Genomic DNA, 60,948 nt, shown 5'->3' with positions numbered 1-60,948 from the left:
ATACAAACCTAATGTATGTCCAATAGTCCCAACCTCTACATTTACTACACAAGTCAATTAAATCAGTCACTTGGTGCTAAGTTAGATAAAACTCGATCTCAAATTTTATCCAAAACTAACACTTCATCAATAATCAATAGCGCAGCTCTTTCGTCTTCCTCTCTTTACAGCCTCCTTTATTTTTTTTAACCATCCACTTCTAAAGCCCAATCATCCCTCAAATTCTTGACTTTTGACATTACTAAGTTTTATCACCCATAATCAACCAACATTGGATAAAATAGATAGACGCAGAAAAATCAAACCCATTACACTTAGAATTAAAAGGATAACAAGATTGAACTTAATCATATTTGCAAAAAAGAGATGAGAATATAGATAAAAAAAAAAAGAAGAAGAAGAAGGGGAGGAGGAGGATAAATACGGCAAGGGATGATAAATAAAATTTGGTCTTGAATTGGAGGAAAAATATTAGGTAGAGAGGAATGGGTGACAGGAATTTAGCAAAAAAAAAAAATGGAAAAAAAGAGTAAGGTAGAAAGGAGGAAGCGTGAGGGAAAGAGGAAGATAGAATAAGTTAATTTTGATTTTTCTTGGAATTCTGAAATTTTCGAAAAAAAATATCATTAAGTATCCTATATAGGGGTAGTAGAGTACTTTTGCAGCAATAGGGGAGGTACATGTAGTTTTGAAATATTAAGGGGAGCTTTGTGAGATTGTTAGAAACCTCAGGGGAGGTTTCTGAAATTATCCCTTAAAACTATTAAAGCTATAAAATCAATGTAAGGGCGTACTTTCTTTCTTTTTTTGTTTTTGTTTGGCGTCAAAGTATAAATGTTACTAGTATTTGCTACAATCAAAAGGGAAAAAAAAAATCATTTCTTAATGTCAACACCATGAATCAAATTGCACTAAAAACTTTTTGCATTTCCGTGAATGTATTTCTCAATTATGTTTTTACTTGACATAATCAAATTGTTGTATCATTCAAAACGTCCACCACATTTTATAAAATGACTTTTTTCATTTTTCATTTTTAAAAGTGTAATTTTGCGTCCCTTATAAATTCACATTTGTCAAATTTGATTTCTACCTATATTTTCGACTAATTTTTGATCGAAATTTATCATGTGCCTTGCATGTGATCATTTTTAGGGACAAAATTATCAATCAAATTTTATATAATCCGATCTATAGTCATTTGTATCTCACAAAATGAATTGTTTCGTTCCTCATATTTCACAAAATAAATTTTTTCTTCCCTCATATTTCACAAAATGAATTTTTTCATCCTTCATTGACCATGTATACGAATATTTTTTTTAAATTCATGTATATATTTATTTGATTTCACCTGAACAGTACGAATATCATATAATAAATCTCTATTTAATTTCACAAAAACAGATTAATTGTAGTTGTATACATACTATTCAATAGATATATACATTGGTTTAAATCTAACAATTTTGTTTTAAACCCATATATATATCTATTTGATTTCACCATGTAAATCTATTCAATATTTGTAATTTTTTTTTTTTTGGTAATAATTCATTTATTGAGTTGTATAATAAGGTCATCTAATTAATCGGTTCTAACTCAAATTTTATAGTTATGCTAACAAATTGCAGTTTAAATCTGAAATTTATACTCGTCACCTTTAAGACCAACAGTTGAATTTCTTACCTTGTGATTGTTTTAAAATTTGAAAGTATCAATCACTTATTTCTTTTTGTCATACTTTTCCTTTGTTTATTTTTTATGTCCAAATTTAATTCAATGTAAATACTTGATAATATTTAGAATTAAATATCTTCTTTGTTTTCAATTTTCGAGAAAAATGAAATGAACATGATTGAAAAACTAACAATTTTTTTAAACCCCTATATATATCTATTTAATTTCACCTGAATAGTATGTTCAGACGAAATTATGTAGAGATATATTACATGTTATTCGTATTGATCAAGTGATATTAAATAGATATATATATGAGTTTAAAAAAAAGTTATTCGTACACATGATCAATGAAGGATGAAAATTTATTTTGTAAAATATGAGGAATGAAAAACTTCATTTTGTGAAAATGTGAGGGATAAAACAATTCATTTTGTGAAATATGAGGGACGAAAAAATTTACTTTATGAAATGTGAGGGACTATGGATCGTATTATGTAAATTTCGATTTGACAATTTTGCTCTTAAAAAATGATTAAGTGCAAGACACATGGTGGATTCCTACAAAAACTAGTCGGAAACCTAGTTAGGAACCAAATTTGACCAATATGAATTTGTAAGGGATGTAAAAGTACATTTTTAAAAGTAAAAGTATATTTTTAAAAATGATGGACGAAAAAAATCATTTTACAAAATATGGGGAACGTTTAGAATGATTTTCTTCAAAAATGGCAAACCAAACAGGTAATAAGTTTGTGACCATAAGCAAAGTGAAAACCAAATTAAATTATTCTACTTGAATTAATTCTAGTTTTCTTTTTTGGTAAGTGGGAAGTTTTAAATTAGGTACTTCTCATTTATACTCTTTCATTCGTACCATTCAACCCATCGTTCCCCAAATTAATTCCAATTTTATCAAATCTAGTTTCATAATTTTTAAAATTTTCTAATTTGTTATTCTAACTACCAATCGAAAAAAACTCGCTCAATAATACCAAAATATCATTAAATGAAAAAAAAGTCGCCCAATATTCTGTCATTGAGACGGATTTCCGGATTCCGCAAAAAATGTTGCTGAGACGGGCCTTGTAGATTAGGGACAAAGTGTCCCATTTTGAAGTTTAGGGACTGAAATGGGATTTTGTGCACAGTTGGAGGGGCTAAAGTGGAATTAACCCTTTTCTTAAGAATCGAAAACGCCAATATTCTCCCTCCCACAGTCTGTACCGCAACTTCCTCTTCCTCCACCGTCCGCCCCACTCCCCACTTCCCGCCGCCGCTCTACGCCTCTTTACATCTCTTTTACACACAGTCACACAGTAAAACGAGCCCAAACTCACATGCTATATATTTTTCTGAAACCCAACAATCTTCCCGAAGTCCAATTACTATAGAAATCCAAGAGCAAACTAGAAGAGATAATGGTGGGACGGTCATGTTTAGCAGGGATGGAGGTCCCAATAATCGGCAGCGATTCTATCAAGTGGTTTCAAGTTTCAGTTCCGTCTAATTCATCTTCTACGGCTTCTTCGACATCCGCTCCTACTACTACTCTCAGTAGAGACTTCGCGTCCTGTTCTGCTATTGGAAATCCTCCTACTTATCTCATTTGGTAAACCCTTTTGCTGTGGCTTTCAAAAATTTGTGGTATTTTGTTTTTAGATTTTCGTATAATTTGCACACAATGTAGTTTTACATTATCATTGTGCATTGGTTATTTTAGTTAGTTCTGAAATTCTCTTTATGTACTTTATGTTCTTTGAAAGAGGTAATATTTTTTTATTGTTTTTAATATAATGGATATTAGTTCATCTGTAGCATGCGAGTGTCTATTGCAATTAGTTATAAAAATGCAGCATCTTGGTGTTTGCAATTCCCCCTGGAATCTAATCCTTTTGCATAGATTTTAGAGTATTGTGTTTTAGAGTTGCACTTGAAACTAGTAGTTAAGGAATGGCTAACTGTTTAGATTCTTTAATATATGGATGATGGAACGCTTAAAATCCTCTATGCTGCTTTTGTACTCTTAAATTTTCTGGTATCTCCAATTGCTGTTTCAATTCTCTCTCGTCTTCTTTCCCCATTTGAACAATAGGAGTGTTGGTTTTTGTACTACAGGAAAACTAGCAAGGGTCAGCCAAATGTTCTTGAAATATTAGAGGTTTATGGTGACAAAGAATTCCCAAAGATTGGACTGCAGATTTCATTTCCGGACGCCCTCTTTCCATTTGTTTATATACAACAGGATGAGGTTTAGTTTTTTTTTTTACTAGTTTCATATGTAAAATAATGGTTCTTTTTTGTTGTGATTTTGAAATTTAAGATTCAAAGAAACTTCCTTTTATTTGCAGAGCAATTTTGGTTCCGAGAAAACTTACTTGCTTTATACCGTGACGGTTAATGGTGTTGCCTGCCTTGTAAAACTCAAAGGACTTCACAAATATGCTTCTTCCTCAGTTGTTGCATCCAATGAGGTTGTCGAGTATAATACACAAGCTAATCCACAATGCGGAGTCATAACAGCAGCAGCAGCTTCTTCCAGATGTCTCATAGTTGGGAGAAATGATGGATCTATTGGTTGTTTTCAACTTGGCTTGCTCGATGCTACAGCTCCAGGTGTACATCATGTGTCATTTCCCAGTTCTCCGCATAGCTGTATGGGCTACTTTCTCTAGGACTTAGTTCTTATATATGAAACCAAAAGTGCGAAAACTTGGATAAGGTTTCCCAAATGGATGAGATTCTCATGTTTGAGTGTGCATGGCAAAAGTTTGATCTTTCTGCTAATAATGCTGAGTATGGGTCTTCATTTTTCATCTCCTCTCAGACTTGACCTGTTTCTTAAACTTCTATCATCTTTTTAACTCTTCTGTTCAGGCTTCATGTGGGAGCTACGGGATGATGCTGGTTTTGGGCGATTGTGGGGTATAGTATCAAGGTACTGACTTTCTACACGAATTATGTTGTGCTATGGCAATTTTATCCGATTCTTTTTTTTTTTGTTGGTTTATTTATTTCTGCAGTGTGTTCTTAGAGTGTACTTACTTCAGAAACATTAGAGACATATCAAGTACCAATTGCCTTTTCTTTCCTTTGTTGATGTTACATGTGGTGTTCTTCTTGTTGATTCCTTATGGACAGAATGGTTAAACCTTCCCCCTTCCCCCTTCTCTTTAGGCAGTCATTTCAAAATCCGGCAGTGCCTTTGACATTTTAAAAAGTAGCTATTGTTTCATTATGATTCTTTCTCACATGGAAAATCTAAAGGCACTACCTTTTCTGTTGAAATTTGATTTTATGTAATGGAGGCTTGAAAACATCCTCCTGCATTCTGCTTTTGAATATTGAACTGGAACACCTTTTTCTGCAGGATCCACTATTAGATCCTCCTTAAATTCTTTGTCACTTAAGTGCTTTTCTCTATTTCTCTGGGAGAAGATATGTTTGCATTTGGGTTGAAAATTATCTGAAAATTTTTTTGGAAAAATTACTGTAGCAGTTTTTGTGACATGATGTATGTGAGATAAAAAGGTGCTTGGGAAGGTAAAAAAGTAATTGAAAAATGTGTTTATGATGCAAGCAAATAATGTTTTGCAAGAAATCACGAATCAGGTAGATAATTTACATTATCCTATTCCTGATGCATGTTTTCTAATCTATGTCACCTCAAGCAAATTCACCTTGCTCTTCCCCCCATGGTCCGATCTCAATGTTTGGAATCACATTAGTTTACTCCTGCTAAGAAAAACCGCTAAATCTCCTTTTAGTTATACTTGTGCAAGATCATCCATGCATATATGGATTCTCTTTCCCCATGATTAGCAACAGGGAAGAAGATGGCATAATTGTCATTTCCTTTAAAATTATTCTTCTGATGCATCTATTGTTAGCAACAAGGAAGAAGATTCCTCAAATGACATTCCCTTTTCAAGCTATTCTATTGATGTATGTTTGCTTGCCAATACATGCTGATTTGGGGGTAGGGAAGCTTTAGTTCCATGTAAACACCGTGCTCTTGTAATTCATTCTTATCTGTTTAAGATCAGCATGTTTAGGGTCACCATAACACACTGCTGGCACTAAGAGACAGAACTGTTAAATTGACTTTTTGTTGTCTCCTACACTGGATCCTGCATGCTTAGAATGATTAGGTATTCTCTGTGGTTTCCTGCCAAATTAATTTTGGTCTGATAGTTCTCTGAAGTGCACTCTCAGCTTCACTGAGTATTGGCATTCAACATGTAAGTAGCTGTCTATTTTGGATCTTTCACCTACTTTTGTGGCTTCTGCTTGTTAGATTCTTTTGTTTTTTATGACCAGAATGACTTGGAATTGGAGAAATTTGGTAAAACATTAATAGGCATCACATTCACCTTTAATCATCTTTGATAGTTAAAGTGTTGGAAGGCTGGGGGAAATGGCTAATAAATCTTTTGACAAATCTTATAGATATGGCCTTTAAAGTGGTAATCTTATATGAGAATGTGTTGCTTGTTACCTTATATTTTGCATGTATACAAGTGCAATATGATGAGTATTTACCTTTTAAAAGTTTTCTTGGGATCTTACTGCTTAGCAATGTGCCTGAGCAAGAATATTGAAGTCTGAGCAAAATTCTCCCCGCAAGTTGGGTCACTCCATCTTAGCCACTAATGTTTCACTTTCCCTCCCTCTTTCTCTTTCTCTTTCTCAATCTCTGTCTCTCTCCATCTCTTCCTTTGCCTCTCTATTCCAAAACCTTAGCAAGCATATAAACACACTTAGATTTAGTCAATGGTTTGTAATCTTTGACAGCTGTAGGCTGTTGGCAAGGACGGACCAAATGCCTCTGGGTTGTTTCTTGGTTGAATTGTTGAGAAACCTTCAAATTACTTGTTTACAAGATAATAACACAACTGATAGGTTGTTGCAATTTGATTATTTTATATAAATCAGTTTTATTTTTAAGTTTGCATATTCAAAAAAATCCTAAATGGTCACAGGAGCAGGATTTCAGCTCCTGTGCAGGATTTGGCAGTTGTAGAGGTGCACCAGAGAAAGCTTCTTTTTGTGCTTCATTCTGATGGGATCTTTCGAGCTTGGGACCTTGCAAACCGGAGCAAAATTTTCAGTCATGCTATTACTGTTCCAACAGTTACAGGCAAGTTTACAATCTTAACTTGTTATGTTGTGTCAGCCGGTTGTTCTATCCATTTCTCTTAGATTATTCTACTAGCTGGATAACTTGTAAGCTTAGTGTATAAAGCATCAAGAGTTGTTCATCCATGAATTTTGTGAAAGTAATTTCCATGTAGCACTTCTCATTTGAAAGCAAAAGGAAGAGGACAAACATTAAGGAATGTCTTGAACTCAGTTTAAAGTGGTAAAAGCAGTTTATACGAACAAAAGGAAAGATTGCCATATTCCACATGGTTTAAAAGTAGAAAGACTGTGTGATCTTGCCTTGTAATTTTTTGACCTATAAATCTCACAAAATGCCTCCTTCCTACTCTTTGATTTTTTGACCTATAAATCTCACAAAATGCCTCCTTCCTACTCTTTGGTTCTCATTTTTTCTTCGCCCACAAATCTTCTGGATGAAGGCAGTTCATTCCTCACAAACTTCTGACACTAGGAAGCTAGATTTCAAAGTTGGATTTTATATTTTAATTTATCAAAGGCAACAGTTACAGGAGGTTTAGGAATATGAACTTTGAAAAAGGCAAAACTACTCAAGGCTTTAGCAAGCTCTAGGTGCATGCTTTTCTAGTTTCTACCATGCATGCACATAAAAGTTGTTTATATCATCCACCTCCTTCTTAAGCCACCAAAGGTGGAAAAATAGAGTGAATTTAGGTTTAAATTTGAAATATGTTTGCAGAATTTTAGAGATTTTCCTTGGGTGAAGTCCTGATATATTGGTGACTTTCTCGGAATTGGGTTCTGAAGCAGTTTTTATGCCCATTTATTCACTTTGTAGATATTTATTTTGTTATCTAATCTCTGATTTTCTTGTGATACTAATACTTCCATTTTTAGATTTTTGGAATGTTTTGTCATGTGAAACTTAATTTGTGTTTTGTCTTCAGGAACTATATTTCTTAAATTATGGGTGGGTGATGATAACAGGGCAATGAATATAATTCCGTTGGCAATTCTACATAAGAATAGTATGGTACGTAATTTTAGAATAATCAATATTACTTGTAATGTTTGCATGGTTTCATTTCTTGTGCTCTTCCCTTTCCTTTGGGTATGAACATCTGCATGGGCTATTGAATCAAGACCATGTCAAATGTTGCGTAGCCCAACAACATGCTTTTAGTTTATGGGGTATCAAGTGAACAAGTCTGATGAAATTATGCTCTAAAAATATAACAGAATCATCTGCTGATTGCGGATGTCATTTATGTGCAAAATTGTGTGTTTCTACGACCTTACCTTATTGCTTTATGTGCACTCAAGTATATTTTCTACATTATTGTCATAACATGGAGAAAATTCTTTAACTCGAGTAATCCTTGGTCATTTTGTGATTAAACTTTGCTAAACAGGTTTTGAATTGGACCCATTTACTTTAAGCCATTTTAGTCAAGTTACATCGGTATCAGTAGTCACTAGTCTGTCTTGTGGTTGGAACAATGACTGAAGACCCTGGTTGCTTGCTTCTTCCTGTCATTCTTTTTATTCAGCCACTGAAGTACCTGGTTGTGGGCTGTGTATTTCGTTGATACTTGTTTTGATATCCTCATTGGTTGATGATATTGTGAGAGCTTATTATATATTCATAGAATCTCCCCTTTTAAAATTCTTTAATGATATACACTTGCTTTGCATTACTAAATGTTCAGGAAGTTGAGATGATATCTTTTTATGGCCTTAATTTGGGTTTTGGGGACAAGATGATTTTCACACTAGAACCTTCGATAACAGACATCACTCTGGAAGAGGTATGTGAGTTACCCTTGTTTAGGGTTCCCCGTCACTTTGTTATTCTCTAACTTTATGTTTCCAATTTTCTGTCTCCCTCTTGTACTCAATCAGGGTGGACCTGTTGATGTCATACTTACTTCAGACAAAGTTTGGATACTAAAAGAAGATGGATTGCTCATGCAGGAGCTATTCTGCCAAAAAGAGTAAGTTTTTAGATGCTGGGGAGTGATGTTTAACTGTTTATAGTTCTTTGTCTTTTTCCTTCCTGTGAGAGAAATTGATGAAACTTGATTGTGCCCCTTCACCCATTTCTTCATTGATCTTTATAGCATTAAGTCTTCTTTGATATATGGTGTTCATTATGATTGCGGATGATGTTTACTGTTATATTTTTTTCTATCTTTTCTTCCTGTTAAAGGAATTGATGAAACTTCATTGTGTCCCTTTATTGGTTCCTTGGTTGACCTTTTATATCATGAAACCTTCCTTAGGCTTGATATGTAGTGAACCCTTCTACATATTACTTTGCTATTACAAGGCTGCTGCCACAGACTTGATATGTAGTTAAAGAAATATTATGAGAGAAACAGAAATATATAGAAGAAAGGATTCACTGATAAAAGTTTTTTATGTTATTGTTCCGCATTCTTGTGGCATGTGGTGCTTCATTTTCAAATTACGAAATATAACTTCCTTCTCGAACTCCTTTTGTGTCTTTTTTGCGATCTAACTCATACAATGCGCTGCACTCACTAGATATGATTTAGTTTTACTTAAGCTTGGAGCTTTTTTCTATTGACACTCGTAAATCTGGAAAATTGTACCCACTTCAAATGTGGTTGTGATTACATTGATGCGTAGAAACTTGCTGTCATTTCAGTACATTTGTTACTTTTCCTTTAGCATTCAGATGCTCATTTCTATGTGAAGTGTGATTTTGCAACTTTCATGATTTTAGGGCAGTCACACATTCATACGGCTTGCAAGAAGCATTTGTAGCTGATCAGCTGTTTCAGAGTTCTGAACATTTTGCAGATGAAATCCTTTGGCTAGCCCATACAGTTTTTTCGTCTTCAAAGGTGCTTTAAAATAATGGCTTTCTGGATATAGTTCTGCTGATCTGCTTGACCGTGTCATTGATCAATGAATGAACTTCTGGCAATTTTATGAGATAGCTTTAGAAAAATTTGTATCTGTTCTAGTTGTGGATCTATGTAATTATATGTATCTGAATCTCCTCGTATATGGTTATATATATATATATAGTTGTAGACATTCTCATTTGTCATGATATGCATATCTATACTTTCCAAATCAAACATAGATTAAGTCTTGTGCTGTCTACAACACGCTTTAGACATGCTTTATGTTTGGGTCATTAGAACATCTTAAAGGACTAAGACCTTGTATATGAAGAGAACCCATTGAAAAATTTGACGCATCAAAGGAAAAAGAGTCCCTAAAGGTAGTAGTTATGGAAACACAGATGTTGCTTGCAAATTTATTGGTGATATATATGACATATATGTTGACAAGTTGTAGACAATTAGAAGGTATAGTTTTAGATTATTAGAGCAAGGGTTGTACTTCACAAATTGAAAGGGTTTTGGGTTCTACCGGTTTCAGAAGTTCTATAAATTGGGTTGTAGTCCCCTTTATTGAATCTTGTGATGATTCAGTGTTCTGCAGTTCCTCCATTCAAATGAATATGAGCTTGTAGCCATTGGCAATTGCTGTTTTATTATTCTCTTTGCATTGAAGTTTTCAGTAGAGTGAAATATTTTTGTCATTTTCCGACCTTGTTATTCAGATTGTGGAGGTTAAATATATCTGTCGAGGTCATTAATGAGTTACATTACAATTTGAGGTCATATTGGTTCCAACTATAGTGCCAGTGGTTTTGTTTTCTTTTACATGGTAAAAAAAAAAAAAATAGAATGAAGAGATACTTTGTCATGAGTTGGTTAAATTGGAATTTGAGAATTTGCAAATGGTCAGTGCAGTAGTCATGTGTGTGTGTGTGTGTGTATGTTTTTTTTTTTTTTTGTGGAAAAGATTATACAGATCTTTAAGAAGTAAATTCCTCTCATCAGCTTTCAGCTTTATTCTACTGAATTTAGGAACCTTGCATTCTATAGTTTGACTTGATTAGATGTTTGCAATATATGATTTTCTGCCCTTTTCTTTGAGAAAAAGAAATTTTTTTTGTCTTTGAAAGAGTTGTAACTTTTGGTGACATTATTCTACATAGCTTGAAGCTGGGTGCAGGAATTAAAAAAAAAAAAAGGGCAGTTTGCTTCAGGTTTGTTGTGGAACTTAATTAGAGTACTTTTGTATTGCTTCATGCTAATTTCTTAGGTTTCAATTTTTGTTTCTATTATCTTTTCCTCACTTGTAAAATAGTTTCAAATTTTTATCCCCACATGGCCTATTAGTTGATGACAACTTTTCTATAGCTAACAATGAGTCCATGAAAATTCTCTCCTTTTCAGGATCAAATCTCCCAAATTGTTTCTTCGATATTCTTACATAGGTTGCTTCTTCCTGGGGTGTATCACAGCACTGTCCTTCGGACAACATTACAGTATTACAACAAGCACTTTACTGATTCTGAGTTCGATTCCTTTACTATGGATGGACTGAAAAATGAAATCCAGTCACTCATTGAGAATGAGGTTGCCTTGTGAATCTTTTTCTTTTTGACCACCTAAAAATAAATAAATAAATAAAAGGAAGGGAAATTTAAGATAGCTGATAAGAATCTCTGTCGTTGTAGGGCTGTTCTGGAAGTCCTCTTCCAGTATTACAGTGGTGGAAAACGTTTTGTGCCCAGTATAGCCATAATTGGTGCAAAACTAATGCAGTTTGTGGTTTATTTCTTGATTCATCGACTGGTGCTGTTGGTTTGATCAGAAAGAATATGTTCTCTCTATGCCGAATGTTGGAGGACATTGAGCTTTTCATCTATGGTAAATTGAATTTCTTTTACTTCTAGTTCTCAATCATCTGCATGAGCTTTTTGACTAGACTTCTTTGGATATTCACTGTCTGTTTTTTATCAAGCACCTTCTTAATATCTTTGTATCAGGTTCTTTTGATGAAAGTGGGAATTCTACTAGTTCTGGAGCTGAATTTTCCAATGATGAACTTGACCGAGAGATTCTTTTTGGGGTACTTCAGTGCATTAGCAGTGTGAGCCAACAGTTGGGCAAAGCTGCTTCAGCTATATTTTATGAGTCCCTACGTAGCACACCAAATATATCATGCGAAGAAGTTCTTCCTTGTTTGCTGAAGATTTTAGAAACAGGATACAGTGCATCGATAGTGTCAGTGCATGTGTCAGAAATTGGAGCTGATATTGCATGGGAAAAGGAAGCGGCAAATCACAAGAATTTGAGGAAATTTTCTATGGATCTGTTTCTCTCTCTTCATGCATTGCGCTCTAGAGCTACTTCATGGGGCAGAGTTTTGGATGTCATTCAGAGCTATTTAAGGTTTCTAGTGCCTCGAAAAATCGTCCACAAAATGGATTTTCAAGCAATCCTAAATGTCAATATTTTTGCTGCAGTGCAGGCTACTTCCCAAGTTGCTAAAGTCATGTTTGAATCTGCACTAGAATTACTCGTACTGCTGACTTACATGGTTAACCTAAATGGGAAGGTTAGTAGAAGTTCAAACTGTACAATGTTTGACACTATCCCAGTTTGTGCTTTTTTTAAGTTCCTAAGTTAAACTATGCGATTCCTTGAGAGATCATTTCTTTAATTGATGTCTTCGTTTTACATCCTGGGAACCGATTGGGTGAATTCAAATGCAGAAAGAATTATTTGGATGATGTTCCTTGTGTGTGTTTTAAATATCTATATCTTCTGTGGTTCTAACCCGTGATGTAGTGTTATGGTAGGATGTCTGATAGCTTCCGCTTACTAGTGATCCAGTGCTACTAGACTTGATATGCCAAAATGTATGCGATAAGTTTGATTTAGCAATATCTGGTTAAGAATTATTTTTCTTATTCCTTATCTAAAAATCCTTGTTTAGGTCAAGCTGCTATAGTATTCAAGGATGCCTTGGTACGAGGGAAGGGTTTAGCTCTGATCTCAGAAGCTAAAAGCTGCAAATCAACCAAGGTTCTGCTTGTTTGCTTAAGATAGACACCATTGGTTCAGTTAACAATAGGATTTAGGATTGAGCTTGCTATTTAGGTCACTTATGGTGTGAGCTTGGCTTGTATAATCTAACATTATCATCTCTATTTTGTTCTGATTTCACATTAAAGGCATGAGTTCACATGTATATGTCATAGTGATAAGCATATCCAGTTAGTGGTTATATCCCAATACTCTGGAAGATGCTGAGTTGATGAGTAAAGCCTTGTTTCTTTAGGTAATTCCAACAAAAGCATTTTGTGTTTTAAATAAATCAAGTTCATACTTGAAGACGATTTTGGATTCCACTTAGCCCAGTTAGATCTTAAAGCTTGAGCTTTTAGGTTCGGTAAATTTGAAGCTCTAATCTGGCTAGTTAATACTCAAATTGGCTAATGTCTTAAGCCTCTAGAATTAGTTGCCTATGCTTAAGTGGAAGTACATCTAACACAATTATTTTTTCCCCTGTGCCCCCAGTTTTGGGTGAGTTTGTTTGTGAATCGTTTGTAAATGCCTCTTACATTGTCACAGGTGAGAACAGGATGATTTGACTGGCTAACCATGCTTCATCTTACGCACAATATTGTATCAAAGTATGAAATCAGCAACCAATTGTGAAAGATAAAGCTGATGTATTAGGGATGAAAAGTTGGTGCACTTCCCAGTTAACATTTTTGTTTGTCAAACAGGTTTCGGTTTTAAGTGCCCATGATGCATGATGGTATAAGATGTCATATAAAAGAGTATTTGAAATCCTAATGGATGTTGAACATTGGAGATTTTCCCATTTGGATTATATACAGTAGTTAAACATAGAACTATAATAAGCGAACAGCTTATTACCGTTTGTCTAGGTTCATCCTCTTTCTTACGTCTGCTTTCACTTTGTCTACTTTTGTTGGTTCATGCTCTAGGAATTTTGGGTTATTTTAAATGTAATACTTGCTTCCCTTGTGAACATTGCTGACAAAATTACACTGTTGGTTAGTGATGAAGCTTGACTGCATTTTGATTACATGGATGAGTGCAAAACTCGCTTCTCTTTTGTAGATCCACATGTCACATGATGATGCTTCTAGAATAAAGCTTGAGCTAGTCCCAATGATTCAAGAAATTCTGACTGAGTGGCATATCATTCATTTTGTTGTGACCACGCCCACTGAAGCTCCTGTCTTGGAAGATTTTAGTTATCAACTTTCATCGTTACACATTGGTAAGCATTTGAATTTAATTGCAATGACAAACTTCTTGTTCTGGTTTTGATAACGATGATGCTATAATTTACAAGAATATGGTTCCTATAACTTACGAGAATATGGTTCCTATCTTCCACAAAAGCATGTCTGATATAAGTTTTGTGTTTAGCTTTAATGAGTAGAAAGTGTTCTGATATAGATTTACTGGTCCACAGAGACATGGATCCTATATTTGTGTTGTCATTGAAATTGTTAATATACAATTGGGAAACTCTTTTTGGTCTTTAAATTTAATCTGAAAGGCTTTCTAATTCTCCTTGGTTCAAGGATTGTTATTTCTGGATTATCCTAGCTGTGTACAGCTTCATGAAGTTTTATATCTATGGAAAATAACTTTCGAGAATTTGACTTTACGCCTTTGAATGCACGTGTGCTAGATTGCTTGTTGTATGCTAGTCGTTTTTTCTGGGATTTCATTCTTATTGACGTTATTGTCATTCATGGGTAGTAGATTTTTATGCACTAAATAATGTATTTATGTTTGATTGCTTCTCATAAATGAGGAAAAATATTAACTCAAGAATTCTTACTGCTTTTATTTTGGAGAGAGTCAGTCTTAATGCAAGAATGTGATGTACCAAAAATCTGTGGTTCCTAATGGAATAGGTAACAAAGCCACTTTGCCACCCACTGCTACAAAATCACCACTTCCCCAAGTTAAACCGGTGCAACGGCGGGTGCTAAAGCATGGGTGTTTCATATCCGTTGAGCGAAAACGGGTTGTAATTGGATAGCAGTATCTGAAAACATATCTTGAGGACGCCCTAAAGTGCTCATGGTATCAATATGAATGTACAAACCAAAACTGTGAAAGCCTAGAAATATACATGCCCAGTTGAGATGTGATATAATTGCATCACAATGTCTTAGGACACGATCTAGTAGATCATTGTAGCGAGTAGTTGGATCATAGTCTCTTGCCATAATAATGGCTGCTTGTGCAGCAGCACCAACTATGAGAAATCCACCAATCCACATGTGATGTGTGAACAACAACAATTGTGTACCATAGTCAGTAGCTAGATATGGATAAGGGGGCATGGAATACATGTGGTGAGCTACAACAATGGTTAAAGAGCCTAACATGGCTAGGTTAAGAGATAATTGAGCATGCCGTGACGTTATTAGGATCTCATATAGTCCTTTATGGCCCTGGCCTGTAAATGGACCTTTGTGAGCTTCTAAAATATCTTTCTGACTTTGTTTCTTTTCTTTTGGTTAGATAACAAGATTGATAGGAGATCCTTAAATGATAAGCTTGGAAAATGTGACTTCACATTGGGTTTTATCCTATTACTTAATCTTCGAAGTTCTTCTGGAGATCTGAGGCACCTCTCTTCGAGAAACCTGTCTGATTGTTGCAGCATAACTAATTTAGTCCGCGAGTTCGCTAGCTGGATAATATGGGGAAGTAGTGGAGAAGAATCTTCTGTTTTCTTCATCCATTTAATTGAACTTGCTTTTATCTTTCTCAGACATGGCCAGTACAATGCACTTGAGGTTTGTATCTCTTTTCCATTCCTTCACATCATTATGGTATACTTCCTGTTGTACAATGGTTCAAGAACAACCTTATGACCCACAATTTTGATTTATTCAGTATCTTCTCAAGTTGGTGGATGCATACTCTCGGAAGCAGAAAATTTGTGAAAGCCTTCAGAGTGCAGATGGGGAATGGCCAACTCTCCTCCATCTTCTTGGGTGTTGCCTCATTCAACAGACACAGCGTGGACTGCATAGGACGCTGAAAGAAAGAAAAATTTCTGAAGCTGTGTACTGCTTTTATAGGCATGTTATATCTTGCTAAAAGTTGTTCAGTTTTGAATATTGTTTAAATTTTTTAGATGAGAACAACTTTTTGTTTCTTTCTTTCTCTTCATTTTTCTTCTTAATGAATTTACTGTAGTACTTGCTTCTGGGTTGTGGTATCTGTTTCATTTATTTTCTTTGTTTGGTGACTGGGTCGGTAAGCATCAGTTCATAATATTCCAAACAACTTGTGAATATTTGTGTTGTTTCCAGTTCTAGAATGTCTTCCTAAGTGTACTGATGCAATCTTTAGAGCAGTGGTTGTTGGGAGGTGCATTTTTATCTGGGGGTTCTAATTTTTCTATTGGACGTGTACAGAGCTGCATCAGTGCAAGGAGCTCCTGATGCTTTGCAAAGTTTGCCACAAGAAGCAGGATTGGCATACCTTGGTTTCAGTATGTTTGTTTCGAATTTTGTTAAATTCTGTGGGAGAAGTAGATATTACCTTTTACGGCATCCCTTAAAACACAATTATCTTTGTCTTCCAGCTGGTTGCAGCTCAGATGCATCGTGGAAGCTTCATTACTATCAATGGGCTATGCAGATATTTGAACGATATAATATAAGTGAAGCTGCTTGCAATTTTGCTCTTGCTGCACTTGAGCAAGTTGATGAAGCTCTTGGCAGTAAGGATGACAGCTTTGGACAAGATCCTCTTGATGAATCAGCAACTGTTGTCAAAGGACGACTGTGGGCAAATGTCTTCAAGTTCACTTTGGATCTGAACTTTTATCATGATGCATATTGTGCTATAATTTCAAATCCAGATGAGGAGAGCAAGAATATTTGTCTGAGGCGATTCATCATTGTTCTTTTAGAGCGTGGTGCAGTTAAGGTTATGTCCGTCTCTCGTCTATATATGTTTTCTTTCTTTCTTTTTTTCTTTTTTTGCTTCATGTTTATTTCTTCTGTTCCTCTTTTTCAGAAATCCTTCTTTCCAGCTCTTGGTTGTTGTTGTTTTCTCTTACCTTTTTTTTTTAAATTTATGTTTCAGTTCTAATTGCTAGAGGTGAAAAAACAAAAGACCCCATTAACCCTGGTTGATGATAGCAAGTAATGTATTATTTGGTATTGCATAATTTGTTAGGAGTTTGAACCATGAATTGAGAAGGGTTTATGATTTTCTGCTCTTATTTGGTCTCTTCAGAATTGAAAAGGGATTAGATGTTGGTAACATGTCTTTCCTTTTTTTTTTTTCTTCCCTTTTGTTTTGGCGCCTATTTCAAATTGATTGTTTAGGTGCTGTTCCTATGTTTCCTTGGAGGTTTCTTTTAATTGTTCAAATCCATTCCTTTGATGATGCATGAAAGCTGGAGGAGTAATGATTGGGTTTCTGTGCTTTATTTGTAGGTTCTTTGTGACGGCCAGCTACCTTTTATTGGCTTAGTAGAGAAGGTTGAAAAAGAGCTTTCTTGGAAGGTATGAACTGATCCATTAAAAATTGAGAGATGAATATAAGATTTTCATTTTGCAGGCTTATATCATTGACATTGTTGATGTAAATTTTGTAGGCAGCACGCTCAGATATTTTGGCCAATCCGAACCCTTTAAAATTACTCTATGCTTTTGAAGTGCATAGACAAAACTGGCGTAAAGCTGCTAGTTTTATTTATTTGCATTCTACTCAGCTTAAAACTGAAGCAGCAAATAAAGATAATCAGCACAGGTCCTTTGCCCTGCAAGAGAGGCTTAATGGGCTATCTGCTGCTATTAATGCTCTGCAACTTGTTCATCCTGCTTATGCTTGGATCGACTCTCTACATGAAGAATCCACTCACAAAAAAGAACATTATCCAAGTAAAAAGGCTAGGATAACAAGGCATGAACAGGGTAAAGTATCTATTTATTAAGGTTGTGGCTAATGATTGACTCTTCAGATTGGGTGATGAATTTATCCTTATATCAAATACTTGTTAACAGTAATACGTGTTCTTTGCCCTTGATTCACTTAATGATATTTTTATATGCTTTTCAAACACAGCTCCCGCTGATGTTGATGGACCTCAACATCTGTACTCCTTTTTGGAAATTGAGGAAATTGAGAATGAGTATGTCATAACATCCGCAGAATATTTGCTCTCACTAGCAAATATTAAATGGACTTTTACTGGTAAGATCTATATGCATTACCTTGTATTGGGAGGTAGCTTTGTCAGGTGCTACATTGATATGGTTTGTTGTTGTACATAGCTCAATTTTGAAATTCTTATCCTTCTAAAACTTATTCGTGGCCTCGGACTTTTATGGTAGCTGACCTGGATTAGCTTACTTCTATGTGTTCCATTCATGCTAATACTGCAATATTTTTCTCTGTTGTAATATGAAGAATTATCATAAAACTGATTTACATTCTAAGAATTTGAATTGTTTGATTATACACTTTCTTTCTTTCTTTCTTAGTTTTTCTGGAGGGGTGTATTTTTACTTTTATTTCTCTTTCTTCTTTTGCTTTACTTTTTTTTTCAGGAGATGACAAACCTCCAGAAAATTTGGTTGACCTGTTGGTGGAGGCAAATTTGTACGATATGGCTTTCACAGTGGTTTTGCGATTTTGGAAGGATTCAGGACTGAAGAAGTGTGTTTTAATTTCAAGTTATTTGAAACTGACAGGTGTTATGGTTTATTTATTTCTTTGCTGATTAATCATAGTCAATTACAATGTGGTTCCTCTTCAGGGAACTTGAAAGAGTATTTGCTGCAATGTCATTGAAATGCTGCCCAACTGGAATAAACCCCTCACTTTTTGGGTAGTATCTTTAATTTCTGTATTTTCATGATATCTCTTTTGACTTACCTAATTTTTGGTACCAGCTGGCAGTTTGTTTGACTGACTTTAATGGGGGTTGCTTTTAGGAATCATAGGATGCAAGGTTTTCTCTTAACTTCATCTCAGGAAGAGGAGAGCTTGCTCGATATGGGAGCTATAGCACAACAATCCAAGGGCAATAGTCAGTGGGAAACACTTGAAGTCTATCTTGTCCGTATATGTTCCTTTCTTATTATCTTCCTTGACTGCAATTCGTTAGTGTTTTTCTATTTTATTTTGTGGACAAAGCACTATTTTTAAATTGTTGCATGGACATTGATGATACAACTCAATTTGTTGGTTTGAAAATTATTGAGCTGGGGATTTCCCTGTTCCTGTATTTGGTGGAGGATAATTTGGTGGTTGGTACCTCATGGCACTGCCATTTGGCGCCTTTGGGTATGAATTCCTTGTCATAAAATTACTTTTCCTTAATGTACGCATTTGGCATGACATGTGGTATTTAAAGAAGAGATTACCTTCAACTAATAACATAATTCTGAGATCTATATAAGCCAACAGTTACCAGCATCAGTGTTGAGCTTGACAGATTGTATAACAAGAGCAATCAACTCAGTAGGGCCATGAAACACATATATGTCTACATTGATTCTTGTAAAGGTATTATTAAGTGAAAATCGTCAAGAATCAGATTGGTTTGCTTTAATTAACCGATTTGAGCTAACCTGGTTGACAACATATTATATCTTATAGTACTTGAAACCTTATCACAATTGCCTTGTGATCATTTATAAAACTGCTAGGTTAGGCCAATAACAGCATTTTTTTCTCACAATTTCATGACTATGAAGACGATATGTGCCGCTAGCTTAGATCATTAAGTGCATTATAAGCACCAATTAGGTTTGGTAGCAAGGTAAATTTGTACCATACACCCTCTGATATGTCATCCTTCTGCAATTGTTGAATGCAGGGAAAATACAAACGGTACAACTCAAGATTACCTATAGTGGTTGCTGAAACTCTTCTTGCTTCTGATCCACAGATTGTTTTACCCCTTTGGTTGGTCCAATTGTTTAAGGTAAATTTTCTGTTTTACAAGTCAATGAACTGGTTGAATTACAAAAGTTTAATTAAACGTGCCTTATAAGTAACCGAGTGATGCATAATATTATCAATTCTTGAAGGCAAAACTTGACCACGATGGCAATAGGATTTAGCTGACAAAGAGTTGATCTAACACCTGGGGAGGTCACTACAGATAGGAAATAGATGAATATTTGTAAAATGGAAATGTCTTTGAGAGTTGAAACTTTATGGTTCCATGTTTTGTTGGACATAAAACTTGCAAGTGTTTTCAGTTAAATGTTTCATGCTTTTCATCCTTCACTTTTTCTAATAATGGATGATACTTTGTCAAGTTCCAATGACGTGAGGAGGATTTTTTGGAGATGATCTCATAGTTGCTGTTCAAAAAATTCTTAGAACTTGTGCTAGGGGCAAACCTGATGTGTGCAATTTAGAAACAATCACTTTTTACATGTAAGAATTTAGTGTGAAATTTTCATAAAAAATGATCGTTTAATAGTTTTTTGAATAGGATTTTAATTAACTTGGTGGTTACAATGTTTATGGGTGGTTATGTAGGCGACGTGTGTTTAGATATTTCGGGTTAAAATTGGCTGTGGTTGTGTTGGTTGGCAATATGGGCAACATGTGGTTCCATAGTAAAGGTAAAAGTAAGTGATTTTGAGGGTAAAGTTGGAAATTTCAAAAGTTACAAAAAAAAAGTTACACCAAACCTAAGGCTCTTCCTTGATATATATTATAGTTCTTAAGGATGCTGAGCATGGACCTTTTCTTCGTTGATGCCATAATACCTTTTGAATGGACTGTATTCGCTGTCAAGTTTTATGTTAAAAATGTGGAGTTTGTCATGTTTCTTCACTTTCTCCAAATTTAGTGTGGAAACAAATTGTTAATATGTCATAGTGAATTTTAACATATGTTGTGAATTTGTGATCTATCTAAGCTGTTAGTTAATTGAATATATTTTTTCCAAGCTTGACAGTTTGTCATGCTTTTCTTGAAATTGACTACATTTTATTGTTCTAGTTGTACCGGACACACTATCCTTTTAGTTGCAATAATTGCAACATAAGCTTTAAAGATCATGTAAGTAGTTCCTCATTGGGGTTCGCCACTACTACATGCTTTCTAATAGCAGACTGGAAGTCTCATAAAGCCAATTCCACGGCTTCAGCAAGTGCATGCTACCTTTATTAAGTTTTTTGCAGTAAAAATTTGCAAGTATGATATCTTTGTTGCAAGAACTCTTCATCTGCGACCTACATACAAAATGCTGGTGCTAGTAACTGGGGTGATGGTACTTTAGCGGATATAGCAATATAAAGCACTTAAGATTCTTTTATTTTTAAACTATCTTTGATGCCTTTGGGTATTTGTGATGGATCATTTTTCTGGTAAATTCTCTACAGTCAACCTTGTCTGCATGCAAACCAAAGGTCCCATCCTTTTTGTCAACAAAATGCATCCATAAAGTTTCTGTGTCCAAATTGCTTTCACATTTTGGTGGAAGGGATAACATCTCCAGTGATATCAAATGTCATGTGGATAACATATTTACAAGAATTGTCAAATTAGATTGGTCATAACTGTGATGTCGTAGCTGGGTTATGGTGATTAAAATATGCTTACATTCGTTTGAGAATGGGATTTGGTGGGACAATTCCAATTGATCAAAGAATGTTTTGGAAACAAATGGATAGACAATTCAGATTTTGGACTTTAAGACACTTGCAAGCTGGTAAAAGTGTGTGAACCAAATTTGCGTGGTTATGGTTGGTCAAGTTCTTTTGGGGGGCCAGATCAGAATTAATTCTAGTGAACCTTTGATAAATAATAAGTCAGAATACCCAGGTTCTGGACTCTGGAGTCTCTGCATGCATATTTTGGATAGATTGCTTGTGCCAGCTTGTACTGCCTTGTAAATTAGGATCTTGAACTTCATTCAACTAATTTGAGTTGTTATAACTCAAAATATTGAAATATACATACCTACATAGACACAAACATACATATGTATGTTAAGTTTGTTTATTTATACTTAGATACGTATGTATTTATGTGTGTATCTGTCTCACATATATATTCTTGTCACAGGTTTCTCGGCAGGAATATGGCTTTGGAATGATAGGAAGTGAATCTAGCCCTGCATCACTGTTTCGGTTATATGTGGATTATGGCCGATACGTGGAAGCAACTAATGTGCTACTTGAATATATTGAGTCTCTTGCGTCACTGGTAAATTCCTTAATCTCTACGATGATTATTATTTTTTTCCCCAAACAAGATGATGATTTATTAATTCTCTGTTTGAACAATTGTGAAGATTTTAAGCTTTTTATTTCCTTAAGATTTATTCTCCAACAACAAGATCCACATCAGAGACACATACTGTCAGATCCTTGCGACCTGTTTGAACTTTTGAATGGTGTACACCAAATTTATGGCCATCACTTGCAGTCAGTAAACTACGCTTAACTACAATTTATTCTACTCAAGCATCTTTATGATGCTTCAAACTGTCCTATGAATGACTACCCATTGAGGACCTTGAGTCAGTAGACAGCTGAAAGTAGTACTTTTGTAGTAGGGGTGCCGCATGGGTGCTTTGCTCGTCAAACTGTAGCTTCCATGTATTTCTGTATGAACAATTTGTATTGTTGATAGTGTTAAATCCTGTTTAAGGTTGCATAAAATTACATAAGTCGCTGTTTCAGGGAATGTGCAAAACCATAGATGCTTCTGGTGGTTATAGGTTCTCTAGTTTAAAGTATGTGTACTTGGTTCTTGGCTAAATGGTGCTAGTGCTTTCTGGTCCCCTGTGGCTCCCAAAGGGCCCAAGCGTAAGTCCCATGTTGACGTGGAAGTGAAACAAGTTGTTTTATCTGCAGAGACCAGCTGACATTATTCGCCGTAAAAGACAATGTGCAGTGTGGTTTCCATACACCACTATTGAGCGGTTATGGTGCCAACTTGAGGAGTCAATCAGGTTAGGTCACATGGTTGATCAAAGTGAGAAGCTGAAAAAGCTGTTGCATGGAGCTTTGCTCAAGCATCTTAATCTAGTATGTTAAATACTTCTTTGACCTTTTCCTTTGGATTTAATCTAGTTGCCCTTGAGACTCATGGTTTTGGCTTTCTTTACTTCAGATAAAGGTTGATTCAGATGATGTGCAGTCTTTCACTGTATAGTAGGGTTGATAAAGTTCTGCTAAGTGTACCGGTCAGTGTCAAGAGTGACATGGATCATGAGCCTCAGAACATGGAAGTCTTCAATCCCCAGCTTCCTTTTACCAAGCAAGTTACACAAAATTGGATCTCAGGTGGTGTATACTGTTTTCATTTTGGATATTGTCCTCCCCTCGCCTGCATCTCATGTGGCCACTGTCAACTGTGTTACTGTTGAATGCTGAGTTATCGTATGCTTCAAGTTCTGTGGTGTGTCACCAACTGCTTCACTTATGAGGCAGAAAGATAACCTTGCTAGTTGATTCGTTGGGCCCTTATCTTCTATCAACTGCCATTGCCGTATATATGTCAATCCTTTGGCCAGACAATGTTTTTTTTTTATTTTTTTTTCTCAGAGATTTCTGTTGTACAAATCCGGCATCTTGAGACCAGGTTTGATTATGTGTAGCAGTCTCGTTCCAGAATCGCGTCACTTTAGTGAGTCTTGTAGTCGTTGTTTGTGCAATAGAGGATGTAGTTCTAGCTCACATATCCATATTCTTTTCTTTTGTAGCTGAAAGCGCAACCAATTCATCAGGGACCTTTTAGCTGACATTTCCATATTCTTTTGCTCCTGCTTTTACCCTGAAGTCATTGGCAATGGCGTATGCCAAAAAGGAAGGAAAAAGAAAGTGTTTTTCCCAATTAGTTACAACAAAATGTAGCTGAGACAAGACTTAAAATCATCATCACACTTATCCGAACTAACTGCGATTATGAATAATGATTTCTTGGATTATTGATGATGTGTTGGGAGTGTATGGCCATGCTGATTTAGACCATCAAACCCCAGGAAAGGAAAACCCTGCACTTAAAATCAGTTTTTGGTCCCCATGAAGCCTTGGCCTGGCATTCAAGTTTTAAGAAGGCCTTAGGAATTATTACAAGTCATGGTTCAAGATTCACTAAATGTGAATTCATTCTAACAACTAAAGTAACAAGAAGTCAGATAATAATTCATTCATTTATGAGTTTTTGCATAAATACTTAAGACAGTCTGATTCTTGACTGTTAAACGTTGCGTGTTTTAGTTGAATCCAATAATCATATTCATACGAGGTGGTGTAGGACCAGTTGAATTTGCTGGAAAATGATTTCCCAGTTAATTTTCTCCAAAATCACTGTATAAAAATAATAAAAAGAAAAGACAAGATCCAGCATGCCTTCAAATTTAAGAATCATGTTCAGCACATTCTAGAATTAATTAATACTACTGCATAGTAAAAGAATTTGTAGGAAATCTATTATAGGAAGGCGTTTCAGTCAAATATGGCCCCCCCCACCGAAAAAGAAAAAATTAATCCAACCTACACTATTAAAACTCTTGAGATTTTCTTCCGCAAAAATACTGACTACTTGTTATTTGTTAAGGGAAAAGTCTTGTTGTTTGGTAAGTGAGTTTTTTGGGTGTCTATATAAAACTTTACTGTAGCTCACTGTAGAAGCTGTAGAAAAAACTTTTGAAATGAGTAAATTTTTGGATATTTTCAAGTGTATAGTTTAAAAATTTTGAAAAGTTTTTGGAGGTTACTGTAACTATAAAGTTGTTAACAAACTTGTAGCAGATAAATTTGATTAAAAACGTGCTTGCCAAACAAGGCTTATAATAAAGTCCAAGAATCATTAATGGTGTATTGCACAGCGACAAGATATTAAGATGTAGATCAGTGAAAATAGAATGACATGACCCGTACGAATTTTCCAAATTCTCGGGGGAAGACGCTGAAAGTTGACTTTTCCTCTTTTTTTATTTTGATTTTGTCTTCACATTTATGTGTTTCTAGAAAGCAAACGATTTTGACTTGGAAATCACGTACATGTCTAGAAGCCAAGACAAAAAATGCAGAAACTGCAATTCTTGTCCCATGATTTTGGTGGTTTCCAATTTTTTTTTTTTCCTTTTCTTAAACTTGCAAGTTACTATCCCAAAAAATTTTAAAAAGATTTAGAAAGAAAATAAATGAAAAGGATCAAAATTAAGGAGAAAGGCATGCACGAAGCATTCAATAATTTTGACCAAAAAACAGCATCATCATAATTGATAATCTGTTGCTAAAGCAAAAGGGTTCTTCATGCCTCGCTTTCTTGTCACAATCCCCTCCTCTTGCTTTCTCCTTTTTTCACCACAAAAACATCCTCCTAAGCAAACGTTTCCAAAACGGCAACCACCAAGAGTGGTGCAACTAACGTTCCACATTCTATACTCACAAGAAAGAAAAGTAAAAATTTGATCAATCTGCAACTTTCCCAACTACTCATCCATTTCCAATAAGGAGCAATAAAATTACAGATCATATATACACTATCTTACGAGAATTTATTTGGATTGAGTTTTATATACAATCAGTGCAGAAAATTATATGTTATACTGAGACCCCATTTGGAGTTGCGGTGCATCCACAAAAAAAAGTGCTTTTAAAAACTAAAAGTGCTTGTTATGGTGCTTGATAATTAAAGTTCGTAAATTAAACGGTCCAGTTTTGATAACTTAGAAGTACTTTTGTTAAAAAAGCACTTATGTCAAAAAGTGCTTATTTATAAATCACCGGAACCCCAAATAGGATTTAAAAATTAGATTATGTGACATATGTCTACACCAAAATTATCTTATTTATTTACCTAATTTCTTGTACAAAAAAAAAGGGGCAGGTTTTTCTTTCTTTATGCTTAAAAAAAGAAAGAAAATCACAAATATTTGAGAGTTATAATTTGAAAATTAGTATGAAGTGTACGATAGTAAAAGTCAATTCAGGAAGGCGAAGTGATAATAAATACTAAAGAAAACCAAGAAACCCAACCGAGTTAAACCTCTTTCCCAGGGCCCACTCTCTTCAAAGTTCTTCAAAGCCGTTAGCTTGACTTGTCTACTTTCCCTTATTATAGTAATCATAATCATCCGCCATCGATCAAAGCTTATTCAAGATTACTAGTAGTCTTTTCTAAGCAAGCATATTTAGTTTCAATCTAGAAATGCTTTTCAGTTTGAAATAATCTTTTTTCTTTGAGCAATAAATCTTTTAATACTAATCCAAAAATCACCACCATTTCGCTTGCTTGTTCTCTCCTTCCGGGCACCTCTTCATCGGTTACAGCGACTTGATCAGTACAGTACTGTAGCCGGAGCTCAACTCGGCCTTTTTGACACAGTGAGTTGTTCCGCTAAAATCCTCCCTTAAGGGATTTTCTCCACTCTTTTTCCCCCTTTTCCCTTGGGTTTACTTCTTTATTTTTTTTTATCTGGGTAGTAACATCGATATCTTTCTTCAGGAATGTGGAAATTTTGTTGTTTACTTCGGGTTTCAGTTATAAAGCTTAGGTTTTTTTTTTTTTTTTTCATCTTTTATTCCTTTTGGTAGGGGTGTTTTTGTGGGGAGAAGGGGGGGGGGGTTGGTTGGGTGGGTGTTGGGGTTGGATTTTACATATGGACCCAAATAAAGAAGAAGGTTGAAGAAAGAAATGGTTGGTTGGGATCTTTTTCTGGATGGGCATATTCTTGTTGGCATAGTTAGTTCCGGAGGTGGGTGCAAATGAATTCATTTTCCTTTTTTCTTTTTCTTTTCTTTTTGGTTTTCCTTGCTAACTACAGCTTGTTCTTCTCGTTGTTGTTTCTTTGTCAGAAATCATAAAAGCCAACTAATAAGCTTTTTGTTACACGTATCTTTTGTACTACCGTAGAATTCTACCAGTTGGAAATACGACTTGATACTACCATCTACTACTTCACTAATTTGTATTGGCAAGTGTTGATTACCAAAACGGGTATTTCTGTATTTGTTTGTAAAGTTTGAGAATTCACACTTTCAATCCGGGGTGTAGGTTTTTGCCTGCCAAAACTGCCTGATGATCATTAGAAGCTGAAGGCATACTATGGGCACAGTTTGTCAAGTTTCGCATTTATTTTTATTTCCGTCTTCCAAATTTATTTTCTTTGATCATGTTTGGTTTGCTTGCATATCGAGCTGAACTATTTCGTCATGCTCTATTCATCAGGGAACTATTTAGTTCCTGAAAGAAATGTTGAATAAAAACAGTTCTCAACTATGCATGTATAAAATTTAGCTATTATGTGTTCTCGATTTGCAGTTTCTTTGTCTGTGCGGGAAGGATAAAATGGTCAATTCTATGCTGATTCTGTATTTAGTACCACTAATGTTCTTCTTCTTGTTCTTTGTAATTGTAACACTATTAAAGATGTTGCCTTCTGGTGTTTATGCAGATTCCAAAATACTTGGGAAATGCTTTTCTGTTTCTAGGAAAATACTTCTCTAGCTGGAAGGGAGGATTCTTGGTTTTGAATGATTACAAGCACCTCCTGTTTAATAGGTATGGTACGCATTTATTCAAGACAGAATGGTTTATTACAGGATGAAGCAGTATAAATCATCACATCATCTTGTTACTGCTTGCACATGCCTTGGAATATAGCTGATTCCAGTCTTCTCCTTTGTTTGACATGTGAAGTCATTTTGATATGTAGCATACGGCTTTGTCTTCTATGGACATGATATAGCTATTGCAAATAGATCAGATAAGCTGCAGAAGTTACGAAGTAGAGCCCTTAATTATGTGAAGAACTTTTTGGACCCAAAATCTACGAGATTTTGTAATGTTCTGTTGCTAGACTAATATGGTCATGCTGTCTTACAATTGCAAACATATTGGAGACAAATTACTTGATCTTGCTGCTATGTCCGTGTACTTTCTACCTCCTAATTTTTTTGTTTTTAATAATTATCGCTATAGAAATGAGTCTCCTTTTGCTTATGTTTTTTCTAGTACATTGTCTATTTGGCTGCAAATTGATGCAAGGAAATTATATTGATTGAAAAATTTGAGCTCTGCACTGAAAAACAAAAAAGTTGTAAGTTGATGAAAGGAAATATCGCTTCTTCACTGAAGCAGGAGCTTATGCTTAAATACCCATTGACAGAGCTCAATCCCTTTTGGGGAGATCATTTTGCATCTTTTGTACTGTGGCTATGCTTTGAAAAATAGTAGCTTAATCCAGAAGTTGGCTGTTATATGCTCAATTAGCTGAAGAAATCTAGCATCTGATGGCCTTTCTTGTTCTATGGGTTAACAACAATAACTCAACTCATGAGTCATGAACCTTCAGTGTCTGTAAATTAGAGTACATGATATTTGATAATAAGAACCTTAGCAGAAGAGTTGTTTTCCCCCACTGTGCTAAAGATCTACATCTTTCAGATGGTTTGATGCCTTATTTATAGCTGTTAGATAAAATTTACATTGTTTAATCCTGACCTAGCAAGTTTTCTATTTAACCTTTAATTTGCAGTGTGTGTGTCAGTTATGTTTCTGAGAAATAATTTTCCCTTGTTCATGACGGAAAATCTAATATTTTTATTTCAATTCTATTTCGAGTGTAACTACAATATTGGGTCTTTTGATGAGCGCTTAATCTTCTTTTTCTTAAATTCTTTTTTGACAGATTTTCTGGTGTCTCAATAAAGATGCCAGATTCGGCTGAAAAATTTGGAAAAACCCATACAAACACTGCAGGTGTTAGGGGAGAGAGTGAGTATGTGAGGCTTGTTATTTCTGATGAACCTAGAACAGCTGGAGACGTTAATTTGCAACCTCAAGCTTCAAGCAGATGGTCTCTTATTTGGTGGATCAAGGCCTTCATATGGTGTTCAAGCACAGTTATTATTCTTCTTGTTCTTCTCAAATGGGGACTTCCCTTTCTTTTTGAGAAGGTATCTCCTATGCTTCATTAAGCTTCTACTTCTCTTCCTCTTCCTCCCATACCCTAGCCCCTCCCAAAAAAGATAAATAATAAAAACTGGGGAGAAAATCATAACCTGATAGGATAAAAACAAAAAAAAGCTAAATCTGTTGATTAAATTAAGAAAATCTTTTGGTCAGTAATCGATTTTCACTTCATGTAAATAGCATGATGAAGTCCTAAAATTCTGTAAACTGGGGTCCAACTAGAAGGATGTAGGTGTGTAGATGGGCCAGATGGTTTTTTCAAGCAATTGTTATAGAAAGAACTTTTTACACTCACTCTGGTTCTGAGTATTTGCACAACCCTGTCGATCTCTCTCTCCAGAAGTGGCCATGAATTGCCTATAACACCAGTCTTGATGGCTTCCTGTTACCTACAATTCTGGATATGTGTTAATGGCTTCTAATTTGACATTTTGTATTCTACAATGTATAAAGCCCTGCATTCCAGATTTATCTGGAGAATGTTCCAGCTATTCGTGGTTGCTTGTTAGTCCAATTGGCGATTTGTATCTACTCGTGCAATTTGTTACTTATAGCACCAGAACTCCAGTCATTTTATGCTGTAGGTCATGATAATGGTGAACATTTCATCATGAAAATTGTTTGGGGTTTGTTACATATATCCTATTGTACCCTAGGACAATACAACTGCTAGGTACTGAGCTATTTTGTTTAAATACTGGCTTAGGTACTTATGCCTATTCTGCAATGGGAAGCTACTTCTTTTGGTCGTCCAACACTTGCACTGGTGCTTGTTGCTTCTTTGGCACTATTTCCTGTGTTTCTAATTCCATCTGGCCCTTCCATGTGGCTGGCTGGGATGATATTTGGATATGGTCTTGGATTTGTGATAATAATGGTTGGAACCACTGTTGGGATGGTCCTGCCCTATTGGATTGGTTTACTTTTCAGAGACAAAATTCATGTAAGACAGCTGTTGCCTTCTTCTTCTTCTTCTTCTTTTCCCGGGAAAAAAGAGAGGGGGGGCGGGGGGGGTTCTTATGGACGTCCTTCTTCTCCTATGATATATGGCTCCTTGATTTTCTAACTAGTAAATCTGCTTTCTCTGCTGAATCTGCAGCAATGGTTAAAGAGATGGCCCGATAAAGCTGCTATGATCAGACTGGCAGCAGAAGGAAGTTGGTTTCACCAATTTCAAGTGGTTGCCCTGTTCAGGGTCTCGCCATTTCCATATACAATTTTCAACTATGCTGTAGTCGTGACAAGCATGAGATTTTGGCCATACTTAGGTGGATCAATTGCAGGGATGATTCCTGAAGCCTTCCTTTACATCTACAGGTTAGTTGCAATACCTGTTTTTTCTCTACAACTATTGGCTGGTTATCTAAATACATACATATTTACATTAGGCCCTCTACAAAATAAAGGAGCAGTGAGGCATTTTTTTTTATTGGATTATCACTTAATCAACTCTTAATTTCATTCGCATACTTCTGCATCTCTTTTACTGTCTGTTTGATGATAAGTGCATCACCGAGTAAACCAGTTTTAGAGCTATAGTTAGCAAACCTGTTTTTGATGTAGATCAATTAAATATGAAACATGTGCTTTCTTGAAATCCTCGTTATACAACACTGGTGCTAATGTCTGATTTTGTGTATTTTATGTTCCTCTTGCAGTGGTCGGCTAATAAGAACATTTGCAGATGTCAAGTACGGGAACTATCATTTGACTCCATTGGAGATAATCTACAATGTCATTTCTTTTGTTGTAGCAATCATCACTGTAGTTCTCTTCACAGTCTACACAAAGAGGAAAATGGATGAACTTAAAAGGGCAGAGACCAATGACTCAGAATCTGCCCATGGCAATGAAAATCGTGAGATGGAGAAGCTTCCTCTTGAAAAGCCCAAGCAAATGAGTTTCCAATCATGACGGTGACTTATATATACATAGCTTAGGCATATTTGGGAGTGTATATAATCTGACTGAGCTTCCAGGGGAGTTCTTTTAGATCCCTTGGGAAATTGACAACTTGTAACTAGATAAATTGAAATCCATCCATTGAGAATATATATCAAAGCCTAACATCTTCTAGTTCTAGAGGTTTCCTTGGTGTCTCCAGTTTCTTTATAATCTGGCACATGAAATATCAGCTGTCAGCTCATGACAGTTAATCTTTATTCCATCAAAATTCATATTTGCTTTTTCTTTTGTATCATTTAGTTTGTTTATTTAACCGTTTAAAAGTTTTACACTCTTCTCTATATATCTTTATATATTGCGAGATAATTTTTCAAACTAAATAAAATTTGCTAGATACGAAATTCACAAAAGACTATCTTCATATAAGTAAGTGGATGAATAATTTTTTTTTTTTTTTTTTGAGTTCATGCTGACTGTAAGCATCCTTCAAAAGAACTGCAACTAAATGACGTTAAATAGATAAAATTCTGTTGATCACCAAAATTTAAGTCACAACAAAATCCATCTACTCATGTATGTTATTTTAGTCCTTAACCTTCCAGACCCAAGCTAATAATTTTTCCAATTCTAAGGGCATTCCGTCGTGTCTGCTGACTTTTTGTGGAAGCGTGATGGGCTTTCTTCAGATGTGGGTGCTGAACTTTGGAGAATTTGGCCGGTTGAGGCTTGAAGAAAATGGGAAAGAAAGACTGTTTGTTATTTTGATAGATACCCGTGAAGAAAATGCACTCCATTGTTTAGTGCATGCTCATCATTGATTCCTGCCTGCGTATCCATAAAAATGGTTTTATGGGATCAAGCCCCACGTAGTTCTGTAGTAGATATTGTCAGCTGAAGATCTTCTTTGCATCGAAGTCTTTGTGGGTTGTCCTTCAAGTCTACCAGCTTCAAATCTGGAGTTTTGGCCGAACACTGCTCTTCTATATACTGCAACACATGAGAGTCATTGTTAACTCTGCATCTTTAACGTGGACGAACTGATATACTCGTAATTCATGCGTGTTACTTGCCTCTGAATCTTCCCCGCAATCTTGTACTTCTCATGCCAGGAGACGGTAGATCGATTCTATTCCACAAGGAATAGAAAACGGGCCTCCAACGGCTCGTGTATTGCATTGAATTGGGAAAAGCTGATATGAACTATTCTCTTTAGGACGGGAGGGTTGAGACAAGAAGGAAGGATATGACTGAGGTTGAATCGGAGTCGAAAACAGGTGCTCGATAACAATCCATCTATCGTAGATGCCAAAAGGGTTGTTCTGAAATTGAGTTTCTTCGACTGGAGGTAATCCCTTGATATTTCGTGTAATAAACGGATGATCAAGAAGCATGGGAGCGGTCCATCTACAATTTGGATCCGCTAGGAAGAATCTGCTCAGAAAGTCTTTTCCAAGTTCGGAAATTACTGAGGATGGACCTTGCACCATCTCAACATACAAATCCCACATCTCCTCGTCCGTCCAAGTTTGCCTTCCCGTCATCATCTCCAAGATAGTGCATCCAAGTGACCATACATCGGTTGCCGTCCCGTGCATCCCAAACATTATGGACTCCGGCGATGCATAAACCCGCGTGCCACGATGGCGACGCAACAATTCGACTCGATCCTCCTCCCAAACGTGCTTGGCTAGTCCAAAATCAGCGATCTTCAGATGGAGCAAATCAGTCCCATTTATTTTTGGGAAAAGGAGGATGTTGCAGGGCTTCAAGTCACAGTGAACTAACCCTCTCCGATGAACATGGGAAAGACCACTAAGCAACATGCAGGCGTAAGCGGCTGCATGGGATTCTGGCATAAGACTTCCCTTAACGTTGTAAGCGACGATCAGATCATGAAGGGTGCCTCCGGGTGCATATTCCATTAACATGTTGTAAACTTCTTTTCCATTCTCGATGCTAATATCCTCGGCAAAGCACCGAACAATGTAGGGATTATCTGCTACTTCTTTCAAGAACTCCGCCTCCTTTATAGTTTCTTTTGAGTGCTGAAACCCAGCACTCTTGACTGCTGCAAACGAACGTCCTCCCAGGAATAGAGAATTGGCTTCACCAGCCAAGTATACAGTCCCGTACGATCCGGCTCCAAGTTTTTTGTACTTCTTCCACTTCAAAGTTGTAGCGGTGAATACACTCGTCATCTTGACCATCTTGAGAACGCCGCAGCCGAATCACTTGTTGATGAAACTGCTGCACAATTATTGATCTCGAAGAGGGGATGGTGGCTCAGAATGCTATATTATCTTGATAGTATTGGCGTTTGTATCATCCACAGGAAACTCTTTTGCAGGGCTCAACTTTTGTGGCGAAACGATCTCTCTTATTATGTATAGTACTAGCACATCAATAATCCTTGTCTAGATTGGATTCGGTATTCTTATTTGTCAACATGTTGTTAATCCTTGTCAAGATAGACTTCTACAATCTGTTCTATAGTTCACTTTTGGAAACTGGACGTTAGGAATTTGCATCGATGTTGTATTTGTTACCTAAATCAACTTATCTACTTATATCGGATTTGTTACCTAAATTAATTTATCAATTTATATGCTTATAGACCAAATAGATTACATAATGATCAAATGTTTTTTTGTTTATATGCTTATATAGACCAAATGCATTATAAAAAATCAAATGTTTTTCATAGCTTGCTTTTATATAGTGTTTAGCGTAATTTCTAAATGTGATTGGTTGCCAACGAAATCATCATGCTCAAGATTATTCTTTAACCCTTCAAACATGAGCCATCTGCTCTAGTTAATTAGCAATTAAATTAGAAATTAACCTTATGATTAATTTAATGCTGTTATTTACAAACAAGAAAATAAAAAACAAAAAAAAATTCATTATCTACTCGTTTATGAATTAAATAGTACATCTTCCTCGAGTTAAAAGATAAGAAAATGGTATTTCAGATATGTTTTGATGTGTAAGCACAATTACTGAGGTCGTAATGTCACACCAAGAGATGGATGCTCAACAAAATAAATGCTACTAATAGATTCGTTAACCTGCTGCCTATGACTTCCAAGTCTTCCAAAGCATCTTGCCCACCCCAAAATTTGCTCTTATGTATAGGCATCAAGCGTGTCTGACAGGTGATTTGTAAGAATATGATTTCGAAGGCATACTCTGATCCATGATCGGAGTCGAATTCATTTAAACTTTTTTCCACTCAAAAAAAAAATGTTAAGCTTGTTTGGCTTAAAACAAGCTACATGTCCGTATAAAATAGATTAAAGGATCAGAAATCAAAATTTAAGTAAAAAATCAATATTATGTTATTCCTAAACTTTTGCCAAAGCTTGTGAGAATTAGGGTAGTCATAAATGTGGTAATTAAAAAAAATTGCTTCTTCCAATTGGTTGAATATCCATGCTAAAATATGGGCTATACCAAATGTACTCAAAATTTTTTCCAAAAAAAAAAAAAAACAGAGATAGAAAATACATTTTTTCAGATAGAAAATAATTAACGTCTTCTATATTTAATATCTGTGAGAGTAAAGCACACAAAGGTAAAGTGTTGCAACTGGAAAGGACTTGAACAGTTATTCTGCATGAGCAATAGATATATAGTTATCAATGTGTATACATTTAGTCACAAGAAGAAACCAAAGATATTAGTCCTTCCAAGTGATTACCCTAAGTAAGTCTCGGAATAATAAAACCCAATTCTCCCCTAATTTCTGATTTGGAAAGTTTGAACCCATATGTGCCCTACAGAGTGATAAAAACGGCTTTGGATTAGTACACTTGAAGACATTCAACATGATATCAAGAACAATGAATCAGCCAAAATGTCAATTTACTTACCCAAACCCAGAAAAGAATAGCAAATCTCAAATGAATTCTGAAACAGTAGTATGAAGTGAATCAAGTATAGAACCAGAGCTGGGAGGTGAAACCAAAACAGTTCATCCGAATGCTCCACTCATGTTCTAATTTTGCACCTACTAGAAATAATAGCTTCAATTGGACAAAGATTAAAATCTCAATGCTGCACAAAATAAGTAGTTAACTGCAGCTCTATAAGTGGGTAATTAAGTTGGATTGAATTCCATCACCATATCAATATGTAAACAGAACAGAAAGGATCCATGTACCTCATAAATTCATTAACAAAAAGAGCATAACAAAGATCCACAAGTACCAGCTGAGTTAAGGATCAGCCATCAATATTATTGGCATGAAGAATTCCAGTGACTTCTCATTCAGTTTTCTAGAATGGAGGAAACTAATTTCTTGAAGTCCTGTACATCGTTACACACCTGCCACATATAGGTATGAAAATCAAAATTAGGCATGGATTGGAGGGACAATGGCCCTGAAAGCAAGATAGGGACAAGAAATCAAGAATGCTAATTAAGAAGAAAAGTATTGGTTACATCAGAAATTACAAGTTTTAGTTATTAGCAATATATTATGATCATTGTACATGCATAATATATTAAGCAAGTTCCTGAGCATATTATAGGGTTAAAAAATAAGAAGAAAGAAAGAAAGAAAGAAGAATGAAAGGAGATAGTCCGAAGTAGCACCTCTATGAATTGAATCCTACCTGAAGTGTAAAGTGTAAACTGATGTAGAAACCATGCAAGCTAGCTTTTCGTCCTTTACTTGTATGCAATGGAAAAAGATATAGGATGGGAACTGAGGTTAATTTGCATAAACAAAAAAACCCCTTAAATTTTCATCAAATCCAAGCATAATAGAATCTTTGGTTCTTTGGACATAGAAGATAGAACACTAAAATATTTACAATTCCTTTTTTTTTTATTTTTTTTGTGGGCCATTCTCATTCGTTTCTCATCTCATATAATTTTTCCATACTATACGACTACTTAATTTGACACTTCCACGAACTACTCAGTCAGTTAACGGCAAGTATCGGAAATGGAAATCCAGAGCAGCTTAACCGGCGGAAACCACCTGACCACGGTGGTGGAGCTGCCGCTTGGAGAGGCTGCAGCCACATTCAAACTGGAAAAAGCAGTCTGCAGCCATGGGCTATTCATGATGGCACCAAATTTCTGGGACCCAAAATCCAAGACCCTTCAACGCCCTCTTCGTCTCAGCCTCAATCTCAACGACCCTGATCACCAAAAGTCAGTCACCGTCAAAATCTCACAGCCCTGTCGCCCTTCTCAATCCCTCGAACTTCAAGTCTTTGGGACTGATTCTCTATCTTCTCAACAACAACACTCTTTGCTGGTACTCTTCTTCCTAATCTCTTCTGGGCTTTTTCATTTCTTTCTTATATCTTGTTGGCGTGAATTTTGAAAATCAGTAAAGCAAATGAAAGGAATTAAGGAGAAAATTGACATTTGATTAAAATGGGTGGGGATGCTTTCAGGTTGTATGATTCATAGCTTTTAATGATTCCTAATGTTTTGGTGTATGAGATTTATTATTATTATTGTTATTATTACTATCCTAATATATGAGATTCATAATTGTAAAAGCAGCCTTAAAAATAAGCACATTATTTCGCCTTCTAATACCCCTATTATCAATAATATAGTAGTTGTTCAACTAAAATTGGGAAAATTAATGCAAACGGCACACCCCGATTGCCCAGCTAAGAGGGCGAAAATCAAGAATTATTTAGTGTAAAGCATTCATATGATGATTTGTATGTGCAATGTTAAATGTACATTCCCTGGACAAAGCTGTAGAAATGTGTTTTGCAATAACTAAAATCAAAATTGTGGCTTTTTATGCTAGGGAGTGCATCCTTCTCACAAATTTTGTGTGTAGAATCAAGTAAGGCGAATGCTACGATTGTCAGAGGAAGATAATAGGACTGTGAGCTACTTTCAAGAGATCCACACGGAAGCAAAAGAGAGGGAATTTGGGAGAATATTCCGGTCACCAACCTTGTTCGAGGACATGATTAAGTGTATCCTCCTCTGCAATTGCCAGTAAGTGGGTCTGCCCTGCTTGTAGAATCTGTCTCGTGCAAGTATGTACGGTCATTGTCTTGTACCTTCGATGTGTTGAGGTAATGAAACTTTGAGTTTATCCTTTGGGTCTACCCTTCGATGAATAAATAAAGATCATGTTTGCCAACAATGTAGTAAAAGGTCCAACAATTTGTGCTTGGTAGCTGGCAGTTAAATTAACAGACTTCTCATCTGACAAAGCCCCATATAAGAGGCAGGTTATTTCAAGTTTGGTAGAGTAGGGAAAAATGCTTTCCCGAAAAGCAGTTGTCATTAGAGCCTTGATTGCTTTTGAATGTTCTTTCCTACTCTACCAAATTCAAAATATTCTTATCCATGGGATTTGCATATGAGAACTCTATTGATTTAACTGCAAACTATTCTTTTTAAGAATAGCTTGCATTCAGTATATATTTAAGGCAACGATATTCGGATGTCATGGATTTATGTTAATAGATTCATAGTAATCGACTAGACCACTAGAAGGTCTTAGGATGTCAGTCGTGATGGCATATCTAGACATTTGGTTGCTGTGATTACGCTTCATATAACAACTAACAAGGTTGCAAAGGTTTTTCACAAATGATTAGTTGGTTACTGGTTTTATCTCTGTGTTGTGAAACTGATAATGGGGCTCTTTTTGCCTGCAAAGCATAGAATGGTCGTGAAGAGTTAGATTTTGAGATGTTTTGGACTTAAAGAAGTAGATAATTGTCGTAGTTTTTCCCTCTTTCAGGTGGCCAAGGAGTTTGAGCATGGCTACAGCCCTTTGTGAGCTTCAGTGGGAACTGCAATACCCATTGTCAAGGGATAAAGTTCATAATGACACAGATTCCAGAAGTCAAACAGCTGACAGTGAGCATTTTATTCCAAAAACACCTGCTGGGAAGGAAACAAAGAGAAAGATGGAAGTTCAAAAGTGTCCAGAGAATTTAGCAAACAAGTTTACTGATGCAAATGCTGTCGGTGAAGAAGTTTCAGTGTTCAAAATGGCTTGTGATCATGTTTTACACTGCTCCAAAAGGGTTGGGGATGGAAGGCTAATAAATTTTCCCCAATTGGATGACTTTTCATGTTCAGATGGGTCCGAACCTTATAATTGCTATAGGATGGGTAATTTCCCAAGCCCAAATGAATTAGCAAGTCTTGATGAATCTGTTTTAGCAAGGCGTTGCAATCTTGGTTATCGAGCTAGTCGCATATTGAAACTTGCCCAGCTTGTGGTTCAAGGTGGTATCAAGTTGGGAGAACTTGAAGAAACTGGTAGACAACCAACCTTATCTAGCTACAATATTTTGGCTGAGCAATTAAAAGAAATTGATGGATTCGGCCCTTTTACATGTGCTAATGTTCTTATGTGCATGGGATTTTATCATGTCATTCCCTCTGATTCAGAAACAATTAGGCATATGAAACAGGTACTTTCTTTAATAATCTTGTGCATTTTTGGTCCCATGCATATTTACTTTCTGACCTGGTATATACTACAAAATTTAAAATATGCATTTCAGGTTCATGCCAGACAGACTACCATCAAGACAGTTGATGGGGATCTCGAAATAATCTATGGAAAGTATGCACCATTTCAGTTTTTGGCATACTGGTAAATGAACAGTTTCAATTTCTCTGTCTGTGACCTTATACTTCTTTACTTCCCTAGTGCATAGGTACTATATTCTTGATTTTTCTCTTGAACAGGTCAGAGATATGGAGCTTTTATGAGGATTGGTTTGGGAAGCTAAGTGAAATGCCTCCAACTAACTATAAGCTTATTACTGCAACTAATATGAGACCCAAAAGGAATGCCAAATGTAAGAGGAAAAAGATATCTGTGTCAGAGAAGCATCTTCAGTAAATGAAACAACAAAGGTGTGGCAATTCTAAGCCCAGTGGTTTGTCTGGCCTCAACATGTTAAATTATGTGCCAACATATAGGCTCCACTACCATAGAACTCTTTCTGCCTCATTAGGTTTCCCCATCTTATCAACTAAGTGGCTTCTGTAACGATGCTTAGGCTGAAATTCTTGCCTGTCTAAGGGGCAAAAGTAGTCTTTCATGGTTTACTTAAGATCAGTATACAATTTTACGTTTATTCATTCAATGCTTGTCCTTCTGCTTAAGTCATCAAGAAGGATCTCACCATGTTGATGTACACTGTATAACATGAAATAACTAAGCAGAATACATGGGAAGTTGCAGCATAGCATGATTACTCCGATCAAACTGCTGCCTAGTTTGTTCTGCTTGGTCTAGTTCCTCTGTTGGATATGTTTTCCTAATGAATCAGAAAGTCACCTGCTTGAATTAAAAGATGGTCCATATGATTATAGAAGTATGTGACTACTGTAAACATCCTTCAATGATAATTTAGCCGTATAACTAGTAGCCCAAATATTTTGGTCTTTCAAATATAATCGATACTATCTGCTCCGTTTGGATTCCTCAATTTTTTAAAAACATGTTTTTTATATACAATGCTACAATAATATATAAATAAAAATAATTCCAAAACACCATATCCATACAATATATCAAAAACAACTCCAAATATACAAAAAAATAAAAACACCACCACCCGCCACCCCTTCTCCTTCTTTCCTCCCTCCTCCCCCTCCTTCTTCCACCTCCCTCCTTGCCTCCCCTTTCTCCGCTCTTTCTACCTCCCCCACCCTTTTCCTCCCTCTTTCTCCCCTCTCCTCCTTCCTCCTCACGTCTCTCTCATGGGACCCCTCCCCCTCTCCCTCTCTCTGGTCGTGACCCGTGACCAAAGAGGGGGGGAGGGGGTGGCGAAAAAGGGTGGAGAGGAGAGAGGAGGGGAGGGGAGGGGTGGTATAGTGGTAGATGGTTGTAAGATTTTATAAAATTTTAAAAGTATCTCACTTAAATTTTAAAATTTAAAAATATTCTAAAATATATTTTCAAAAATATTCCAAAAACACCATAAAAAATATCTATGATAAAAATGTTTTATCTACATGGTTACAATAAAATATTTCAAAAATATCTCGTAAAACAGCTAATCCAAATGGAGCATTGTTCTATGTTTGAATTGATAACTTCGCAATTTGGATAAAGTGGCTAAAAATATTATTATTATTTCAAGAGTCCTTTTTTTATTATTATTTTAACCCTTTAAACATGAGCTATCACTTAAATTAGAATCTAATCTCATTAATCATGATGCTGTTATTTACAGAAGACAAGAAAAGAAAAACACAAAAAAAAAAAAAAAAAAAAAAGAAGAAACTTTAGTTATCTGCTCATTCATGAATTGGATACACGATAGTACATCTTCCTCGAATTAAAAGATCATCATGAAAATGGTGTTTGAGATTCGTTGTGATGATTAAGCTCAATTACTGATGTTGCAATAGCATCATCAAGAGTTGGCTGCTCAGAAGCATGAATGCTCTCCGTAGATTGGCTAGCCAACCTGTGACTTTCACCGGCGGCAGAACTAGGTGTCCTCCTTGCCCATTTCAAAATGAGCTCGCGTATGTATTCATCGAACATCGTTTGCTTAAACAAGCTACCCATCTATAATAATAAATAAATAAAAATAAAAAGTTAGGAAAAAATATAAAATTTTTAATTCGACATCAGATTCATTCCTAATTTATAGTACCTGTGTGACTAAAGCATATAAAGGTAAGGTACTGTAACTGCAAAGAACTTGGACAAGTATCCTGCATGGATGAAATATTTGTCAATGGACAAAATAAGGGCAGGGAAGCTACAGTATTTATTTTTCTCATTTCCTAGTAATTACCCTATAGTGAGTCTTGGGATAATAAACCCCAATTTTTCCATAATGCATGATTTGAACCCATAAGTGGTCTGGAGGGTGATGAAACGGGTTTGGGTTAGTACACTTGGAAGTTGTTCCACATGATCAAGAACAATGCATCAGCAAAAATTATCAACTCACTTACCCAAACCCAAAAAAGAAAAGCAATCTCGAATGAATTTTGAAACAATATGAAGTGAATCAAGTATAGGAAAAGATTTGGGCTATGAAACCAAAAAAGTTCATCAGAAGGCTTCACCGGTGCAGCTTCAGCTTCTCCATTCCTTTTCTCTGCAACCTCTTGAGCTAATTCAGTAATTATGTGCTCTAATTTAGCACCCACAAGAAGTAATAGCTGCAATTTGAACCTCATGAAAACCTTAGTAGCTGCATGAACTGAGCAGGTAACAGCTATTTAAGGGGGTAAATTAAGTTGATTTACTCACTACTAAAGGCAAGAATGATAGCCAGAAGTATGAGTGCCACCCTGCAGCAATTGACCATGCACAGAAGGGCAGGATCAATATAAATTTTCCAAATGTGGTCATGACAAGAATGAAATACAGAAACCAAAGAAGAATTTGACATACCTGCCAAATCCATCAACAAAAAGACCATTACAAAGACCCACAAGTACCAGCTGTTGTTAAGGATCAGGCATCAACATTGTTGGAATGACTTTTCATTATAGTCTAGAATATGAGAAGTTGAATGTGTATGGGTAGGCAGCTAGTTATACCTTATACCAACTATTTTCTTGAAGTCCAGTTCGAGGGTTCGCATCATGTAAGTGTGAAAATCGAAGTGAGGCATGGAGGGACAATGAGCCTGAAAGCAAGATAGGTGGACAGCACACACAATGAAGAATGATGGAAGAAAAATATTTGTTTACACCAGAAATTACATGTTTGAATCAGAGCAATGTTAATTGATAATTGTACACGTATAAATCCTCTTCGCAAAGCAATGTAGTCTGACTTGGTGACTGAGCCATAAAACTGCTTGAAGAACGATACCTGCAAAAGATTTTGGACCAACAAAAAAATTTTGTATGAGATGAAAGATTGGAAGTTACTTCACCAAGCCATAGACAAATTAAATCAAGAGAAAATGCATCTCAAAATGATGTTTCCCACCAAATATATATATATATATATATATATATATATATATATATATGGTTCGTTTTTACTCAATATATCTTCGGAGAAGGTAGATAGTAATCATAAACGATAATACGTCGTTCATTTTTACTCAAATTAAGTAATTAAATGCCTTCTCAAATATGAGAGTCATCTTCTCAAATATGGATGATTCATTTGCCAATTTTTAGTGGAACGTGATAGGATCAAGAAAATCTGTTATAGACTAAGAAGAAAATTCATAGGAAAAACAGAATTTCCTTAGTTTTTTAGGGTTATTCAATGTTAGAATAAAAGAATTGGGTATTTTAATTGCTGGTATATTTTGTCTGGGATGGCCAAATTATAAGGGAGGCAAAAGTAATTAACCCCTAAACTAACTACTACTTCTAGTAAATGATATTTACAATGAGCAAGTAAAATGTACTATCATATGACAATGGGTACTAAAGCTAAATATTTAACATGGATAAGTCAAATTATTTTTAGTACAATTCATTAATGAAGAAGGTAAAGAAACTCACCACCCAACTCACAACAGCAAACTTTCTCCAATATCTCCCTGCTCTCTCCTTGAATATTCGGTGGTGGTGGATATGAATTGCATGAGCTGCAACAATGAAAAGTACAACAAACCCCACAAAAAAAAAATTTTTTTTTTTACACCAACGGAACCAAATAATTCTTGGTAGAATATATATAATTCTTAAATAGTTGCTAGTAATTGTTATTTAAAAGCATAATTTTGTTTATAAAGAAAGTAATAATTTGCCAGAAAAATTACCCCTATGTGGTTGTGATGTCTCGCTTCTAATTGAATTCTCCCAGTGCTTCCATAGTCTTATCTACGATGAGATCAAGTTTATGAATTAAAAAAAAAAAAGATTGTTAAATTTAGACAAAAACCAACAATTCACTTTGTTTGATTAAATATATAGATCGAATTTGGGATTTGCACTTTGAAAAACTACTGTAACTTCTCCGGAAGATAATTTAAGCAGCAAGATTTGAGATCATATTTGATGCAGTTGTCGGAACACAACTTTTACCAAACTAGAAATTTTTAGTGTGTAATTCAGATTTTTCGGAATGGATAACCAAAAGATAAATTAAAACACATACTAAATACTATTTTTTTTTTTTCACTTAGGAGTATTCCAACTTTTCGACCAGACTAAATACCATTTGACACCGCACAATTCACTTTGCAACTTGTCTTCCGAACAGAAGCAACAAAAATTCCAGCGGGACTGTATGATTTTCATATTATTGTACAACGAGCTTCGAATGCAGTACCTTTGCTCCTCCAAGAAGCATGGTGGTAACACAGAAGATCACGTGAACCACAGCCAACACAAAAATGAAAATGTGAAGCTGATGCAATGCTTCCAGTGACAACAGTGGGAGTTTTCCCTGTAAATGTAATCCAACATATAAACAGGAAAAGAAAAAAAAAACAATTGAAACCACGAACATAACTTGGAAATTATCTTCCTTTAAGTAGTAGAATGGAACCCAAGTATACATGAATTCTGTGCATTTAGACCAGAAAGTAAAAGTAAAGATTATCCCTTTTTTTTTTTTTTGAAACATCATGATACCTGGCGTGCACAAGTTTCCAAGCTCACATCTTCAGCCAAAAGCCTCCTCCCATGTTTGGCGATGCCAAGATGCTCAGAACCACCAGAGGAAGCCTCAGTTTTAAGCTTGCATGGGAGCATGATGTTTGCAGAATCACGAGGAATGCATACATGGCTTATTAGACCTTGAAACACCGTCAAGAGTAAGGAAATAAACCCCAAAAGCATCAATTCTGCAACAATGGAAAGGAAAACAGCACATGCATCGTAAGGCAAAGTTGTGAATACTGTTGTTGATCAGAAATTCTGGGATACTTAATTAACAATCACAGACCTCCCTTGACCTTCTCTAATGCCTCATACAACGCGTGTAGCTTCCTGTGCTTGAACAACTGAATCCAAAACAACAGACAATCAGATTAAATAGGCCGAACGCTAAGTTGGAAAAACGGATTTTCTTGCGAGCAAGGAAGATTTTGGATACCTTTCCGAGTCGATGAAGACCACGCTCAGCCCCGAGAGATATGAGAACAATGATGAAGCAGACGACGGTCACAACCCATGTTGGTGTGTATTCGAAAGACCGGGGCTCCCCTGCCGCCATGGACAGATCTTAATCGCGTATTTTTGCCAGTAAACTCGTAGCAATTAGTGTTATCAGCTTGAGAAAAATGGCGGAATGCGATGAAAGATGTATAGAAGTATAATATGCATTTATTTATATACGCTGTTTAATGAGATATTATGTGACTCTGAACACTGTAGAATGAGGGGCAGAAGACTAGAGAAGCTGATCATCCTGAGGTAAAGAATATTTCGGAATGAAGGAAGAGTAGAGAGTTCAAGATTGCCAAGCAACGAACAAAGCCGACATGACATACACTTGCTAGTTTCCTTTCTCAACGAAACAAAAATGGGAGGCAGAAGCCAGCCACTTTGCGTCCCATTTTCCAACGTAAGAGGCTTGTCAGTGCACACCTTAGCCCTGAGACTGTAGTAAGGCACCAATCCACCATCCTTAAGTAAGGCCACAGAAGGACTAGAATAGAATAGGATAATATATACAAAATGACGATTAAAAAAAAAAAAAAAAAAAGTAAGGCCACGGCAGTTTCTTTTGGCTTACGAAGCAGCTTCACGCGAAGGATACTGCAAGAGAGGTTACACATTCTGCAAGGTCACCCCACTAACAACAAAGATCTACCCAGAGATGATTTAAATGAAGCAATAAGCTGGCCAAATTAGACCACATGCTTATCAGCAGGGGTAGTAGCCAAGACACCGACATGCCTGAAGCATTGTTGATAGCAAGGCCAAACAAGCTTCCCAAGCTGCAATCACCCTTTACATCCATGAAAAGATTAAAAAGACGATATGCCTGATTCAGAAAGCCACAAATTTATACAAGTTTGAAACAACCCTATCTATTTTTAACTTATTTGTCTTCACTTCATCCATAAAATTTACAACAAAACCATACATTTGGGTAAAAAGCTATCAAAGCAGGAAGTCAATTTGAACAACTACCTCACTATCTAAGCCTACGCTAAAGAGAGAGGGAGAGAGAGAGGAAAAAAAAATAGAGGCCCTTTTTCCCTTTCATCCTCACCGGAATCATTGTACAATTGGCAAAGGTAAATGAAAAAGCATACTCCTCCAAGAAGGAATTATCTCCTGATCACTGCCTACAAGAAGGCAGGAGAACTGGCTGCCTATATAAAATGCCAGTAAACAGGCGTTGAAAGCAACTAAGTCCAGGCGCTACTCATGTATCTCAGCCATCATCAACAAATACAACATCTCGATACATACAGATGGAGGCACCTTTACCAAAGAAACAGTAGTGACAAAATCAAGGATTTACAGCCTGTCGGGGTTTTGGCGGTACATAGCAAGTTTCACCAGAGTCAGGTGGAGTAAGCATAAGAGGATTGCATCTATCAAAAATAATTCGACCCCCACGTCCAATTCTTCCACAGAAACTGGGAAAGTTGACTGATGGTGTAGATTCTCCATCTGGTATTAAAGAAGCCTGTGGCGGAACAATGCCAGCAGCAGCCAACTTTTCTGGATCTAGGGGCTTTGTAAACAACATAACTGGCTCATCTGGATCCTGTATTTATCCCAAAAGAAGATTTTAGTAGCTTACCATATCAGATAAGCTTTTTTTTTTTTTGGTTTTGTGGGGGGGGGGGGGGGGGGGGAAGGGAGTGTGGCTGGGGAGAGGAAAGGGGGGTGGTGAAGGGGGCTGGGTAGCAGGAATGGCTGCTGCAACTGTTACTAAAATCTTTTAGCTCAACCAACAAGGGCAAGGAAATATTTGAGGTGATTAAGAGAAAGAACATTTGGGAGACAATTACTGGTTTAGACTACAGGGCAAGTACCAATTTATTCAGCCATCCATTTTGCCGTTTGACATCCCGCCTTGTGCTTGCTGCAGAAGCCATTACCAGTTTTGAATCCATAAAAGGTGGATTTTGTGCAGCCACAGGCCGCAGGTGTGGACGACTGTTAGCAACATCGTCAGAATCAACAAATTCCTCATCACTTGACACCACCTTGCTGGGGAATGATGGCAATCCTGGCAGGGCCAAACTGTCTTCAAGAAGCTCGGTTTCATTCTGAAAATACCGAAACCAGTCACTATCAGTTACTTGACTCAAAACACAACTTGATTTCTTGTAAATGGGCCGATACAGTTTAAAATATCGATCATGCGTACATTGTTAGGGATAAAGCTAACAAGTGAGTAGTAACATAATTGTATGTTCAGAAATGTACTATCAAAAGTCAAACCCATCTACAATGTGCTAAAATGGCAGAAAGAATCTCAAGCATGCACACAGCGAGATATTTTGAAATTTTTCCTCAATGACTGCACGGAAGCCTAGAAGGCAATTCCATTCTCAACCATTTTTTTAGATGCAAGAACAGTGCAAAAACAATGAACGGCAAACTCAGGCTTCGAAGGCTCATTGCCTGCATCTTGCCATTCATGTCTCCGAACTTGTCTCTTTCCATATATGAAGTCATGAACTAGGTCGCACAAGAGAGAATGACGGGTCATAGAGATATGCCCAAAGTCAACTGAGAAGAACCTCAGTGATAAAAGGGAATGACCATGCAGTTTTCAGACATAGAAAACCAAGTTATGCAACACTCTCAAGACTCCAGACTCTAAATTGACATGCTAAGTGAAGATTCACAATAACAAAATGAGCTTTCATCTCTAACAGCCATACTTTACGATCCCCTACTCCCTAGCACCATATATGAGGGCTGTACAAAGATCTTGAGAAGGGCCTCGTGTCATAAAATTTGAGCAGCATGCTGCCTCCTCAATCCTCATTGCAGATAGGAACTTTTAGTGGTGGGATTAACTTTTGGTACATAACTAATTAACGGTGAAATTAACTTTTGGTATATAAATAATTAAGCAACTAGCATCTGTAACATGTGTTGGAAATGCAAATGAGTCAATTCTTACCTTGTACTTCATTTGAATCCTTTGAAGGCTAACCTCGCTCTCCATAACATCTCTTTTCTTCTCTTCTCTCTATACAAAATCATGTTGGACAAATTAGAATTGTCTGGATATAGATATTCAAAGGCATGTTTGATCCTAATTTTACATGTAATATTTCAAAGTCGACAGCTGGCAAAACATACCCTGACCAAAGCATCCAATATGGTTTTTGCTTGTTCAAGATTGCGTCTGACCTGAAACAGTCAATCAAAGAACACATTAATCAAACAACTACAATGTCAAAATAGTAGTATGAACAATATTACAAAGATGTATAGGCCAAAATACTTCAAATAGAGGTTCAATTACAGGAATAGACAGTTATGGTTTAGCTATTTTAACCCAAATCTTTCAATGATGACGCCAGAGAGTGACCTTCATACCTCGACAATATTGTTAAACCTACAATTGCTCTTTTTTCATTTTCTAATATATTAAGCAATCCAATATGCTTGGACAGAATTACTTTTCAAACATTATGCATCACTAAACTGCACAGAACTGCTTATGCAGCCCGCCAACCACAGGGATTGGGCAATATGTATATTGGCTTAGTTAAGTAGCAGATAGTAGCACGTCCATACATATGTTAACGAGTTACAAAGATCTATAGTTTGTCACAGTAACATCCATGATCCATAAATATATTGTTCACCAGAGAGAAGCAAGCAGCATACAAACATACGGATAGGAGTGCAGGCACAAGTACAGTATCATCACATAGAATATATGGCCTTTAGATAAGCAAGGAGATGGGGAAAAAAGAAAACTAAAACAAAGAACAGATGTTTCCATACGAGCTATCAAGCACAAAATGCAAAGAAAAGATATGACCATGCTACAGTGTCAGGCTGCTAACCTGACGAAGCTTTTCAAACGACTGCACATTGTTTTCCCTCCTTTGCATCTAAAAAGGTAATAAGTGGACATGAAAAAATTCCACCTGTCAAATTTCTCTTGCCACAAACTGAAATTGACACAAACCAAAACTTAACTGTCTAGGTCAAATCAACTGGTAAAGCAAGCAGAGGATTTACCCTCCTCGTGTGAAGTCTGTGAGCTTTCTCCCTCGGCCTAAACACATTATAGGGATTGGTGTCATTAACTGGAGGAGGTGGCTGTAAGACAGAATGCAGGAAATAATTGTCATTCAATAACAATAAAGGAATGCGCCAACATAAATAAAATGCAGAAAGGCACTATTGAATCCCAATTATCAAATGTAACAGGCCTCTGTTGAAATTCTAAGACACTAGAGTATCCAAGCAAACTTAAATATGGCAAAGAAAAATACTACCCAAAGGGTTATCTTTCAAAGGCATCTAAAACACATTCAATAAAACCACTCCACAAATGATACGTCACTATTCTTTTATACCTCAACAAGCTGTAAAATCAAGATAAATTTTGACTTGTGCAGTCTGTTGCTTAATAACATTACGAGTCTTCAGCAAGAATGGGTCTGAGACGGAAAACTTGGATTTTTTGTGTATCAAGATATGGTTAGTCAAACTATAATTCAATGCACTGACTTTTGCTCAAGTTGTGGGTATCAGGAACTAAAGGGAATATTGAACTCTGGCAACATCAGTTACAGCTCAGCAATGATAACCATGCAGCACAGAATAACGTAATTTAGATCAAGACTGCAGCAACCAAGCAAGAGAGAAATTTCTGAATCCTTGCAACATTTAAACTTCAAAGCACCAAACAACATACCCAAAACCCAACACTCCCTGGCCAAAATTCAAAAATACACAATGCAAAAGGAATAAGAAGAATAGAAGAAGCAATGGATGAAACTGGAGAAGGATAAGTACAAGAGTGAAAAGAAAAGAACTAATATTTACACAAATACCCATCTACATCAATCTACTAAAACTTTGTCAACTCCTCAATGGAACAAAAATGCGACTGACCTGCAAACGCCGTAGAACAGGCTTTTGCCATCTTTCCCGCTGCAAAAGCCAGAAGCAAAAGGTAAATACAAAATGAGATAGTGTTTAACAGATGTACAGGAATCAGGTAAATTATCCACTAGTGAAATTGTTTGATTATCTTCAATGAACTATCATACGTTGCACAAAACATCGACATAAACAGGTGCTTGCTGGATTTCATGAAAATCTAATCCCAAAAGAGAATTACCGACAATGCATGCTTTTCTTAAATTATGTTATTGCCACAAATGATCCATCTAGAACTTCAAAGCAGCTTTATTGTACTTATTTTAAGGAAGGGGCTTTGAATGTAAACACAATATGCCACAGAATAACAACTATAACAATATTACTAGCAAGAAGCCCTTTGCAAAGACAAAAAACAGCTGTTAACAAGCTATACCTGTTAATCATCAAATCAAAAGTAACTTGGAATTCCAAACTACAGTTTATTTTGAGATTGCAGAAGTGGGATAGAACTACAGATGCTATCAATGCATAACTATTTTTCAAGAAAGATTAAAGATGAACAGTTGACAATACAACTCAAAAAACTAAACCAAGAGTACAAATGGAAGTGAATATGCATGCCTCAGATCAACAACCAAAGACTCTTTATATTATCCTATATTTTCTTCTTTCTTATAAAGCATCAAATCAAGTTGATAACATCTTTTGCCAAGTAAATGCACCAAGGCACATCTAAAATAGATGGACAAGACAGTGCAATTTTGGCAATCTGTGAATCAGGAAATCATGGCAGGGATGCAAGCGATTATAAGGATTCCAGAACAAGTTGAAGCTCCTTGACCATAAGTAGTATTCTCAAACAAGTTCCAGATTGGAAAACCCCAGAGGATAAATCCACATCTCATCCATATGTTTTTTCAGTACCAACGCATGGATGATGCTTACCTTTTCTTTCCAGTAATTGTAAATAGACTGGAAAACTCCGTACTTGATTGACAGGGATTGTAAAGCCTGGCATTGCAAACCAACACAAACTATTACAAGCAGAAAGCTTTCTATAGATACAAATGAAAAACCATTTATCAGATAGATAAACTATATGGAAACCAAGAGAAATGAATATCTGCACATTTCCTGGACAGATGCCAATAGTCTAAACCAAATATGAAAGTTTTTAATGAATGAAAAACCAAGTTCCCACAAGTTGAGCATGAATTGACATCATAATAACCCAAATTGATCTACCATTTGAGCATCTATAACTTTCCTGCATTCACATTCCCAGCCTACCATTAACATAATATGAACCTGTCCATAAAATAAAGAGCCCCAAGCCTATCACAGAGCTTCCTTCACCCACAACTTCAGTTTTACACAACTTTCCAGGCAGTCAATTAACGATATTTTTTGACAAGCTGAGTTTAGTCCACATATAAACATCATATTTTGGTGTACTATAGAAACTTAACTGATGACTGCAGATTGAAATTTGCTATTCGATAATCTTTTCACTGAACAGATTTTGCTCATAATGTACCAGTCAAGCCAAATATAGTCAATCCCATACTTCACCAGCTTTAGCTTGAAGCCATTGCAAACAGGGCGTCATGTTCGGATCAAGAAGTTATATCATGGCTACATTCAACTCCTACATGTCCAAACCATCGCTCTTCCTAAATGTAGCTTTTATTCAACTTAAATCCCTCTTTTCCAATTAAGGATGCTAGATTCCAGAATGAAGTCCCTGATTCCTGTCCTCGAAATAGCCTTAAATTTGACAATATGACAATTACTTGCTAAAACTATAATCAGTCCAATCTTTGCATTGCTTCTTTACAGGCATACAAGTATTAACTCAAGTAGACCTATAAGGCCACCAACTAATGACGTGTTACCTTAACCTGAAGACAAGTATGGCAATCAACTAATACCTTACCTCCAGGCTTCGCATTTAAAGAAAAAATCAGAAAAAGGGAATGACTCATTCAACTAAACAAGCTGACAATGGGTGCTCTCTTTTAATTAGCAAGTTGCCATCCTCAAACATTAAAGCAACTTTTGGACCATGCAAACAAAAAAATTAATATATCTACAAAACAAAAATTTCACCTCAACAGCAGCATCAAAAGTCAGAAGCACAGGAACTGGTGGGCCAAGTGTGGGAGTAATAATTCCTGCTCTTTCCCGAGCCTTATGGTCCAAAACCTCTAACTTAAAAAGAATGGTCTCAAACCTGCATCAAGAGGCAAGCAAATGTCAGTACACGCAGAAGTTTAACAAGAAAAACTAACCAAGAAACAACAAAGGAACCTTGAGCTGTCACCTGATCCAGCATTCACCAAATGTAAAGAGTATCAGAGATGATAATACATTATGGGAATTTAAAAATGAGGAAATTCCAGAGAGTATTTTGACAAAGTCTGGGACACCGATACCTTAAAAGAACTATATGAATAAGCTCATAAAGCATAAAATGGCTAGATTAAATTATCAGACGAGAAAAATATTCCGACCAAGGATGGCATCAGTATTACCTCAGAGGTACTAAAAGAAATATCATACGTAGATTCCCTCCTAGTTACTCTAAACCTATATTAAGCTCTTTTCTTGAACATCCATTAATGGTTTACAGCCCCATTATCTGTTTATTCAGGAGTATAGGTGAGTGCGTCAATTCAAAGCTTAGTCCTTGTTAGCATTTCCTCTCTCTGCTGCTCCTAAATTCAAAAGATTCTCAATAGTAAATAGGTAGTCAAGGCACAAAATCCACAAATTTATACCCCGTCCATCCAACTTGCGGAAGGGATTAAATCTTTTACTCTCTCCATAGAAATACAATAAGAAACAGACATGCGGTAAGAAAGAAAACAAAGCTCATAGTAATTACTTGCTACGTAAAGGAATATGAGCAAATGCATTTTATTCTAAAAAGCAACATTAAAATAATTTGCTTATCTCTTCAATAAGTGATACAAGTACCTTAGAGCTTGTATAGACAACTACTCTATTTATTATCAAGAAGTTCAAAGTTTAGCACCTCTAGTGAGCGAGAGAGACAGAGAGAGAGGAAACAATAAACATTGACTCAGCATAGCTTTCTATACCAAATTCCAAGTAACATTAACATTATTAAGAGTGTGGCACCTCATGGTAAAGCAAAATGATTACCCGCTGCAGACCACAAAGATCCTTACTCTTCATATGGTTAGGATATTTTACATGACATACCATATATGGTTTTCTATCGGCAACAGAAGCACTGAAGACCTATTAATCTGAAAGTGCCGACTAAGCATTTGTCACGGCTTCATTGAGTCATTCACAGACTAATACTTTTATAACTCGGTAAGACAAAACATGTTTCTACCGTGTTTAGTCATTCTTCGACAGCTAAACAGTGCAACCAAACTTACCACGAAACAACAAGGCATGTGAAGAAAAAATCATCAGAGCAAAATCATTACTTTTCAGCCGGTAGGATCTTTCTTTCTCTGTTGAACTCTTGTAGCCAATCCTCATCCTCGTTATCGAGATCATATTCGATAAACTCCCCGATCTCAGCTCGAGCTAGAATTTGTCAAACCAAGGGTCAGCAAAAGACAATAACTATGATTGCAAACGCCAAAAAGAAAAAAAAAATCATGGTTCACAGACCTCCTCTTGCACGTAGATACGACGTTGGTTGACCAAAAGTGCGGGAGTAGTCTCTTTCATATGTGTCAACAACCACGAATTGTGGTGTAGGTATTTCAGCAGCAGATTTCTTGCTAGAAACTTGTGGTACCTGAAGAGTAGAATTGTAACTCTGCATGCAACTTAGTATTAAAGGTAGATTTACACTCCCTTTAATTTGTACAGCAAGAATGTTCAAATTTCAAATGAATCTAGACATTAATATTCTATGAAGACTTCCCATTTTGTTGCATAAAATTTGAAAATCATCATATCAACTTCTGGTAAACTATGTAAAAGATCAATTCAAAGCTTAAGATTAGTAATGGGCATAAAGACTTTCCTAACTACAGCACATTCTAAATATGATATATGATGTGATATCTTGAGGAACAAAATTCCGAAGTTTGGAAGATACCGGAATCCCTGGTTGGCATCCATCATCTTTCAATATTACTTAATTAACAACTTAATGCAGATTCCAGCTATAATAAAAACTTGTCAAACACACAGCTGCCCTAAGGGAAAGATCCCGATCTCTTTTTTCTTTCCAATTTCAAAAATGTTAAGTAGAACTAAGAGGTTGGGCTATTAAAACTAGTTACCAGATAATGAAATTGCAAAACACAAGTCAACCAATCAAAAAGGTTTAACTGGTTAAAAATCAAACCAACCCATGTCACTCCTTTATAATTTTGAGCCACAAAAGTGCTTCCTTCTTTTCTAAACCCACTTCATTTCTTTTCTCATTTAGTCTTCGCCACTTTCTATCTAAAGCTAAGGATCCGAAACTAATTGCTTTGTATTTGCATCTCTCTCTGGCTAAAATATTATGGTTTCATGTCATTGTGGCTCTACTATCTAATAACATAAGCACGCCCAGTGTCTCCTGATTCATCCATGTCAGACTCATTTTAGACACACGTCAAGATACTATGTCGTATCGTGTCGATTTGTCCAACCGAATACATCTCAGGCTGTAATAACCTTATAGAGGTGGCAAAATGGGCGGGATGGGCGGGATTTGCTTGGGTTTGAGATGGAACCGAGTCATATGGGTTTGGGCCCAACCTTACCCATATGTGTTTTGGGACTAACTTGGGCGGGATCATTTTGGGATGGGTTTAGATTGATCCCGCCCAATACCCAAATCCATTTTCTACATATTTTTTTTCCTTTAATTCATTTTTTATTTTTATATAATTTTAATATTTTTGATTTATTAAATTTCTTTTAGTTTTATTAAATAAACATGCAAGTGCTTTATACTCAAGATTCCCACCAAAAATTGGATTAACAAATAAAGGAAAAGATAGATATACAGCCATATTCCAACATATATCAAGATGGCCAAGGTCCTTAGGATGTTGAATATTTATCCTTATCATTGTCCAAGGATGACAGGTCTAAACTAACTGAAATGCTGGAAATTCTTGTGGATAATGACTAGGAAGACTACTAGATTATATTCGCTGGTATGACTATAAAAATTGTTAAAGATAATTTTTGAATCTAAGATTCCGTTTGGATTGACTTTTTTTTCAAAAAATAAGTTTTTCAAATACAATGTTACAGTAATATACAATAACTCAAGAAACATCCCATCCATATTAATATATCAAATATTTCAAAAAAATTTTATAGTAAAAATTTTTCATATACACTGCTACAATAAAATATTTCAAAAACACCTACCAAAACAGCTAATCCAAACGGAGCCCTTGCCATTTGAGCCCAATGGGTACCCAAGTATTTCCCATCCTTTCCCATTCATTAATGGGTATAGTTGGGATGTGTCCCAACTTAAACCCAATACCAAATTATAATACCCATCCCGCCCAAAGTTCCTTTGGGCATGGGTAGCCTATTGGGACTTGGGACAAATTGCCAGCTCTATAACCTTATTAGGCTCTATCTCTAGGTAGTTCAAAAACTTTTTATGTGATCTCGAGGTTATAATGAAGTTATTAGGATCCTTCTCTATGTGGTTCAAATATTATTCATGTGATTTCTGGGTTATAATTCGCGTTATACAAAATCCTACTTTCTCTTGTAGTACATCCACAGCCAACTCATTTATATGAAGTTTGAAGATATCTATGCAGCATCATGTCAAGTTTGAGTTCAATGTTCCATAGGGCATAACAACATCATTGGCCAGCAACGCCTAAAATAACATCATCATAGCAACACCTAAATCTTTAGGTAAAGATAACTGTATGCCAAAAATAAAATCTAAGGTTGTGTAACCTTATTAGGTTCTATCTCTAGGTAGTTCAAAAAATATTCATGTGATCTCTAGGTTATAATGACATTATTAGGCTCTTGATCTATGTGGTCCAGAAACCTTTCGTGTGATTTCTGAGTTCTAACTCATGCTATACAGAAACCTACATTTTCTTGTAATACGACAGCAGCTAACTCATTTATATGAAGTTCGATATCTACATGGCATCATGTCAACATCGTTGTTCCGAAGGGCATAACAACATCATTGGCCAGCAACTCCTAAAATATGTCAATTTTAAATGGGTTAATTCCACTTTGCACCCTTTAATTATATCAAAAATCTCACTTTGATCCCTAAACTTTAAAATGAAACACTTTAGTCCCTAAACTATAAATTTTATCCCATTTAACTAGGATCATTGAGGAAGTGGAACAGATTTTAGATTTAAGTGGATATACTTTAGGGACTATAATAGAAACAATTTTATATTTTAAGGACTAAAGTAGAATAAGTTATATACTTTAGGGACTAAAATGGAACAAATTTATAGTTTAGAGATTAAAGTGTCCCATTTTAAAGTTTATAGACCAAAGTGAGGGCTTGCATTTAGTTAAAGGGTGCAAAGTGAAATTAACCCATTTTAAATGGTTAAATTGTTATCAACAGATGCATTGTTAATCTTTCTATGATAGATGAAAGTAGCTAAGGCATTATTTCCCATCAAATCTTTGCCCAACATGATCCTGTTATCATGCTAGGCGAGCTAATCCAAGAATTTACTCTTTATTTAAAATGGAGACCATAACATAATGACGGAGCCCCAATTTCTTAGTTCAAGAACAATACCAAAGTCAAGTGCTTGGAGCTTCTATTTAACCTTCTATAAAGCAGCGGCGCCTAACTTCTTGAAGAAAAGGGACTGGAAACAGTGTTATTTTATTTACATTTTTGCATCTCCGATTAGAATTTTGCAACTTCTTTTTTCTTTTGTTGACCATCTTCCGAATGGACATGCATTACTTAGATGTATTCAGTCATTAAAGGATATCTAGCCAGAAGTACACTATGTTCAAAAACCACTTGAAAATTAACAAGCCACATGTTACGTTGTCTGGATAAAGGTTGCAAAATCACAACAATTTAGAGCTATAAGTCAGAAATGGCCAAGTTTCAGATATTGCGCGTGGAAAATAATGTTGACCAGAACATAAAATGGAAAGTTAGTGATATAGGCAATCTGGTAAGAAGAAAAACAGTTAGGTAACTCATTTGACAGTTAGCAATCAGATAATCAATTATCAAAATGCAATAGTCAATTAGAATAGTCTTTCCATACCGCTGGGTAACCGACTCCCAAAAAGATGATCTTGGAATCAAAGGTCAAAAAACCCAAGTTACAACAATTATATGAGGACAATATACCCGATAATCTGGTAGGAATAAAATTAAATGTGGAGAATATACCAGATAATCCAACAAGAAAAAGAAAAGAAGGATTTATAACCTTCACTCGATAAATTTCATATATTCAGTTCAAAAATGATAATTAACATTACCTAAAAACCAATAAGTCAGCAACTAGAAAAAGCTGAATTAACAAATAAAAAAATTTTACTTAATAGATTATGTTCCAGAAAGAATAATTCTCACGGAGAAATCATCAAGAAGCTTGAAAATAGGCCAAACTGTATGAACTGTAAACTTCTCCAAATTTCAAAAGACTGACTGCCGATAAAATCCTTACCACATCTGACACATTTGGCATGCGAAAATTGTCAGCAACATAACTTAATAAGTCTTCCATTTAGGCCTAATGTGGATCTAATTTGTGTAAACACTGCTAGTACAATTTGGGGTTACGGTTGCCTCCCCTTTTCCCTTTACCTGTTTGGTTCAAAAAGATAGAGTTGGGGATGCTCACAAGAAACTCATTTACTTCTAGCACTAATTTTTGCAATCCAAGTGGGACCAACTGAAGAGTAAAGCCGGTTTACTAGCACTTTAGTGGCAAATTGCAATCAACACATGAAGACAAAACTAGGATTGAAAAACAATGAGCAGTGCACTTAATACTTTCCAAACTAAGAGAGAGGCAGGGGAGATTTTTGTACCTCAATGTCAGCCTCAGCAGCAAAGCGGAGTATCTGAGAGTTACGAGTAGTTGTAGGTGTATCATCATCCTCAAAATCCTTTACAGATTTTACAATGGGAAGTTTCTTGTGAATGTCAAGCGGACGCGGCCTAAATGACAATCTACTCATATCAACTCAGCCCTGTTCTGCTCTCATTTCCAATATCAAAATAAACTCACTTCGCTTCACTTGCAATCCACCACTACCGCCACCATCACTCTCTCACCACTTCAGAAAAATAAATATTTTTTGAAAATTGAAAAAAAAAAAAAATCAATCATAATCACTAACGAGCAAGCTAGCAACAAATTTAAAAAGGAAATACCATTTCTAATCAGAATATTAAGATACCTGGGATACAGCATTCATCAATTCCGATTAAGAATCCGTTTTTCAAAAAAAACCCTAATTCGTTTTCTGCAAAATTTCAAAATTCGCGCCTTCCTGCCGTTAAAACCCTAAAATATACATCACGTGAATATGAATACATAATAATACAAATGCATATAAGCATTCATAAATACACGTACTTGTACGCGCATTTCATTCGTATAACGACATAAATACGAGTTTAGATTAAAAACATACCTAAATGCAGAGATTTGCGAGAGCAGGGGAAAGACAACTAGCAAAACGGGAAAGAAGAATTTGAATTGAGTGAAATTTAACTGTTTAAGTGTGTGTTGTGCGTGTGCTTTTTGTTTTGCTGGGAAATTTGGGGCTTTTGGAGAGGCAGAGGGGAGAAAATAGATTAAGGGGGCAGGGGCTATGGTGAAGAGAAAAGCTCCAGACCCGATTACCCGAACCTTTAAAGCAGTGAATCTGGGCGCGAGTTTTAATTGTGTATGGATGTAACTGTTGCTTCGAGGAAGAAGACGGGTCGGTCCTTTGTAAATGTCCCAAATGTAATGGAAGGCTGTATCCTTCGGGCCAACTGGCTATACTCCGTCACCATACCAAAATGGGCTTTGGTGTGGTCCAGAACCCAAATTGGGAAAATTTGGAAAAGTTTTTCGTTTATATTTTTCGGTGAATTTATACGTAGAATACCTTGTCATCATCGATTGTTTAGTCTCTAAGTAACAAAGACGATCAAAATTTCAATGAAGAGCTTAGAATCGTTTGAATTGCTATTTTTAGAAATTTTAATTGAAAATGTATCGTAATAATTTTATCTATATGAGATGCAAGAGATAAAAATAATTACAAAAAGTTCACAAAAGAATATAAAATTTTTTCTATAAAAACCATCAATTCAAACAAAACCTAAGGCTACTAATCAACATGAATATGAATTTTCCCAAAAAAAAAAAGACATGTTTCCATTCATAAATTCCAATTAATTCAGCAGAAACTTTAGAGTAACTATTCTCGATTTCTTTTAATTTTGTTTGTCCTTTTCTCGACTTTGCACTAATATAGAATAGGATATTAAGAGTCCTTTAAGGTTAAAAAGAAGAAAACCAATAAGTTGGAAAAAATTATTCCATCTATTAATCATCAAGGTTTATTAGTTTTATATATCATTTCGCTTATATGTAGCAAATTATAAATTGTACATTTATATATTAGCAAACAAGTACTCAACAACCATCGCATCCTCTCTTGTCGACATAATTTTTCCTCTCAAGAAATAACTAAACCATTATTTTACAAGCTAACTAAATTTTTAATTCGTGCAGTGCAAGGATAATTAGTTAATTACACGAGAAGCTAAAAAATTATAGAAATTTCAAATGGAGTAAACAATACAAGGATATTTTAGGTTCATAATTACTTGCATCTGATATTCTTTAGGTAAAGGTGTTTAGATGGTTAATGCGAGGAATGCGAATAATATTTCTCTCTTCCATTTACCATATTAGTTAGAAGGCAACTTATCAAAATAAATTCATGGCTTTAGAAGGTTAACAATTATATATGAAAGCAAAGCATATAAATGCATATTCATATGCTACAAAATAGAAACATAAATGGAAAGTGAAAAAAAAAGTAAACAAATAAAGGAATCGCAAAAATCTCACCCTGCATCGTTTCACAAACTAAAATCATTTACCTCAGTGAGAGTAAATTTAGCACGGTAGTTTTAAGTTAAAACCAGTTAAAACTTTTACCTCTTTACTGTCATTTTTATTTTCATGTGAATTCTTCCTGGTGCCAAGTTCAACTAGTTTTCGTTTTTTCACCATTTTCGATTTTCTTCTTTAAGCAGCCCAGCCAGAGAAAAGCATTTCTGCTAGTCTTGCTTGCTTCTTCCTTCTTCTCTCTAATTTTGGTTGCCCTGAAGCTTCAGCCAGGCTTTCAACTGAATATCCATTGGAATTGGAATGCCACCGCACCGGACCGCAATTGGAGGCCTCGATCCAATCCTGTAACGAGAAGGGAATTCCCTGTTAGATCCGTACCCTGTTTCTTGTATAAACTTCAACTTATTTGAAATTGTTGGACAAAATTTAGACTGAAAAAAAATGCTGAGGTTAAAGGCTTTTCGTCCCACAAATGATAAGATCGTCAAGATCCAAATGCACCCAACTCACCCCTGGCTTGTCACCTCCGATGCATCCGATCACGTCTCCGTTTGGAATTGGGAACACCGCCAGGTTTTTCCTTTTAACATTTTTCCATTTAAAACACTATATCTGGGTTTTGGCCTATTTGTATTGGAATTACTTCGGTTATTTTGCTTCTCCTTTCTGTTTCTCGAATTTTGATTGGTTGTGTATACATATATTTTTTGTGGGTATTAGGTGATTTATGAGCTGAAAGGTGGGGGTGTTGATGAGAGGCGTTTGGTTGGTGCTAAATTGGAGAAGCTCGCAGAGGGCGAGTCAGGTACCCTTTATTGCTTTACGATTTCTCTGCATTTTTTCTGGGTCGAATTTTCCATATGGGTTTTAATGGTTAAATAAGTTTGAGCAATAGGTTACCAAATGACACATTGTGGATATGTGCCCTCATTGAGCTCTGAGAGCTGTGAAATCTGTATTCATCTAAGTGTTAGTATAAAGTTTAAAATTTGAGTACTGCTACGAGTAAACGTCTTAGCTGGAATGCTAGTGAACTCTGACTATTATGGCATACTGCAACCTTTGTTTTCATCTTTCTTTGTATGCTGCGACTCTGTTTCTTCCCCTGTTTGTGTCGCAATATTTGAATTTGAAATTTTACGTGAAGAATAATATTTAAGACAGAGTAGGTGGAGATTAGTACTATTACAGGGTTTTGCAAATTGATGGAACTTTTGGGAATTGATGGTTTAAATTTCCAAATTTTATTCCTAAAATTCAGTTGTAGCTGCTGCTCAGGGATGCTTTGGTTTATTAGAAGCTAGAAACCAAAATACAAGAAATTTTGCAACCTGAATTTGCTTGGTTTCCAAGTCTTGTTTAATCATGAAATGCTTTCCCCTCATTTGTTCTTGGAATAAGTCATTATTTATTTGTACCCCAGAGCCTAAAGGGAAACCTACAGAAGCAATCAGAGGTGGGAGGTAATGGATCAATCCCCTGACTTGCCAAATTTTCTGACTTTTGTGGATTTGTTTGTTAAACCTGAGCCATTCAGTGCATGGTTGAAGTGTTAAGCAGGTAAGCTTTTATGATGATGATGTGCGGTTTTGGCAACTTTGGCGCAACCGCTCTGCTGCTGCTGAGGCTCCATCTGCTGTGAATAATGTTACTTCGGCTTTTAGTACTCCAGCTCCTTCAACTAAAGGACGGCATTTTCTTGTAATATGTTGTGAGAACAAAGCCATTTTTCTAGATTTGGTGACAATGCGTGGGCGTGATGTTCCAAAGCAAGATCTTGACAACAAATCACTTCTTTGGTAAGGCCTTGCTTCATATAATTCGGTATGTTCTTAAAAACTTGAGGATGGGATTATTTTGCTCAACTCTTTTATGCTATGTTACTCAGACTCGGTAACCAAGTCCTATTGACATGGCTACACTAGTGCAAAATGGAGACTCAGGCACGGTAAGGTAGGGCAAAGTTGAGAGTCCGAGTAACATAGCTTTTATGTGTGTGAGAGTCCATTAGTCAGAATATCACCAACAGGAGCTTGAATAATCATGCATCCTTAAGGTGCAAAACTAGTTACATAATCAAATGAATGATGTGGGTTACCATGTGCAACTCGGACGGAAGCAAACAAATGGAGATACATACTTTCTTTTTGGTGTTCTTGCTTGTGATTAAGTCAATTGATGCAAGGGGCTGCCTTTGAAAGAGTCTTAAGTTACATTGTAGTAGAGGATGGCACGCTTATTTGGGTTACTTAACAATTGACATCTCCTTCCAAGAAAATTCATTTCTTCCCTCTATATCTCCAATTTTGGTGGTCCCTCACATTAAACTTATATTCTTAATCTGTTATAAGATGGGTCTTTCTTCTCCAAGGCTGTAATTGGGAGCATATAAGCTGAACAGAGACTCTAATAA

General features: G+C 35.9%; 7 protein-coding genes across 8 annotated transcripts in view; 4 read left to right on the top strand and 3 right to left on the bottom strand.

Annotated features, from left to right (window-relative positions):
* The first annotated feature begins 2,913 nt into the window (after positions 1-2,913).
* On the top strand, positions 2,914-23,445 carry LOC113762097 (nuclear pore complex protein NUP160). Its single transcript, XM_027305369.1, has 27 exons — positions 2,914-3,292; positions 3,799-3,931; positions 4,032-4,296; positions 4,558-4,618; positions 6,663-6,820; positions 7,749-7,834; positions 8,511-8,609; positions 8,704-8,795; positions 9,551-9,671; positions 11,085-11,267; positions 11,369-11,561; positions 11,681-12,252; positions 13,791-13,953; positions 15,219-15,496; positions 15,597-15,784; positions 16,124-16,200; positions 16,294-16,640; positions 17,156-17,224; positions 17,317-17,635; positions 17,787-17,915; positions 18,272-18,380; positions 18,481-18,552; positions 18,659-18,782; positions 19,546-19,653; positions 21,756-21,896; positions 22,550-22,723; positions 22,809-23,445. The coding sequence occupies exons 1-27, from the start codon at positions 3,102-3,104 to the stop codon at positions 22,848-22,850; spliced, it is 4,494 nt and encodes a 1,497-aa protein (XP_027161170.1). The 5' UTR covers positions 2,914-3,101; the 3' UTR covers positions 22,851-23,445.
* A 2,269-nt stretch (positions 23,446-25,714) lies between these two features.
* LOC113763150 (transmembrane protein 64) lies at positions 25,715-30,704 on the top strand. Its single transcript, XM_027306879.1, has 6 exons — positions 25,715-26,032; positions 27,103-27,209; positions 28,339-28,606; positions 29,329-29,565; positions 29,722-29,939; positions 30,281-30,704. Exons 3-6 carry the CDS (start codon positions 28,361-28,363, stop codon positions 30,534-30,536), a joined length of 957 nt encoding a protein of 318 aa, XP_027162680.1. The 5' UTR covers positions 25,715-26,032; positions 27,103-27,209; positions 28,339-28,360; the 3' UTR covers positions 30,537-30,704.
* A 678-nt stretch (positions 30,705-31,382) lies between these two features.
* LOC113760315 (mitogen-activated protein kinase kinase kinase 17-like) lies at positions 31,383-32,725 on the bottom strand. Its single transcript, XM_027302869.1, has 2 exons — positions 31,994-32,725; positions 31,383-31,514 (listed from the first exon to the last, which is right to left on the bottom strand). Exons 1-2 carry the CDS (start codon positions 32,723-32,725, stop codon positions 31,383-31,385), a joined length of 864 nt encoding a protein of 287 aa, XP_027158670.1.
* A 2,684-nt stretch (positions 32,726-35,409) lies between these two features.
* LOC113764157 lies at positions 35,410-38,770 on the top strand. Its single transcript, XM_027308229.1, has 5 exons — positions 35,410-35,797; positions 36,344-36,507; positions 37,265-37,946; positions 38,040-38,131; positions 38,227-38,770. The coding sequence occupies exons 1-5, from the start codon at positions 35,480-35,482 to the stop codon at positions 38,381-38,383; spliced, it is 1,413 nt and encodes a 470-aa protein (XP_027164030.1). The 5' UTR covers positions 35,410-35,479; the 3' UTR covers positions 38,384-38,770.
* Positions 38,771-39,805: 1,035 nt separating this feature from the next.
* LOC113763142 (MLO-like protein 13) lies at positions 39,806-43,792 on the bottom strand. The gene is made up of 14 exons (XM_027306871.1): positions 43,523-43,792; positions 43,373-43,430; positions 43,060-43,271; positions 42,755-42,871; positions 42,243-42,303; positions 41,983-42,068; positions 41,258-41,332; positions 41,056-41,144; positions 40,907-40,956; positions 40,763-40,803; positions 40,462-40,671; positions 40,299-40,366; positions 40,155-40,215; positions 39,806-40,066 (listed from the first exon to the last, which is right to left on the bottom strand). Exons 1-14 carry the CDS (start codon positions 43,640-43,642, stop codon positions 39,842-39,844), a joined length of 1,473 nt encoding a protein of 490 aa, XP_027162672.1. The 5' UTR covers positions 43,643-43,792; the 3' UTR covers positions 39,806-39,841.
* Positions 43,793-44,608: 816 nt separating this feature from the next.
* Positions 44,609-57,346, bottom strand: LOC113760122. Of its 2 annotated transcripts, none has more exons than XM_027302692.1 (14): positions 57,097-57,346; positions 56,860-56,966; positions 56,488-56,736; positions 52,129-52,258; positions 51,939-52,041; positions 50,584-50,707; positions 49,420-49,485; positions 48,484-48,522; positions 47,602-47,682; positions 47,424-47,471; positions 46,708-46,758; positions 46,526-46,594; positions 45,423-45,659; positions 44,609-45,151 (listed from the first exon to the last, which is right to left on the bottom strand). In XM_027302692.1, exons 3-14 carry the CDS (start codon positions 56,635-56,637, stop codon positions 44,891-44,893), a joined length of 1,359 nt encoding a protein of 452 aa, XP_027158493.1. In that variant the 5' UTR covers positions 56,638-56,736; positions 56,860-56,966; positions 57,097-57,346; the 3' UTR covers positions 44,609-44,890. The 2 variants fall into 2 exon arrangements, with proteins under 2 accessions (XP_027158493.1, XP_027158494.1); XM_027302693.1 differs by having other exon boundaries at positions 56,860-56,925.
* A 1,357-nt stretch (positions 57,347-58,703) lies between these two features.
* Positions 58,704-60,948, top strand: part of LOC113754160 — a 10,370-nt gene continuing 8,125 nt past the window's right edge. Inside the window, exons 1-4 of the mRNA XM_027298515.1 lie at positions 58,704-59,108; positions 59,256-59,340; positions 59,959-59,998; positions 60,086-60,334. Of these exons, the coding sequence (XP_027154316.1) occupies positions 58,977-59,108; positions 59,256-59,340; positions 59,959-59,998; positions 60,086-60,334 (506 nt within the window). The 5' untranslated portion in view covers positions 58,704-58,976. The remainder of the gene's footprint in view (positions 59,109-59,255; positions 59,341-59,958; positions 59,999-60,085; positions 60,335-60,948) is intronic.

This window comes from Coffea eugenioides, chromosome 2 (assembly GCF_003713205.1).
Source record: "Coffea eugenioides isolate CCC68of chromosome 2, Ceug_1.0, whole genome shotgun sequence".
Classification (NCBI taxonomy): domain Eukaryota; kingdom Viridiplantae; phylum Streptophyta; class Magnoliopsida; order Gentianales; family Rubiaceae; genus Coffea; species Coffea eugenioides.
The sequence above is the reverse complement of the archived record's forward strand: the minus strand, read 5'-3'. Positions and strand labels throughout refer to the sequence as shown.

Coding starts and splice junctions, on each gene's coding strand:
- LOC113762097 (XM_027305369.1), top strand. CDS start 3,102: ATGGTGGGACGGTCATGTTTAGCAGGGATGGAGGTCCCAATAATCGGC. Junction 8,610..8,703: donor CAGACATCACTCTGGAAGAG/GTATGTGAGTTA, acceptor GTACTCAATCAG/GGTGGACCTGTTGATGTCAT. Junction 16,641..17,155: donor TAGAGCGTGGTGCAGTTAAG/GTTATGTCCGTC, acceptor CTTTATTTGTAG/GTTCTTTGTGACGGCCAGCT.
- LOC113763150 (XM_027306879.1), top strand. CDS start 28,361: ATGCCAGATTCGGCTGAAAAATTTGGAAAAACCCATACAAACACTGCA. Junction 29,566..29,721: donor TTTTCAGAGACAAAATTCAT/GTAAGACAGCTG, acceptor CTGAATCTGCAG/CAATGGTTAAAGAGATGGCC. Junction 29,940..30,280: donor GCCTTCCTTTACATCTACAG/GTTAGTTGCAAT, acceptor TTCCTCTTGCAG/TGGTCGGCTAATAAGAACAT.
- LOC113760315 (XM_027302869.1), bottom strand. CDS start 32,725: ATGACGAGTGTATTCACCGCTACAACTTTGAAGTGGAAGAAGTACAAA. Junction 31,515..31,993: donor TGGTGCAAGGTCCATCCTCA/GTAATTTCCGAA, acceptor CATGTGTTGCAG/TATATAGAAGAGCAGTGTTC.
- LOC113764157 (XM_027308229.1), top strand. CDS start 35,480: ATGGAAATCCAGAGCAGCTTAACCGGCGGAAACCACCTGACCACGGTG. Junction 35,798..36,343: donor AACAACAACACTCTTTGCTG/GTACTCTTCTTC, acceptor TTTTGTGTGTAG/AATCAAGTAAGGCGAATGCT. Junction 37,947..38,039: donor CAATTAGGCATATGAAACAG/GTACTTTCTTTA, acceptor TATGCATTTCAG/GTTCATGCCAGACAGACTAC.
- LOC113763142 (XM_027306871.1), bottom strand. CDS start 43,642: ATGGCGGCAGGGGAGCCCCGGTCTTTCGAATACACACCAACATGGGTT. Junction 41,333..41,982: donor TTGCTGTTGTGAGTTGGGTG/GTGAGTTTCTTT, acceptor AATCTTTTGCAG/GTATCGTTCTTCAAGCAGTT. Junction 40,957..41,055: donor AAGAAAATAGTTGGTATAAG/GTATAACTAGCT, acceptor CCTTAACAACAG/CTGGTACTTGTGGGTCTTTG.
- LOC113760122 (XM_027302692.1), bottom strand. CDS start 56,637: ATGAGTAGATTGTCATTTAGGCCGCGTCCGCTTGACATTCACAAGAAA. Junction 45,660..46,525: donor GGATTCAAATGAAGTACAAG/GTAAGAATTGAC, acceptor CGGTATTTTCAG/AATGAAACCGAGCTTCTTGA. Junction 45,152..45,422: donor ATGGATGGCTGAATAAATTG/GTACTTGCCCTG, acceptor GGATAAATACAG/GATCCAGATGAGCCAGTTAT.